General features: G+C 43.4%; 1 protein-coding gene across 1 annotated transcript; it reads right to left on the bottom strand.

The window, feature by feature from the left end:
• Positions 1-39,255: 39,255 nt before the first annotated feature.
• Positions 39,256-40,353, bottom strand: LOC110708223. Its single transcript, XM_021886310.1, has 2 exons — positions 39,751-40,353; positions 39,256-39,705 (listed from the first exon to the last, which is right to left on the bottom strand). The coding sequence occupies exons 1-2, from the start codon at positions 40,351-40,353 to the stop codon at positions 39,256-39,258; spliced, it is 1,053 nt and encodes a 350-aa protein (XP_021742002.1).
• Positions 40,354-66,133: the final 25,780 nt, after the last annotated feature.

Below are 66,133 nucleotides of genomic sequence, written 5' to 3'. Positions count from 1 at the left end.
TTTGGCTTGGATGATCACTTCATGCGGCTCTTTGACAGGCGGTATTTTAGGCCGTCACTACACACCTCTATCAAATGATATTTGTAGTCCTAAACATGCAACTAAAAGAGTATAGAGGCAAGTTAAGGGTCGAACACAGGGAAACGATTAAGCACCGCTATTTATCTCCTAATGTTAATCTAATTCGATCAAGAAGTGTGGTGGGTAAAGTAATGACTAAAGGGGATAGAACAACAATTAAAATAGGTACTAGGGGGAAGGATCAAACATGCTTTGATTTCAACGAAGTTAGGCATCGGAAAATAGGTTTACATGTAACCCAAGCGACTCATACAAGGCAATATCAAGAATACTCTCCAATCACCTATCGGGATTAAGAGCCTTCCTAGCTAACATACGCTCACACTATCGTCGTAAGGCATACAAGCTAAGGTCATGCAATAATCAATCACCTAATGACTATTCCTAAATCGCACTATCGTCACGATTTAGTTCACGTCATTCAACCACAACATGCATATGGCCATAAACATGGAGTGACTAATAAGTATAAGCACAAGGAAGATTTAATCACAAATATTCCAAATTAACCTAGCCTAACATACATCAAACTCAAAGTATATCTTCACCAAACCCCTAGCAACAAGAAACTACTCACTAGTCATAACTACAACTACAATCATGCTAAGCAACATTATAACCAATGAAATGGTAAGAAAGACAAAGTTTTTATCAACTAAATTAACAAGAGTAGAAGCTTTAATCATAAAAAGCAAGAGACAATAGAGAAATATACCAAAACCTTCATTGAAATCCAAATAAAGAGCCACACATCATTCAATCTTCAATCTCCAAGCTTGACCATACATCAATGTTGCAAAATTACTTCTTCAAAAACTAAAAGTAAAACTAATGTTGATAGACAATGAGAATTACACTAAAAGCTATATGATTGTTCAATACAAAATTTTTCTAAAACAAAGACCTAGAAATTGATATTTTTGAGCTCTCTCCTTGGGTTTTCTATGCTTGTTTTTTTTTTTATCTTTTTCTCTCCCCCTCAGCCGTTTTTGCTTTTTTTCTCTCTTTTAACTGGGCTGAAATCGGGATTTGAATCAGCAGCAGAGAGGCGCGCCCGCGCCCAACAGTGGCGCGCCCGCGCCCAACAGTGGCGCGCCCGCGCGTTAAATGATGGCGCGGCCGCTCCTAGAAATGCGCGCCCGCTCCAAAGAGGGTATTTAATGGTTGATCCCGCTCATCAGCGCGCCCGCGCTCTATAGATGCGCGCCCGCTCCTTTGGTTGCGCGCCCGCGCCATTCGTCTGGTTTGGACTTCTTCCTGTTTTGCCCTTATCCCTTCCATCTCTGAATCAACAGCATACGCCTGCAATCATGGAACAGGAAGGCAAGGCGTGATACAACGAAAGGGGAGGGGAGTATAGACTACCTAAACCACATGAATACACATTACGCGCCACAAAGGTAGAATACTCGAAATAGGAGGATCATAGCAAAAACATACTAAAATGAACTGAATTATTACTAAAACTACTAGAAAAGACTATCCTAAGAGCGACATAAATGTCACTCATCAAATTCCCCCAAGCTAGACCTTTGCTCGTCCTCGAGCAAAGCTAAAGGCAAAGAAGATTGAGAAACGATTATCCAAACACAAGCAATATAAATAAAAATAAAATAAAATAAAATAAAATAAAATAAAATAAAAAAAGAGGGGGGGAAGGAATTTACACTAACTCACTTTCGTAGGAATCACGGTTGTTTTTAACATAAACAACAAGCCATTTAAACCTCAAAGTCGCCAATGAGGACGAGTATGCTCTCGTGGGGGTTTCCAAAGAGTTTAACCCACAACTCTTGGCGACATGCTCAAGACAAACCAAAACAAAGGAGCAAATAAAGAAGAAAATCAACTACAAACAAGCATAGATGGATGACAATCTTTCTAGGTACTAAGAGTAAACACATTTTTGGATGCCAATGGTTGATTGAAAGATAAGTTATTCTAAGCATAGAGAACTCTAATATGCTCCACTCCACCCGCATTCCATACATTCTTACCGCGTTCCCTCATCTGGATTCAAATCCACCCTTCAAGGTAGTATCTCATGACTCCACGAAGGAGCCGGAACAAATGAAACAAGGGTGACCCGACATCTTACCAAGTCATGCTCTCTCCATATGCTTGAAATCTAGCTCCCTCCACCGACTAGTGACTCAACCAATCCAAGTTAAAAGGACTTAGGGTTGTAATGCAGGCTAGGAGGTAAGGGTGAGGAAAGAAATAAATAAATAAATAAATAAAATAAAATAAGTATATATGAAAATTTGGTGGTAAATCCTAATTGTGAAGCAGAAGATGTCGCCAATTCTCATAACAAAGTAGAATATCACCAATTTCCAAACAAAATACATCTTCCCCCTAAGCTTATTCAGCACAAACTCACAAAAGTATATACAAAATGCGTAGAACCTCTCCCCCAAGCTTGAAATGAGCAGTGCCCTCAATGCTCAAACTATATACCTTTTTTTTTTTTTTTTTTTTTTTTTTTTTTTTTTTTTTTTTTTTTTTTAGAGGAACTTCCATTGTCCTTGCTTGTTATTTCAAATTCCACACCATCACCTTGCAACTTTCCGATTTTAAATCATTACAAACTATCATGTCTCAAACTTCACAAGTCATTGGGCGAAAAGTGAAACAAAAGGTCATGGGGTTTGAATGTGTTTATGAACAAAGAGGTGCAGGCTCAATCATGGCTAGCAAGGGGCAAACGCAAAAAGAAAAAAAAAATATAATTTATCAAGAAGCAACAAAAGGAAAGATAAACCTAGAAAAGCAAAATAGTCACCGAAGAAAATGCTTTTATCGTCCTTAGATATAGTTCGGTCGCGATCTCGGGTAGCTAGACAACAAGTTCTCGATCGAAGCATGCCTTGGTAAGGATCCTATGCCGCTCATACAATAAGTGGTGGAGGCTTGAACAATAAATCTGACATGGGTTACAAAAAACTACCTTTAGGGCTTCAAATCCCCCAAAGAGGGCAACGCCATCTTACCACAAACAAGTGAATTTGGGTTCGGTGGGCCTTACGAGTTCTAGCAACTACCTTAGCATAGACATATCTTAGAGTCAACCAATGGCAATCCAAGAACGCGGAAAACTCTTAATCCTTAGGAATAAAGACATTCAAGAACGCAAGTCAAATAATTTTTTTTTTTTTTTTTTTTTTTTTTTTTTTTTTTTCGCTATAAACTAATCTACCCTTGACAAAATTTCTAGATCTTCACCAAAATAAACATTACCTCAAAAATCATCAAGCCGTAAATACATACCTGCACTGGTGAATCGCCATGTTGGCGAATACCAGTAATCATCATTATCGACAGGGAAAACGGGGGGCGGACTCAGCGGTATCCATCAAACCGAGAGAAGCGTCCCCAAAGCAGCATCATCATCAAAATCATATCAAAAAACTCATCAACAGGATTAGTGAACAGGGGCAAAGTCAACCAAAGAAAACAGTCATGTAACTCAGTAGAATCAGCAGCATGAAGGTACAGGGAAAACAATGAAAGACCGGCAGGCGAGCAAGTAAGAATCCCAACCAAGTCACTCCCTACCAAGAGTATATCTCCAACTCATCAAAATAAGCGTACAAAAACAAGGGAGAGAGATATACTCAAGGACGCAGCCTACTGGCCACTAGAGCCGGGCTCACTAGGTGAGCCAGACCGACGTGGCGGCTCGTCATAAGTGAAGCCACTAGGGGGGCCGAAAAAGGCCCCAACCACCGTCAAAGCCCGGCGGCCAACCGTAGTGACCTCTGTAAAGATCCTCTTGCCAACTAGGCAAAGGATCAGAGGGAGTGTCCTCGGATTGAGAGTACAGAGGGGCGGGGTGATCAGGATGTGCATAGGGGTACGCAAGGTCCCCTCTAAAGTCACACCTGCCGGGCACACGATAATCGTACTGCCCGTCCTCTGGGAAGCTGCGGAGCTCCCTACTAGGCTCGGAAGGACCTTGCCAGTAGGGGTAAGTGGGGAGATTGTCCCCCCCCCCCAAGAAGGAACAGGGCCGTGCTGAGGCGGCCAATTGGGGTAGTTCACGGGGGGGGCAATCTCTCCTCTATCCACAGCGGAGTCATAGAGGGCCTGCTGCTGCAGATGGTGGCCTTGCTGTGACTCATAAATTGCCTGCAACTGCCTAGCTATATCAGATAGCTGAAATGTACCTGTACCTGCGGGTTGCTGGGTAAACGGCTGCTGCTGCTGCTCCTCCTCCTGAACCTCCTCCTCATTACCCATTTCAACCTCATCGTCCCCATCGACATCGGGCACTCGCCCGCTATCTCTCAAAACTCTCCACACATTAGGGGACTGACGCGTGAGAGAAGTGAAGTGAGGCTTGGGGAGGAAACAATGGTGGGCTCCTCTAACTAGCCACCTAAAAGCATTGGGGTTCGCCGTGGGGTAATAAAATCAGAACGGCGAAGCTGGTCCAAATCAAGGTAAATATCCCCACTACTACCTACGGCCGTGCATAGAGGTAGAAGGTCAGTGTAACCTAATTTGGTGGCCAGTCTAGTGACCATCGCCCCGCAGTGTATGTCCCCTGGCTTTTTCCCCTTTGCTATGGCTTGGGAGGTTTGCATGAAGAGGAAACCCAAATTCAACCTCCGAGCATGCTCTGCCTTTGTGGCTATCCATAGGCAAAGGACCTCTTCCTTAGTCAGCTTCCCTAGGTCCTGCTTAGGAATGATAGAATACCCTAATAAACGGTGTAGGATCCTAAGGGCAGGGTGCCAAATCTCACTGGCTAAGGAAGTCCGGGTGTAAAACTCATTTTTGCCTGAAATGGAACGCCACCAAGCGTACTCACTATACTCCCCAAAGCTCTCATATAGAGGGTAGTGAATGTCGGCATCGGGGTGAAGGTCGAGGGCTCGGTTGAACTCTGCCAATGACATGGTGTGGGGGTTGTTGAAGAGTTGGAAAGAAATTCGAAAGTCGTCATTTTCTAGACTATCCACTTGAAAAGACGAGAAAAACTCTAATGTGGGTTCTTTGTAGGTCATGAATGAGGAGTTTATGAATGACCCTAATCGAAGGTTGTCAAAAAGAATCCACAAATCATCATTAATACCGAGTTTTATCATGTCTCCACGATGGTAGTGTCTAGAAGGTCGCAACTTACGTTTTTGCATTTCCGAGTGTATGGAGGAGTGGCTTTTGTGTAAAAATTTTAGGGTGGGTAAGGCATTGGGTTGGTCTGACTCTTGGTTTTGGGACGATTGTCCCGACTTTGCAGTTTTTCTCTTCTTCCCAATTCTTAGACTCATGACTGCCCACCTCTTTTTTTTTTTTTTTTTTTTTTTTTTTTTTTTTTTTTCACTCCTTTTCAAAGCCAACTCCGGCTATTTCCACCCTTAACCTCCACAAAACTACAATGTACCTGTTCACAAGCAATAATAATCCAACCACGCAACGAATATAGCCTAAGATACTAATCAACAACAACAAGTTCAACAGAATCCAGCAATAATTTCAACAATAATCAACCAAATTTCGCTAATAACCTAAGATAATCAAAATCCTTACTTAAAATTAATCCAAGAGAATAATTAACTAAGGAGATCGAATACCTTTACCTTTATGCGGAAGATTGCTGTTTTGGTGTCGATTTGGTGAAGGATTTGAGTAGGAAGGGGGGGGGGGGGGGTTCGTTGCGGTTGTGCCCTTGATGCCCAATTGCTACCTTTGAAGATGAACAAACGGAGAGGATGATTGATTGAAGCTTGAGGATGATTGATGTGGTTTATATTTTGAGAATGATTGATTTATGAAGGTGGAAGAAGATGATCTTGGCTATGGTGGTGAGGAGCGGCCGCGAAGAGAGAGAAAGGCAAAGAGGGTTTGGTTTATGTTTGTGAGGATTTGGAAATTGTGGGAATATAAGAAGCCACCGTATTTTTTTTTTCTGATATCCAGAAAGGCGCGCCCGCTCCCGATTAAGGCGCGCCCGCTCCTTAAAGAAAACGCGAGCCGCTCCTATATCGCGCCTAAATCGCTCCAACTTCCTGGAAATCAGTAAAACTACAGCGCGCCCGCGCTAATAATAGACGCGCCCGCGCCTTCTTTAAAACGCGAGCCGCTCTGCAATCGCGGCCAAATCGCTCCTGCCTCCTGGAATGGAAGTAATTTTCAAGCGTATACCAGGCGCGCCCGCGAAGAAACCAGGCGCGCCCGCACCTTACTGCTCATGCGGGCCGCGCTTCAGCCGCGATAAAATCGCTCCAACTCCCTGGAATTGGAGAATTTACATTCACAAAAACGGCGCGCCCGCGATGAAACCAGGCGCGCCCGCGCCTTACTGCTGTTGCGGATCGCGCTTCAGCCGCGATAAAATCGATCCAACTCCCTGGAATTGGAGAAATTTTCATTCATAAAAATTGCGCACCCGCGCTTTAATGCTGCTGCGGATCACGCTACAGCCGCGTTCAAATCGCGCTGAGGTTATGTTTCTTTAGAATTCATCCGAGCACAAATTTCAAAATTCCTCTCTTTTTTAATTTTTCTGCTTTGCTCTTGCCTTTCTTTCCTCGTGGACACACGCAATCACGCCTGCATCAGAATTGATTGGGAAGAGCGTTAGGTGGATTAGTTCAAGCGATTTGAAAGAAAATAAAATCAAAGAGGTTAGAAACCGGGTTGCCTCCCAGAAGCGCTTCTTTAACGTCACTAGCTTGACGTACTTCACACGGAATCATGGTGATTTGGAAACATCAATGAGAGATAAATTTTCTGGCTTCTCAATTAGCCGACCCTCATAGTATGGCTTGAGACGCTGCCCATTCACTTTGAATGGAGGGTACTTGTCATTGAAAATCTCAACCGAGCCATAAGGAAAGGTTTTGGACACTTGAAATGGACCGCTCCATCTAGATCTCAATTTCCCGGGGAAGAGCTTGAGTCTTGAATTGTAGAGCAGGACCTTTTGTCCTTCCACAAATTCCTTCTTGGAAATTCGAGCATCGTGCCATGCCTTGGTTCTTGCTTTGTAGAGGCTTGCACTGTCATATGCATTCATTCTCAGCTCTTCCAACTCATGAAGCTCTAGAAGCCTTTGCTCACCCGCACTGTGGAGATCAAAGTTGATTTGCTTGATTGCCCAATGCGTTCGGTGCTCCATCTCTACGGGTAAATGGCAATTCTTCCCATAAACAAGCTTATAGGGGGTAGTCCCTATAGGAGTCTTGAAGGCGGTCCTATATGCCCACAATGAATCAATGAGCTTACTGGACCAATCCTTCCTTGTTCTAGCAACAGTCTTCTCTAAGATGACTTTTAACTCCCTATTTGTGACCTCCGCTTGACCACTTGTTTGGGGGTGGTAAGCAAGGCCTCGCTTGTGAGATACACCGTACTTTGAAAGAAGCTTGTTGAATGCATGGTGCTTGAAGTGTGAGCCTCCATCACTTATGATTGCCTTAGGAACACCGAATCTTGGGAAGATGACTTTCTTGAACAAATTGATGACCACCCTTGAGTCGTTGGTGGGAGATGCCACGGCTTCCGCCCATTTGGAGACATAATCAACGGCAACTAGAATGTGCCGGTTTCCTTGGGATGAGATGAAAGGGCCCATGAAGTCAATTGCCCAAACATCAAAGATTTCAAGTTCAAGAATAGGATTTTGGGGCATCTCATCGCGCCGTGATATGTTCCCTGTCCTTTGGCACCTATCACAAGTCTTAACAAATTGCCAAGCATCTTTGAATAGAGACGGCCAAAAGAGCATACATTGCAAAACCTTGGAAGCGGTCTTTTGAGCACTCATATGACCACCACAAGGGGATGAGTGGCACATTGAGAGCACATCTTGGAATTCTTCATTAGGAACACATCTTCTCAAGAGTCCATCCACCCCTCTCTTCAACAACATGGGGTCATCCCATATATACTTCTTTGCTTCATGCTTGAGCTTTCTATGTTGTTGAGGAGTGAAATCCAGAGGTATGGCACTACAAGCCAAGTAGTTCACAATATCCGCATACCAAGGCTCCGATTTTGCCTCAAGAGCATATAAGACATCATCCATTAGGGCATCTTCAATTGGCAAATCGTCTTCATGTATTCTTGCAGCTCCTAACCTAGAGAGGTGGTCCGCCACCACGTTCTCGGCTCCCTTCTTATCTCTCATTTCGTAATCAAAATCTTGAAGGACCAACACCCATCTCAACAACCTCGGTTTGGCCTCCTTCTTACTTATCAAATATTTGAGAGCCGAGTGATCGGTATACACTATTGTCCTAGAACCAATGAGGTAGGTTCTAAACTTCTCAAATGAGTGGACAACCGCCAAAAACTCTTTTTCGGTAGTTGTATAATTTCGTTGGGCATCATTGAGAGTCTTGGACAAATAGTATATAACGTGAAGTTTCCCATCCTTTCTTTGTCCCAGAACCGATCCAATGGCCCCGTCGCTTGCATCGCACATTAGCTCGAATGGTAGAGACCAATCCGGTCCTCGGACTACGGGGGCGGTGCAAAGGGCCTTTTTCAACCTGCAAAATGACTCATGACAAGCTTCATCAAATACAAATTCTTTATCCTGTTGCAAGAGAGATGTGAGAGGCTTAGCAATCAAAGAGAAATCTTTGATGAAGCGGCGGTAAAAGCCGGCATGACCAAGGAAGGACCTCACTTCTCTCACATTTGTGGGAGGAGGAAGCTTCTCGATCACATCAACCTTCGCACCATCGACTTCGATGCCCGCTTGGGAGATTTTATGGCCAAGAACAATGCCGTTTTCCACCATGAAGTGGCATTTCTCCCAATTGAGCACCAAGTTGGCACTCTCACACCTTTCTAAACAACGAGATAAATTCATTAGGCACTGCTCATACGTGCCTCCACCAACGGAAAAATCATCCATAAAAACTTCCATTTCTTCCTCGATCATATCACTAAAAATTGACATCATGCATCTTTGGAAGGTGGCCGGGGCATTACAAAGACCAAAAGGCATCCTACGGTAAGCAAAAGTTCCGTAGGGACAAGTGAAAGTGGTCTTTTCTTGATCTTTTGGGTCAATTGGGATTTGGAAGAATCCCGAATAACCATCAAGAAAGCAATAAAAAGCATGCTTTGTAAGCCTCTCAAGCATTTGATCGATGAACGGTAATGGAAAATGGTCTTTGGAAGTGTTGGCATTTAATTGGCGGTAATCAATACACATGCGCCAACCCGTAACAAGCCGAGTTGGGACCAATTGTTGCTTATCATTGATCATTACCGTCATACCTCCCTTTTTCGGCACTACTTGAACCGGGGATACCCAATCACTATGAGCGATTGGATAGATGATCCCTGCTTCAAGTAGCTTGGAAACTTCCTTTCTCACAACCTCTTGCATGGAAGGATTAAGTTTCCTTTGCCGTTGCCTACACGGCTTAGCACCCTCCTCTAAATCGATCTTATGCATGCATAGGGAGGGGCTTATACCTTTGAGATCATCAAGAGTATAACCCAAAGCCTTCCTATGCATTTTCAAAACATTAAGCAATGAGGAGGTTTGCTCTTCCGTGAGGTTAGCATTGATAATGACCGGAAAAGTATCATTAACATCCAAAAAGACATACCTCAAGCCCGAAGGTAGAGGTTTCAATTCTACCTTCGGAGCTACCTTACCATTGGAGATTTCCTCCTCTTCTACTTGGAAGACTTCATACGGTTGGGGCATCTCTTGGTCGGGGGTTGTCTCTTCTTTCTCATCAAGCATTTCCTCATATAATTGCATCTCCTTTTGATCACCTACCTCATTCTCATTCAACAAAACATTCTCAAGTAGATCATTAGAAGCATGCATATAAGGGTATCTAAACTCATTCATCAAGTTTTCAATTGTATCTATTCTAAAACATTCATTGTCAGAGGAAGGTTGTCTCATCACCTTATTCAAATCAAATTCGATAGAATCATTGTCAACCTTCAAGGTCATCTTGCCTTCTTTGACATCAATAATTGCTTTAGAGGTAGCTAGGAATGGCCTACCCAAGATTATAGGAATTCTTTCATCTTCATCCATTTCAAGAACATAAAAGTCCACCGGAAAAGTGAACTTACCGACTCTAAGGGGTATGTCCTCTACTTTCCCTATAGGCAATTTTGTGGACCTATCTGCTAATTGGAGGGTGATGTTTGTAGGTGAAAGGTTTCCCACATTAAGCTTTTGGTAGACCGAGAAAGGCATTAAAATCACACTAGCACCTAGGTCACACAAAGCTTTCCCCAAATGAACTTCATTGATAGAACAAGGGATGGAAAAACTACGGGGATCTTGCAATTTAGTTGGTAGCTTACTGGAGAGAATAGCACTACAATTTGCGGTTAAGCTAACGGTTTCAACTTCTCTCCTTCCATTCAGGAGGTCTTTTAGGAATTTAGAGTAGTGTGGCATCTCTTTCATAGCATCCACAAAGGGTATAGAAACATGCAAGCTCTTTACTACATCTAAAAATTTTCCAAATTGGACATCAAGCCTAGACCTAGCAAATCTTTGGGGAAAAGGCAACCTCTCATTCCTAGGTTGGAGATTAAGGGGTAAAGATGTTTGATCTTTGGTGCTCTCCTTTTCGAGTTCCTTCTCTTTCTCTTTCTCACCCCTCTCATTCTTTCCGGCACTTCCCTCTAGAATCTCATTCTCTCTTGATGATTCATCCTCAACCTCAAGTCCTATCCTCACATCGGGACTCTTCTCAACATTTAGTTCACTCTCAAGGATCTTCCCACTTCTAGTAGTAATGGCATACATAGACTTGGGGTTGACACCTTGACTAGGTAAAGAAGAAGATGAAGAAGGGGAGGATGAAGAACTTGGTTGGGCAATTTGAGAGATTTGGGTCTCAAGCATTTTCATGTGTGCCTTGATTTGTTTCTTTTCTTCCTCTTGACTCTTATTATGGTTTTCTTGATTTTTAATGAAATTTTGAAGCATAGCCATCATAGGATCAGGAGGGGCTTCTATTTGGAGGGGTTGAGTAGGGGGAATTTGAGAATGGGGCCTTACTTGGTCAAAACCGGGGGGTCTACTATTTTGTGAGAAAGTAGAAGCATTTTGAGGTCTATTACCCCCGGAACCCTGATTGGAATTAAAACGTTGTTGGTTGTTGGAATAGTGTTGTTGGTTTTGATTCCAATTGGGTCTTTGGTTTGAGTAACTTCTTCCATTGTAATTGGAAGAGTTTCCCCTACCTTGGCCTTGGTTATCATAACCACCACCACTTTGATTCCATTGACTTTGATTCCAACCTTGGTTTTGATTCCAACTACGGTTTGGGTTTTGATTCCAATTTGGTCGCATTCCATTATTTCCCTCACGGGGCACAAAATTCATGGCATTAACATCTTCAACATTATCATCATTTTCATGGGGAGGGGGACCTTCACTTATGGACATACATTGTTGAGAATTATGATCATAGCCTCCACATATATCACAAAACATACAACCAGGAGGCATGGCATTGTAATTAGAGGGAGAAGAAGTAGAAGGATTCATACCATGGCCTCCCTTGGGAGAAGGGGAGGAAGCATTTTGGGAACTTGATTTCATGAACTCCTCCATTTGTTTCGCCATCTTTACCATTTGGTTGGAAAGATTTGTGATGGCATTGGTTTGCTCGACGGAATGTACCGTTCCTTTGCTAGAAGTGGCTCCCCTCTCACCTTCGTACCAATCCTCATAATTGCGCACAACTTCTTCTATGATACTCTCCACTTCATCTTCCCTTTTGTTCATGATTGGGCCTCCGGCTCCGGCATCAAGGCTAGTCTTACTTTGAGGGGAGAGTCCTCCGTAGAATGTTTGGAGAACTTGCCAATTAGGAATCCCATGGTGTGGGCATTGCCTTTGTAATTCTTTGAATCTCTCCCATGCCTCACAAAGAGACTCTCCACCTCTTTGGCGGAAACTTTGAATCTTTGAGCGAGCCTCGGCGGTTTTCTTGTGATTGTAAAACCTTCCTAGGAACGCCGTAGTTACCTCATTCCAAGTCGTGAGGGAACCGGGAGGAACATCCTTGTTCAACCAATGTTCCGCCGCTCCCATGAGTGAGAACGGAAACATCTTCAATCTTATGTACTCTTGGGACACCCCGTTGATCTTGATAGTGTCACAATACTTGAGAAATTCTTTGAGATGCTCATGGGGATTCTCAAATTTCCCACCGGTAAATTGCCTCTTCTCTATCATTGAAATGAAATTAGGCTTTATCTCGAAATTGTTCGCTTGAGTGTTGGGGGCTAAGATCCCACTTTGTGAGGCATAAGGTTCGGGTGCTCCAAGTTGCTTTAGTGACCTTTGATCACCCATGCTTTGTTGATTATGGTATTGGGCAAATGGGTTGGGAGTTAAACCTGCAAATGATTCACGATCCTCACTAGAAGAGGGTGAAGGAGTAGGAGAGCTACTAACTTCCTCTTGGAAAGGGTTTTCCACACTATCCCTAATTTCCCTCCTCAATTGAGCAAGGGTGCGCTCCAGCTCTGGGTCTATGGGCGCCAAAGGACTAGAACTTTGTTGCCTCCTGCGCATATACAAAGCTAAGTAGAAAGTGAGCACTGACAAGCAAGGAGTAGTAGGAAAATTAAACAAGTGAACTAGTCTCAACGAAGGGATAAACGTACAATGGAAACCGTTTCCCCGGCAACGGCGCCAATTTGACAGGCGGTATTTTAGGTCGTCACTAAGACACCTCTATCAAATGATATTTGTAGTCCTAAACATGCAACTAAAAGAGTATAGAGGCAAGTTAAGGGTCGAACACAGGGAAACGATTAAGCACCGCTATTTATCTCCTAATGTTAATCCAATTCGATCAAGAAGTGTGGTGGGTAAAGTAATGACTAAAGGGGATAGAACAACAATTAAAATAGGTACTAGGGGGAAGGATCAAACATGCTTTGATTTCAACGAAGTTAGGCATCGGAAAATAGGTTTACATGTAACCCAAGCGACTCATACAAGGCAATATCAAGAATACTCTCCAATCACCTATCGGGATTAAGAGCCTTCCTAGCTAACATACGCTCACACTATCGTCGTAAGGCATACAAGCTAAGGTCATGCAATAATCAATCACCTAATGACTATTCCTAAATCGCACTATCGTCACGATTTAGTTCACGTCATTCAACCACAACATGCATATGGCCATAAACATGGAGTGACTAATAAGTATAAGCACAAGGAAGATTTAATCACAAATATTCCAAATTAACCTAGCCTAACATACATCAAACTCAAAGTATATCTTCACCAAACCCCTAGCAACAAGAAACTACTCACTAGTCATAACTACAACTACAATCATGCTAAGCAACATTATAACCAATGAAATGGTAAGAAAGACAAAGTTTTTATCAACTAAATTAACAAGAGTAGAAGCTTTAATCATAAAAGCAAGAGACAATAGAGAAATATACCAAAACCTTCATTGAAATCCAAATAAAGAGCCACACATCATTCAATCTTCAATCTCCAAGCTTGACCATACATCAATGTTGCAAAATTACTTCTTCAAAAACTAAAAGTAAAACTAATGTTGATAGACAATGAGAATTACACTAAAAGCTATATGATTGTTCAATACAAAATTTTCTAAAACAAAGACCTAGAAATTGATATTTTTGAGCTCTCTCCTTGGGTTTCTATGCTAGTTTTTTTTTTATCTTTTTCTCTCCCCCCTCAGCCGTTTTTGCTTTTTTTCTCTCTTTTAACTTGGGCTGAAATCGGGATTTGAATCAGCAGCAGAGAGGCGCGCCCGCGCCCAACAGTGGCGCGCCCGCGCGTTAAATGATGGCGCGACCGCTCCTAGAAATACGCGCCCGCTCCAAAGAGGGTATTTAATGGTTGATCCCGCTCATCAGCGCGCCCGCGCTCTATAGATGCGCGCCCGCTCCTTTGGTTGCGCGCCCGCGCCATTCGTCTGGTTTGGACTTCTTCCTGTTTTGCCCTTATCCCTTCCATCTCTGAATCAACAGCATACGCCTGCAATCATGGAACAGGAAGGCAAGGCGTGATACAACGAAAGGGGAGGGGAGTATAGACTACCTAAACCACATGAATACACATTACGCGCCACAAAGGTAGAATACTCGAAATAGGAGGATCATAGCAAAAACATACTAAAATGAACTGAATTATTACTAAAACTACTAGAAAAGACTATCCTAAGAGCGACATAAATGTCACTCATCACTCTTCAAACACATGGATACACACTTGGTTGGACGAATGGATAGCTTAGCATCTACTTGGCATGTACTCGTACCCAGCATCAACGTCAAATCTCAGCATGTTATTTGAACTTAGCACGATAATTGTGTTTCATGTGCCGCATGTTTTACTATGGCTAGCTTCTTTGGTTGCAAGTGCCCCCTGCTAGCTTGAGCTACGACACCTAGATGCCGCCTGCTCTCGAATGCTTCGACCATCTGAACTCAGCCAAGCCGGATGTGTTTTAGAGCCGCCTCCTTGCTGTGTTGCTAGGACTAGGCCGGCTGTCTATAGACATACAAGGGACTTGCTGTTGCGTGCATACACATGGTGGCTGTTTCCTTACAAACAATAGCAATGTGTCGTTTGATTCTTGATGTTTACCCATGATACTATGAAATTCCAAAAGGCACTCATTTTGAGCTTACATGGTGCTTTGGTAAGGATGCCGAGCTGCTCTTCTCAATGGAGCTAACTTTCAAAATTTTATTCGGCCACATGATGCCGTATGATCAGCTTGCCGCTTGTTTTAATTATGTTTTGATCGTGTTGGGCATTATTTAGACCAAAGTGATTCAAGACTCGACCCTCATTACAAAACATGAAGACCCATATCACCTCACGCATTGCTTGATGCGTTCGCTGTGGATGTCGCCTGCTTTCATGAAAGACAAGTGGTTTGTTGGATTTACTTGATGGCTAAACAGCCGGTTTCAATGCTTCCCATACATAAATACAGCTGCCTAGCTGCCTATTTTTTACATACACACGAACTCATTCGTCTCGGCCTTTTGAGTTGCTTGTTCTTGAAGTGATCAATCCGGCTGTTTGGTGGCTCGGATTGGGCTGGCTATTTAGGTGTCGCCAACATTAGCATGGCTAGCTGATTTGTCATGCTTCGTGGCTCGGACTAGGCCGACTTTTATCTGGCCGCCTGCTTCCATGGGCGAGACGCCAATGCCCAGCTTTCACAATAAGAGACTAGCACATGAACAAGTTAAAGCATTTACTCTCATGGCCAATTATATTACTACGAGCCAAGCGCTACTCCTCTCGGCAGGCCGAGAGATTTTTATATGTGCGAGTATTTTAGCTGTTTGCTTTTGGAAGAACAAGCTGGAACAAAACTCATTTGTATCAAGTATACTTGGCATTATATTTTGAGCAAAAACCTTGCGACTGTACCTTGATAAAACATCATATAGAGCCGGCTGTTTATGCGAGAATGATGGCTGCTCTTATGGTTGCCGCCTAAAAGCTCAAAGGCTCGACGTTGGCATGCCACTACTGCACTCACAGTCGGGCCTTTATCGAAGGAAAACCAGCAGGCTTCCTACACATGTAGAACAACCGACCGAGGAAGCTGTTCGTAACAAGCATCATGGGAGCCGGCTATGTATATAGCGATGTGGGCTGGTAGTTATGATACTGCTTATGCCACTTGATAATATCAAATGCTAAGATTAACTTTGTAGTAGGTTGCCACCTAAGGCTCTTTGGTGGAGCTTTGCCATACAAAATCAGTAAGTTAGGCGCATGTGGCCGTATGATAATGATTTGATAATAATGAAATTTTTTTTCTTTTTTTTTATTTTTTTTTATTTTAAAATCAATATCATAATAATGATTTGATAATAAAATTAATAATAGCTTACAAGCCTATCCATACGACTCTTGGCATCCGACCGTACGACGCTTGTAGTACTTGGCTGTCGGGCCGAATGCTGGGAGGCTGATATTTTGCCGGATGTACCCATTGAGTGTCGTGCTAGGCGTATGTAACTTCAACTGGGAGCGGTTTGATTTGGCCGACTGTTCCTTTTCTAGAGTTCATTCTCCCCCTTGAAACTACTCATGAGGGTCATGAGTTCATTCCTGGTGATAGGGGCAGATCCCTCGGCCGCCTGTTGATGATTGGGCGGCGGGCCGACTGGTTTACTAGATTCAGCCAGGCAGTCTCCCCGTTCCTTTCTTTCGATGGGACGGGTGCGTCGAGCTCTAAGGGACCCGTCAGAGGCCGTGTGAGTCTCGACTTCATATTCTTCGTCGGTACCCTGGTCTGACTGGACCAGGGGGTCGTCCATGGGACGCTTCTCACTTAGAATCGGTACAGACTGTGATACCATCTCGAAAGTACTCTCCCCACAGACGGCGCCAAAATGTTTCGGGGTTTTCTGATGTCCTGCGGGAGAGTTACAATTCCGGGACTGGTATCCTTGCGCCTGTACCTGCAAAACAACGAAGACTCCTTGTGGTGGGAGCTCCGCCTCCAACGGTCAAGTTAGTACTTGTTTGAGGAGTGATAAATGCGGAAAGTAAAGGTGGGAGATCTGGTTCCTCTAGGGGAGGAGTGATCAATGTGTTTTGGTTTTCTCTAGGTGAGAGTCATTCTGCTGAATCCCCTTTAATGAGGATTAATTAAGTATTTATAGTCTTGACAAGCGTGCCAATTTTAGGTTTAGGTTAACCAGGGAAAATTGGGCTTCTCTCGGACTTTGGGCCTTGGTGGCCATTTTGCCTATTTGGCATATGGGAGGCCACGTGGCGTGGCCTGATTAGTCCATGTTGGACCTCTTAGGGTGACAAATGGCGGACGCTGATTGGCCAACGTGGTGGACACGTAGCAGGTCCGGATTGGTCCATTTGTCATGGGTAATTTTTACCCTAAACAATGTCCATGACTTGAACCTTGTGAGTTTTCATGTTAGGGAAATGTTTGTTTATATTCTACCATTTTTTACTCATGGCTTTAGACAACCATGCCATTCAAATAAAACCCGCAACTATTGCTCTTTTACTTTGAATATGAGTTTTTCCATGTGTAAATGGATCGTTTGCTAATTATGGAACATAATAATCATTATTCGTTTTAGCCTTGGCTCAAAAGGACTTTAAACAAAACAAATGACCTTACAACTGATGTAGCACTACTAGCTTCATTCTAAGCTTGTAAGTCAATGACTTAGCTTGTCTTCAATGGTTTAAGGTCACTTTCAAAGTGGAACACTCAAGCAGTATCCAATACTTGTGAAGATAACGAATTGCTAAGTTGACCACAATAACATGAACTCATGGGTAGAAAAGGAATCTTATTCCTTTCCTTTGTTCCTTGTTTCCTATATTTCTTATCATACACCATCTTATAACTTTAAGAACTATTTCTTTGAGTTCCTTGACTTTTACACTTTGGTAGGCATAATTAAGCATCTAATGCGCCGTGAAACAAAGTTTCATCTTTTCCTTCAATTCGTACTTGATTTGCTACATCAATGAGTCCTACTCATTTGTGTATGAAGCGAAAAGACACGTTGGTTGTCAACTATTGACAATTTGAGTTTTCCAACCCAATATTTCATGTTCATCAAAACTACCCAGTATTTTGAATACATGATATCCAACCATCCTTTCGGATTTAAGTCATAAAAGTCAATTATGAGAGGTTGTATTTTAGAAATGCCTCTCCATTCTTTGAGAAACAAACTCAAAAGTAAGATTTCCTTTACCAATCATTGTAAAAAATATAATTTGATTTAGAATTCTACAAATATAAGTGCAAAGTATAGCCATTTATCAAATTCATAACATAATAAGTTTTAAATTCAAAGCATACATGTAAACTTTCAATCTTTTTACATGTCTTATCCACGCATTAAAATTTGTCCCTTTTAGGCGAGAATAAAATGATTCCAAGATCACAAAAATCAGAAAGTGATTAAGCATGGTTTAGCTTGTCTTAACACTTAATATTTTAAGGTAAGCAATCCAATTGCTAATAGCTCTAAGCTACTCTTGATTCGATAAAACGTCGCATCTAATGCTTCCTTGACATTTTAACTCCATTGCCACGACATCTAAGGACTTCTTACTGATATTGTAGAGCTTAACCAAGACAACTAGTATATCTAGTATACTTTACGTTCCTAGGGAAGCGGTGATGCCTAGCTATAGCGTAGCCCATCACCACGCGCATTAGTTCGGTAAGTGTCGTTCTTGGAATGGCAAGTTTTTCTCAATATTATAGGGACATAGGGTTTCTATGTTGGTTAATTTAAGTGAACTTAATTAATCATCGCAACATTTGAAATCCTAAACATGCATCTATCATACCATTCAATCATATATAAACACAATTATATATATAGAACAAAAGTAAAAGATGCATTTTGCAACTAGCATTACCCCTTGAGTCTTCAAATCTCCATGGGACTTTGATGCAACTTCTTGGCTTGTCTTCTTAGAAACGCTGTCTCCGAGACATCTCCGCCAAATCTGCAACTACTAGTTACTATAATTAGGATTATCTAAATATTAAGGTACAAAAATACGCAACGGTACGCAGACCGTATTTAGATTTACAAAACTACATAACGAATCGCAGTCCATATTTACTATCCTAGTCGGGCCCCACTAGTTGCCATTTGCACAAACCCTGTGAAACAATACACATTCCATTCATCCATTCACTATATGTGAATGACCCATGCGTTTTACAACGAAAAACAAGTAACAATGCATAACACGCGTAGACTAGTAACTAACTTTGGTGGTTAATCCAATTAACACGCCTAATTAAAACTAGTCAAAGTTGTTTATCGATTATGTGATCAAACGCAATAAATTAGCTCAAGCAATTAACGAATCTCCTACTAAATTCCGCATCGAACTTAATTAATCCAATTAATTAAGCTGGTTCGCCCAAGTTTTGCCAAAATATTTTGCAAATGTCCTCAGAACTGAGACCTAGCCTCGTTAAAATAATGAAATAAATAATTAAAACAATAAAATAGCAAACACATAGCCCAATGGTGCATTACAATCCCAATGCTTGAGGTGCCTAGCATGGCCGCACCCGCACAACCGCTTGTGACCCAAGACGTGGGAGTGATCTCAATGTCGTATACACGTTACACCGGCCACATCGCCGCACTTGAACACACACAAGATATGGCCTCAAAGGTCTTAATCATGCGAGCTTATGTTACCTGTGAAAGGAATGGTGTCCTTCCAACAAGTGTATTCTTCCGATAGAGGGTTCAGAATTATTACGGAGCTTATGAAGGGGGCAGATCTTCAATATTAGCAGCTACCGCCTGGTCATCACTCTTTTTGCTGGACTCGGCTTCAGCTGCATCCTTCTTCGATGCATTACCCCCAAGCGGCACAAGCGCAACTACCGGTTGCTCCTCCTCCTCCAACGCCTCTTCCTCAGCAGCCGCCAGGATCTCCTGATTATATCTATCAGAACACTGGCGGTACGTTTTTTCCCAAGAGGCAAAGTCGGCATTGGGGAAGAGGCGGCCCCAAGTCATGCGCTGGATTTGAGCAGAGTCTTCCATCATCTCCCGGACCAGCTCTTTCTTTTCTTGCTCGGCCTTTTCCGAGAGCACCTGAGTAAGACTCTTCTCCTGGGTCACCAGGCGTTCCTTTATGCTCGCCAAGGATTTCTCCAAGGTTTCGTATGAGGACATCTTTTGGCGAAGAGGTCTCAGCTCGGTCTTGAGGTTGTTGATGGTCGCCTCCAGCTCGCTATTCCTCTTCTGGACCGCCTCTAACTGAGCCCGGATAGCGGCGGTAGCCTGCGCCTGATAATAAAGAATATCAATTGTCAGAACTTCATTTTGGGCAATTTGAAACATTGCCTTATCACAGTCAGAGGCGGCCATAGCTTTTGCAGCCTTTACCTCTTTGTTCTTCCAAACAAGCGGCTTGCGAAGGCCGTTCACTCGGAGCAGGGCCTAAGTAAAAAGGGGAACATGCGTCAGTTTCCAAACAAAAAAGAAAACAAGCGTCCTGGAATTCAAATACTCAAAAATATGCTAAGTATACCTCACCAAGGACCCCTGCAATCCCGTCTAGGTCAAGGGTGCCGACACCCCTGACCGCCTCCCTTTCAGCTGGAGGTACGGCCTTGATCATAGACTTGGCCACTTCGACCAAGTCAGGCTCCTGAGGGCCGGCTGCATCAAGCATAAACAAACGGATTAGACCTAGTAAAGGAGGGAGCGAGTCTAAAATTTACAAGGACAATTTCATACTTCTAGGTGGCCCAGCTGGAGTTTTAGAAGAAGTGGCCGGCTGTTTCTCCGCCGCCGCATGTTTCCTGGCATAACCAGGAGAGCTCGCAACAGTCGTCCTCCGGGCCTTGGGGTCCGGCTGTTGGGAAGAAGAAGCTCTTGGAGCGCCCGTCTAAAAGAGAAGAAAAGAGTCAGTATATGCATAAACACAACTCCAAAAAGAGGGTGAAAGGTTCGAAGCCCACCAAGGGTGCCCCCTTGCTGGGGGAGTCGGTTGAAGACTGTTGCATGATGGAGGCCCGCAACATGGCCGCCGCAGTCTTGGAGGCAGTAATTTTTCTTATGGCGTCCGCTGCAAAAACAAATAGCAAAGTTAATAAAAGTCATAACAAGAAATGCACGGAACAATAGAGTATTCGACAGGCCGGCTACCTCTTGAGCACCGACTGCTGAGGCCACAGGCGACCAAAAAGTACTCGTCGTAGAGCCATTTGAAGCTCGGGACGCAGTGCAGGGGTACTTGCTCTCGTACCCCTGAAGTAGAGTTCACCTTCGACTCTACTTTGAAGAGTCCTTTATCTAGGATCTCTTTCTTAGCCTTGAGGGGAACAGGCGGCATGCTGCGGCCGCCTGCAAGAAGGGGCGGATTCCTGTTCCACCTGTTGAAGCGCTTGTTCAGCTCTGTGTTTGAACTCTCAATGATAAGGAAGGTGCTCCGCCAGTCCTTCCATTTGTTTGCTTTACCTCTCGTCATGAGGTAGCCCCTGTGGCTCGTCAATTGATACCAGCCGGTACCGCCTGCCTTAGGGGTCCGGCTGAGGTAGTTCATGTGGGCGAAAGCCTCGAAGTTCGGCTCCACCCCGTGCAGTTCGCACCCGGCCACATAGCCGAGTATGTTGACCCAGGAGTTCGGGGCTAACTTCCATAATCCCAACTCATAACCATCCAAGATCTGCTGAACATCCGGATGTAGTGGGAAGCGCAACCCAACCTTAATGGCCGTCTCGTAGCAGCCAAAGCAGGCGCCATCATAACTGGTACCAGCCGGCCAGACGACTGTGTCCTCTGGATTCGGCACGAACACTAAAAAGTCGGGGCCCATTGTGTGGTTTGCGATAAAGCTCCCCACTTTCTCTTGCATGGCCGTGATCCGGCCCCGAGGTACCGTGCAGTAGTAGGGGGTATTTTGCTCTCGGTGAGAGGCGGATGGCTCCGCCCAATCGTCCCCCTTCTCAACTGCGTGAGAAAGCCTCGCCTCTTGTAGGCGACTGTTTTTCTCTTCTGTGTCCAGAGAAGCATGGCCAGAAGAGCTAGACTCGGATTCGTCCTCTAACGAGTCTGAAGAGGACGACTCCTCTCCTCTCCCGGAGGGGCCCGCCTCCTCTCCTTTCAAAGGAGCTGGAGAGAATGTAGAATTGTCAACAGTAAAATGGGAAGGGGTCACTTTGACTCCTCCCTCAGAACTGCCGGCTTTCAAGCCGCTTTGTTTCACTTCCACATCTGGCGCCTGGTCAGATGTTTCACTAATCGGCACCCTGTGGGAGGAGCCGTCTGAGTTTGAGATCCTGGCATTCTTTTTTGTTCTGGCCATCATGCTCTGCATAGACACAGATACAGTCGGACTTTGTATAAAGGGAAAAGATGGGTCCAGAAAAGGGCAGGCGGCACTCCTAGTCCTAGATTCAGCCGTCCTTGGTGACCGGCTGATCACTAACCTAGGTCGTGTCGTGTGTTTCCGTGTTGCCATTTCAAAAAAGAATAAAGGAAAGAGAAAATTAAGAGTAAAAGAACCGACGGTTACCTGAACGAGTGACGATTGATGAAGTTCTGAAAATCCTTTGCAGTTGGCTTGTCAGAGCAGGCGGTAGGCAGAAAGGGTCAAAAATATCAGAGCAAGTTCAGGGGTCCGAATGTTCTCTCACAAAGTTTTCAAGTGTGAAAATGACCGAAGTCAACACTCCTTTATATAGGCGAAGTGAGAAGGCAAAGGGTCACTTCCAGAATTCAAAATTTTGGCGGGAGAATCTCTCGGCCTCTCGCCGAGTGACACCTGTAGCAGGCCGTCGCCTGTTACAGGGCGACACCTGTCACAGGTAACACGTGACCAGTCACGTGCCACCTGTGAGGGGCAAATGATTAGGGGATTTTGCTCCCACCAATCGGAATGCGCCACGTGGGCCAATCAGGTCCTGCCAAGTGTCCCCCAGTTGGACCTCTTAGGGCTTGCCACGTGGCACACGCTTATTCGTCCACCCTGGACTTATTATGTCATGACATGTGGCATACTCCATGCCTAATGGAGAAGCCGGTCACCTAGGCCCAACTTCCGAGGGAAGCCCAATCAGCCCAAGGTTAACCTAAACCTTGATTGGCACGTTTCCCGAGGTTATAAATACCTCCCTTAATCCTCATTAAGGGAGAGAACGCAGATTACACACATTAAACACTCTCACCTAGAGAGACCTAATCACTTTAATTTCCGCATTAATTACTCCTTAATCAAGTACTAACTTGACCGTCGGAGGCGGATCTCCAATCATCCGGAGTATCCGTTTGTTTTGCAGGTACAGGCGTCCGGTTCCAGTCTCGGAATTGTAACTCTCCCGCAGGACATCAGAAAACCCCGAAACAGATTACGTCCTTGATGAGGAAATGCCCTACGCTCCCTATGAGGAGGTCACTCAGGCTGCCCTTAACCGATGTCAAAGTGCCAATCGGGATGTCAAATGCATCATGTTGGCCACTATGTCTCCGGACCTTCAAAAGACTTTCTTTGAAAAGGAGACGGCTTTTGAGATCATTTCTGAGCTTCAGAATATGTTTCAAGAGCAGGCCTGAACTTAAAGGTTCAAAACCCACAGGCAGATCCTTGAGAGCAAGCTCAAGAAAGGAGAGCCAGTCAGCCCGCATGTCCTCAAAATGATTGGATTATTTGAGAACATGGAAAGGCTTGATGCAGGGTATTCAATCGAAATGGAAATTGACATCATTCTCCACTCCCTTCACAAAGGCTATGATCAGTTCAAAATGATCTATAACATGCATAGTATGGAGAAAACCCTCACCGAGCTTCATGGTGTGTTGAAGCAAGCCGAGCAAACCCTCAAGGAGGAGGGCAAGAATGACATGCTCATGGTGAGGAAGGGCAAGCCATTCAAACGTCCGGGCACCAAGAAGAGCTTTAAAGGGAAAAAGAAGAAATTCCCGCCTAAGTCAAAATCTGCCAAGGGCAGCAAGGACAAAAAGGCAGCCTCTTCTAAATCTGATTCCGAATGTTTCTACTGCAAGAAGAAGGGACATTGGAAACGGGACTGCCTTAAATTCAACGAAGATAAGAAGAACGGCAACGTTGCTTCTTCATCAGGTATTTTCGTTATAGACTTAAATTTCGCTAGCAAAACATCATGGGTATTAGATACCGGATGTGGCTCACACCTTAGTTCCAATGCTCAGGGTCTAAGGATAAATAGGAGGCTAGAGAAGGGAGAGGTCGAGCTTTGGGTCGGCAATAGAGCAAGGATGTCTGTCGTCTCCATTGGAACTCTCAGTTTGTCTTTGCCCTCAGGGCTTATTCTAGAACTTGAAAACTGCTATCATGTTCCAAGAGTGACCAAAAACATTATTTCAATATCGGCGTTGGACGCCAAAGGATTCGAATTTCGAATCAAAAATAATAGTTGTTTTATTTATTTTGATAATGTTTTATATGGTAAGGCACATTCAAAAAATGGTCTTTATGTGCTTTCTTTAGACAAACAGGTTTATAACATCGAAAACCTTGCCAAAAGGGCTAAGACCATCGATTTGAATCAAACCTACTTGTGGCATTGTCGTCTTGGCCATATTAACATCAAGCGCATCAAGAAACTTCTTCAAGAAAGTGTTCTTGACTCATTCGACTTAGAGTCGTTTAAAAATTACGAAGGATGCTTATTAGGCAAGATGATAAAACAACCATTCTCCAAGTTGGGAGAAAGGGCAAGTGACTTATTAGGTCTAATACACACGGATGACGTGGACCAATGAGCACACCCGCAAGACAAGGTTACCGATATTTCATCACTTTCACCGACGATTATAGTAGATATGGCTATGTCTACTTAATGTCAAATAAATCTGAATCCTTTGAGAAATTCAAAGAATTTCATAAAGAAGTTGAAAATCAACTTGGCAAGTAAATTAAAGCACGCACTGGCTGGCTGGGTGGGGTGCTGGGCAGCAAGGCAGTGCTAGCTGGCAGCCCCAGTTGGCACGCTAGCTGGCAGCCAGCTAGCCTTCCTTGAGTCGGTGTTTTGCAAGGGGGTGAGGACCAAACCAAGGCCTTGGGGAGCAAGGCATATGGTCCCCCACCTAACCTTGGCCACCACTCTTTTGAATGAGAACATGCCACTTGTCGCAATATGATTAACTTGATTATTTATTTAATTTGGAAATAAAATAAATCATTGATTTTCAACACTCCCACATTGGTGGAGGATGAAAAACCAAGGGTTCATTTCCCTATAAATACCATGATTGGGTATTGGGAAATGAACAACCTTGAGTGGAATTAAAAAGGCAACTCTAAGTAAGAGTAAACCTTTGATTCGTAAAACTCATAGTTATTTTGTTCGGGTCTTGACTAACCTTAAAGACTTAGGACACTCGAGTCGGGTCGAGGGTACGATCCGTTGGAGATCTCGTGTTTTCGGGATTTTGAAGTAAGAGCTCTTTGGGAGCGAAGCACGCGACAAAGGTATAATTATTGTTCTTAATCTTTTCTGATTAAGTTTAATATGCTTGTTAATTGTTTTAATTAAGGGGCGGGTCTTGGTGGGTTTCCTTCCGCGTAGTGTCGGGTCACTACGAAACCCTACAGCCTGGCAACCAAAGCACCGCCAAGGTACCCTTATCTTAGCACCTTATGCGCATCACCCTTACATCCTTGATGCACCAAACATGCACACACCGCACTATGCATGTGGGAACATGCGTGCACCAAGCCCCAAACCGCCACACATTAACATCATTTCAAGGCATAGGCAGCCCATACACACCATGGCAGCCACATGTGGATTGTGAAAGCAGCCCAGCTAGCCATGAGGTGTGTTTTGGCGGTCATTGCCTCGATTTACGTGCTTTTATCTCGGGATTGTAATCCCGATATGTGTGTGACCTAAAATCGATTCTAAATTTATTTTAGAACCAACATTGAGCAAGAATAATTAAAATATAACAATGCTAACTTAAATAAAATCAATTTTAGTGCACAAACCAAAATTATTCAAGAACCATTCTTTAAATCAATTTTCAATTTATCATGATGCTACAAAATTAAAAGGCTATATTCACAATTAATTCAACCATACATAAATTAATAATGAGATTTGACAAAATTAAAGATGTTGGAAAAATTAACCCATTCATCTAAAGAAAAATTTCCAACACTAATTTGTGTATAATTGAAAAATTACATTTTCCAATATGAAGATTAATTAAATTTCAATCACAAGTTCTGAACTTTTAGGACTTTAATCAACTCAAAAATGATTAAATCCAAAAATTAGTTCAAAATGGAATTTAGATATCAAAGTTCCAACCAAATAAATAATTAAAGATTGGATCTTTAACATATTAGGGACTTCAAAATTGCACATTCACCATAAACATTCAGACTTGAAACAAATAATTTGCAAAATTGTAAAATTTCAAGTTTAAGTGAAAAATGAGCTTACCAAATCAAGCACCAATTATGACGTCATAAACATGCTTAATAAGGTTTATAATTGCAGTAGATTAGTGATGTAACCATACATTTAATCTACCTTTAACATTGCATAATTAATTAAGGTTTAAAGATTTAAAAAAATTCATCAAAAACGAAAAACCCCTTGAAAAACATGTTTTTGGGTGGATTTTAGCTTCTGGACTGCTCTAAAAAAGTTCAAAAACGATTTAGAACATCGATTCCACCCAAATATCACTATTTTTGAGTCGAAATCTGGGTTCGTTAACCAAAATTAGTAAAATACGAGATTAAAACTAATTAAAACGAGCTTCTAATCTAACTAGTAAGAAAAAATTGAATTTAAATTTATTTTAAATCACCTCAATTAATTATTAGTTACAATAATTAAAATGAGCGCGACTCTAATACCGCTGTTGGGTTTCGACGCGTCCAACACTACATGAAAAACTCGCCCACTAATTAAAGCAACTAATAAAAGAAAGAGACAGGGAAATGACATTCTTACCCTCGACGCGTGCTTCAATCCTATAGAGCTCGGACTTCAAAGACTTAGCTCCATAAGCGTGAGAGCCTTCGAAGGAGTCCACCCTCGAGACCCGACCCAAACGACCTCTACCCCGAAGGTTACTCGGGGCTGGACCAAGAAAAGACTAAAGTATTACAAGCTTAAAGGTTTTCTCACCTATAGGGAGATACCTTATTGAGTTCAACTTAAATGATTTTTCCCAGACCCAAAACTTGGGTATTTATTGGAAAGGGAGCCTTGATCTCCCCTTCTCCCATCAATGAGGGAGAATTGCATTTTTCCACCAATTTATTTTAATCCAAAACAAATTAAAATGCAAAGGAATCAACAAGCTCCAAGTGACAAAGGGTGATTAAGAGTAGGTGAGGACCATTCAAAGGGGGGACCAATACTTCTTGCTCAGCAAGCAAATCCACCAAGAATCGATCCCCACTAAAAACCCATGAGCAGCCCACGCATAGCTCGCAGCCAGCTTGCCTTGGCTGCCAAGGCTGCCTAGCTGGCGCCTAGCACCTTGGCTAGGCTGGCTAGCTAGCTTGCATACGCATGCACCCAGCAAGAAAGCCATGCATGCAATTCGGGCTGCTACTGCTGCATAGCGTATGCTAGGCGCTGCCTGACAGCTGCTGCTTGTGCTGGGCGCTGCCTAGCAAAGAAGCATGCACAACCACAAGCATAGCATACTACGATGCGTAGCATGCAAGAATGCACAGCCACAACACATAGCACGCTGCGATGCTATAATGCGTTGGTGTTGTGCGAGAGGCTGCGAGGTGCGAGAGGCTGCTATGCTAGCACACAATGCCATAACACAGTACGCATAGCACGCTGCTACGCTAGCTACTAGCACGCTAACACGCGCTAGCTACTAGCATGCTTGCGGCCAGCAGCACCAGCCATGCTAGCATGCTTGTCCTAGCACGCAATGCATGCTAGACATGCCTTACGATGCGCATGGAAGCTAAGTATAGCCTAACACTCGCATGGCTATGCCAATGCGAGGCTACTGCCTAGCTCAAACTTGTCGCTTGCTTGATTTCCCGTCTCGTGAAATTCTAAACTCGACTCGACTTGCGACGCTCGGTTTCGATGCCCTAAGCTCGACATCCGACGTCTTTGTTCGTAATACTCTAACGACTCATCTAATCCTTCAAATTGATTCGTCTCCTTGGATCGGTTACTCGATTGGGTGTAACCCGAAGGGTTCAGTCAAGATTATGTTGGGTTTCGTAGTGACCCTTACTATGCGAAAAGAAACCCGCCAAGACCCGCCTCCATAATAAATGCAATTAACAAGCAAACCATAATTAAGAATAAAAGATTATACCTTTGACGCGTGCTTCGCTCAACTATGAGTTCTTCCTTGAACCTCGAAAACACGAGGCCTCCGACGGGATCGTACCCTCGAACCCGACCCGAGCGTCCTAAGTCTCGAAGGTTAGTCGAGACCCGGAAAAATAAAACTATGAGTTTTACGAATCAAGGTTTACTCAAATCAAGAGTTGCCTTTTAATTCCACTCAAGGTTGTGTCTTTCCCAATACCCATGCCTTTGGTATTTATAGGGAAATGCACCCTTGATTTCCAATCTTCCACCAATGTGGGAGAGTTGGTAAAATGAATAATTTATTTAATTCCAAATTAAATAAATAATTAAGATCAATCACAACGTAACAAGTGGCATAATTATATGCTTATGAGCATGCCCAAGATTAGGTGGGGGGACCATAGCCTTGCTCCCCAAGGCTTTGCTTGGTCCCCACACCCACACACAAACTGCCTCAAGGAGGGCTGTGCTGGCTGCCAGCTAGCACCAGCCAGCAGTCTCGCATCCCATCCAGCCAGTGCGTCCTGGTGTTGGGTGATGCTTGGCGCTGGTGCTGCGTGCTAGTGTTGTGCTGTGCTAGCATGCTGGCACTGGCCCAACACTCCCACGCAATCCCTCGCACACACATACTGCTACGCACAGCCATGCCAGCCAAGGCACGGACTTGCTAGTAGCGCACACCCAGCATACTCCTCGCCCACACGCACCCGCACCACATGCATGCGCACCAACACGCATACGCACCACACACATTGCTAGCCCAACCAGAGTGCCTATGCACGCAAGGGCCTAGCATGCGTGCTGGGCGATGGTGCGAGGCATGCCATGGCCTGCGATGGTGCAAAGTACACTATGGCCTGCGATGGTGCTATGCATGCACGCATACGCACATGCGCTAGTGCCCAGCACTACGATGGTTGTGCTTGGTGCGTGTGGCCTGCCATGCGCGCCTAGGCATCATGTTAGGGCTACGATGAGCTAGCCTAGCCTAGCTACGGCTAAGCTCGTACTTGTCGCTTGTGATTTTGCGACGCTCGGTCTCGACGCCATAGGCTCGATATCCGACGTCTGTATTCGTAAAACTCTGTCGATTCATTAAATCCTTCGGATTAATTCAGATCGGTTGTTCAATTGGGTTCGACCCGAAGGGTTCAGTTAAGATTAAGTTGTAATATTAAGTATACCTTAATATTACTGATCGGAAGCGGCCTCCACCTAGGCATTCCGATCACTTGACCTTACTGAAGAATTAGCTCTGTAATAATTCTGAACCCTTTATCAGAATGATACACTTGTTTGAAGGACACCATTCCTTTCAGATTAATTTGTAATATTTAATACACATTAATATAACTGATTGGAAGCGGCCTTCACCTAGGCATTCCGATCACTTTACCTTACTGAAGAATTAGCTTTCTAATAATTCTGAACCCTCTATCAAAATAATTCACTTGTGGGAAGGACATCATTCCTTTCATGAGGGATCGTTATATTCTTGCGCCAAATCCGGGTAGGTTGTGTATACATCAAGTATGTGATCATCAAAACCAATAATTATAGCATCCACCATAGCTTACAAATAAGATCTTCTTGACAATGCATCGACAATAATATTTGCCTTACCTTCCTTGTATTTCAAAGAAAAGGTAAAGGATTGTAGAAACTCAACCCATTTAGCATGTCTATAATTCAACTTTTATTGTCCATGAATAAACTTCATAGCTTCATGATCTAAATGTAGCACAAAAGATTTTGGTCTTAAGTAATGAGGCCAATGATCCAAGGCTAGAACAATAGCATAGAACTCACGATCATAGTTGGAATAATTCAACTTTGCGCCACTTAGCTTCTCATTAAAATAAGAGATAGGCCGTTTTTCTTGGATTAAAACCACACCTATACCTGCTCGACTTGCATCACATTCAACTTCAAACAATTTGTCAAAATTTGGCAAAGCTAAATCCGGAGTATGACACAATTTTTCTTTGATGGTTTCAAAGGCTTATTGTGCCGCATTAGTCCATAAAAATTCCACTTTCTTCATCAATTTCGTGAAAACTACGTGCTTCACGAATGTTTCTAAGCGCCACCCAAGTAGAAATAGCAGCTACCTTTTCGGGATCCACTGAAATACCCTTCCCCGAAATAATATATCCAAGAAAAGAAATACTAAGGACCATGAATGAGCATTTTTCAAGTTTACCATATAGTTGTTGTTCGTGTAAGGTCTCAAATAATTTTCTATGATGAGAAATATGCTCAATTCTATCTCTACTATAGACTAATATATCACCAAGGTAAACTGTTTAGGGTAAAAATTACCCTAGACACGTGGCCCAATGGGCTGGTGACACGTGGCGCATCGGCATTAGTCAATAGGGCTCCCATCCCCTATTGACACGTGTCCTTGGTACCTTTCATGGGGGACTTGTCTACCCCACTATAAATAGTGGGGCAAACCTCATTAATGGGGCATTCATAAATACAAACACTATTACCGAGCAATATTAATTGTGGAATTCTCCCAATCAGCGAGAATAACTTTACCTATTTCGTATTCTTTCCTCCTATACGCATACTAACTTGATCGTCGGAGGCGAAGCTCCTACCAACCGGAGTCTTCGTGATCTTGCAGGTACAGGCACCAGCGGCTTAGTCTTGGAATCGTAACTCTCCCACATGACACATCAAAAAACCCCGAAACATTGGCGCCGTCTGTGGGGAGGGTACTTCTAAGATGACTTTTGATACTGTGCCATCGAATCTGGACAAACGGCCCTTGGTCGAGCTTGAGGTCCAGACGGACCATGAAAGTGGTGACGACTACAAAATCGACACCTATGTGGCCCTAGACAGGTCCTTTAGAACAAAACGTACCTGTTCCAAAGAAATGAAGGAACGAGGTGAGAATCAAGCTGCTCCCAACAACACAACCAGAATGCCGGTTGGGGATGCCCAGGCAGCAGCGGGATCTGCTCCCATCACAAGAAACGAACTCATGACTTTCATGAATAGTTTCAAAGGCTTGATAAAGAATCTCATCCGGTCAGCCACCCCTCAGAAGGGTCAGCCGGCCAAGAAGCCTTCATCCTCTGGGAAGAAGGCTCTGAAAGATCGTGTGCCCACTCCTCATCCCAAGCCCAAGCCCAAGGCGGGGGAGGGGCTCCAGATTTACTTAAATAGGCTCCGCTTTCCTCCAGTGGAGCACAGAAAAGCCATCCGACACTTACAGATGGATGGATCTAAGAAAACCTTCTCTGATGCTCGGATGTTTATCCAGCAGAAGAGAAATCAGCAACTGTCTGTGTTGGCCTTAACGTCGACCTTCCCTGACAACCTCCGCAGTGTCTCAGTTAGACACTCGGAAACAGACCAAGCGGGTCAGTCTCGTGAACCCTCCGCGCAATTTGGTCCCAAAGTGATCCAACCGGGACAATATGGTCCGCCATATGTACCGGGTGGATCCCCTTTTTCCGCACCAGGCCTCTTCGGGGGTCATGGGCTACAGCCGTTCCAACCCACGGATTGGCAGCTGCGCCTGCTCAATCTGGGAGAGTAGCCTACGGCGTTCTCGCCAAACATAACCCAGGCGACACTGCCGCCCAAGGTCAAGAATGTGTTGGTAGGTGCCTATGATGGCACCTCCAACCCGAAAGACCACCTAATGGCATACTCCAACCTTGGTTGGATGATGCCGCCTGGTGTCGATGCTTCCCGGCGACCCTGAAGGGAATTGCCCAACGGTGGTTTGGTAATCTACTAGCTGGATGCATCAACAACTTCAGAACTCTGGCGTATTTATTCACGTCAAACTTCTCAATGAACATCCCTGCCAAAAAGACCAGCCTTGATCTTGGGGCAATATAACAGGGTGAGAAGGAAGGACTCCGGTCCTATGTCAGGCGGTTCAATCTGATGCGAATACAGATTCAAGGGTTGTCTGACGAAGTTGCTTACATAGACTTATTCAAGGGTTTGAAGGATGGGTCGACCTTCAAGTTTGACCTCGTTTGGAAAAGGGTAGCCACTCTCCAAGAGGCATTAATGGAAGCAGAAGCCTATATACAGGCGACGGAGCTTTTGTGCTGTAAAACAACCGTCAGATTTCAAAAAATCTGACAGGAAAAATAACCAGCCACAGCAGCCAGCAAAAAAGGAAGACAAGAGAAAAGGAATCTGGGCAACAAACTGGTCTAGTCAGCTGGCCCAAAAGGCAAGAAGAAAATCTGAACCGTATGTCCCCAAGTACGAGTTCACAAAAGACTGCTCCTCCATTCTCACGGAAATCAAGGACCGGTTGTCCCTCAAGAAACCGGCCGCCATGAAAAGCCTCGCCTGCAGCCGGGATAAGAGCAAGTACTGCCATTACCATGAGGATTTTGGCCATGACACTAATGGCTGCTATAGCCTCAAGCGGCTGTTAGACCGTCTAGCTGACGAGGGAGCTCTAAAGTCTTACCTGCCAAAGCCTAAAGGCAACCCCAAAAAAAACAAGGGGAAGACGGCAAAACCCGGCCCTGCTAACTCCGAAACGGATGAAGAGACAGTCTTCACAATAGCAGGCGGTTTTGCCGGTGGAGGCCCAACCATCCAAGGTACAAAAGACAACATCAGGAAGCTGATCAACTCAGTGGATGAGGGCTAGGCATGGAAAGACACCTTTCCTGAGGTCCTTATTTCTGAAAGGGACCGAGGCAAGGTCAGACGGCCTCACGATGACCCCATCGTCATCGAATGCAAGGTTGCCAACCAGAAGGTTGGCCGGATCTTAATAGTTATCGGGAGCTCGTCTGACCTAATCAGCTATCAGTGCTTGACAAAGCTCAAGTACAAGCCCACCAGCATGCAACAGGCGCCTCACCCCTTAGTTGGTTTTGGGGGAGGAGTGGTGCATCTGGTAGGAAGCATTGACCTTCCTATCCGGTTGGGTGAAAAGGGGCAAGAACGCCACATGGTCGTCAAGGTCTTAGTTGTGGAGGAACTGACTGCCTACAACATGATATTTGGTCGTCCGACCCTCAACGAGTCTAAGGTTGTCATTATCCCGTCTCTCATGCTGGTCAAATTTGAGAAGGATGATGGTATAGTCGGTTCCTTAAACGGGGACCAGAAGATGGCTAGGGAGTGCTATCTCTCTGACGTCAAGCCAACTATGGTTATAGTCTGTCAAGGTGAGCCCACAGACGTTGATAACTGCAATCCAGCAGTCCCGGCTCCAAGGGCAGTCGGTAAGAAAAGAAAGGCGGACCAACTGGCACCCGTCAAAAAAGAAAAGCAATAGCAATCACTTGCCGGAGAAAGGTCGGTTGACTTTCGACCCCAACCGGTAGGAGAGAGCGTTTATGTTGTCCTGGACGACAGCCGGCCCGATAGAACCGTCAAGGTTGGGATGGTTGCTTTTAAGGTGTTGGGGGTAGATTTGCTCCAACTGATGAAGGAATTCAAAGAAATTTTTTCCTTTGAGGTGGAAGAGATGCCAGGCGTAAGCCCGGATCTAATTGTCCAAAAACTCACCGTAGATCTAAAAAAGAAGCCGGTTAGGCAGAAAAAGAGAAATCATGGCGAGGAGAGATCTCAGGCGACAGCCGCCGAGGTCAAGAAGCTGTTAGATGCTGGGTTCATTCGGTAATGCTACTACCCGGATTGGGTAGCAAACGTTGTCCTAGTTAAAAAGCCGAATGGAACTTGGCGGATGTGTGTAGACTACACAGATCTGAACAGAGCATGCCCAAAGGACAGTTACCCGCTCCCACAGATCGACAGCTTGGTCGACTCTACAGCCGGTCATGCTTTGATGAGCTTCATGGATGCCTACTCAGGCTTCCATCAGATACCCCTCTGGAAAAAAGATCAAGGAAAGACGACATTCGTCACTGATAAGGGGTTTTTCTGTTACATAGTGATGCCGTTTGGGTTGAAGAATGCGCCTGCTACATTTCAGCGAATGATAAACACGGTTTTCCGCCATCAGATAGGCTGGAATGTAGAGGCGTATATTGATGACATGATAGTCAAATCCAAGCTACAGACGGATCACCTGGTTGACCTCCGAGAAACGTTCACCAAACTCAGGCGACACAAGGTCATGCTTAACCTTAAGAAGTGTGTCTTTGGTGTTGAGTCTGGGAAGTTACTCGGATTTCTGATTGATCAAAGGGGAATTGAGGCTAATCCAGAAAAGGTACAGGCGGTAATTGACATGCAGTCACCCCACACTGTAAGAGAAGTCTAAAAACTCACCGGTTTCCTGGCGGCATTGGGGAGATTCCTCAGCTACTCTGGCGACAAATGCCTCTATTTCTTCCAAGCAATTAGGAAGAGGTCATGGTTTGAATGGGGAGAAGAGGCTAAGGCAGCATTTCAGAAGCTTAAGCAGCATCTGCATTCTTTACCAAGGCCAGTGAGCCCTCTACCCCAGGAGGCTCTCTACATGTATCTAGCCGTCTTAGATCACTCCCTTAGTGTTGTTCTCCTTGATGAGAGAAATGGCAATCAACTCCTGGTGTATTTCATCAGTCATGTCTACATGTATCTTAGACGACATTAAGAGGAAAGTTGAAAGGGCTGGTGGCCTATGGGCAGAGGAGTTGCCTCATGTTCTTTAGGCTATCGGAACAACTGAGAAAGGGGAAACCGGTGAAACCCCGTTCCTTATGACATACGGCACTAAGGCTGTTCTCCCTATTGAGCACTATGAACCAACTCTCCATGTCATGTTGTATGATGAGGAGGTCAATTGGGAGGCCATACGTCTTGCCCTGGATGCTCTTCTAGAGCAAAGGGGCAACGCCGCCTTACGACAAGAGATCTACTGTCTGAGAATGACTAGAGCCTACAACAAACGGGTACACAAGCGGCCCTTGAAAGCAGGGGACTTTGTACTCCAAAAAATGAGTCAACCGGATAAACAGGAAACCAGCCAAAACTGGTGATACAAACAAGACTGGCAGACTATAACAGCAGCCTTGACCAGAAACAACATCAGCGAAGACAGACCAAATAAACTGATCTTGCAACACTCCTAGGCTACACAAAACAAAACAGCCAAAACAGACCAAAAACTCAACAGCGCAAACACTCAGCAGCCCAAACGAACAAATCAGAAACACAGAGCACGCAAAAGAAGACAACAACTCAAGGCTTCAGCAACCAGGAATAGACTACAGATCAACGCATTGCAACACAGCAGGCCATAACTCCCTATAAAGCAGAACGAGTAGTATCTGCCAACACACCAAGAGAGAAACAGAACAGCAGCCCTGTAACACAGAACCACACACAACCCGACATACAGTAGTCAGCAGCAGCTAGCTAGGCAACCTGCTTTTGAGTGACTGTATCCACTTACAGTGACTTCTGGACCAAGAGTGATCAATCAACTGTTGCACTCTATTTACTACTTCCAGACAAATTGAATTACACAAATGACTAGGAAGGATCACAGCCTTCTCCCATAATGCATGGTTCCTAGCAAACCATACATAATAAACACAAGCAGCCAGTGAAGCTCCATAAAATCTCTTTTGGATCAAGTCTTTACCCTGTCTATACCAATGTTTCCAAGAGGCAATCAGATTGAAATGTTTCTCAGTGCATCCCAGCCAATTAGTGATTACTTTTAGACAATTCCTACTGTAAGGGCACTCAAAAAATAGGTGCTTACGAGACTCAGGAGGAGCCCCACACAATAAATAGTTGGTATCTAGATTGCAGCCAAAAGAGTGAAGCCTATCTAAGGTTTTGAGTCTCTCCTGGACTGCTAACCAACAGATAAAGGAATACTTAGGGCTATTAAACCTGTTCCAAACCCATTTATCCCAAGTCACTTTTGTCTGGACTTTAATTTTATTCAAAAAGCATTGTTGAATGCATTAGACTTTCATTTGATTCAAAAAGCTTTAATTGAATGCATTTGACTTTCATTTAATTCAAAAAGGTTTTTTTTGGATGTGATTGACTTTCATTTGATTTAATTAGTTTTGTTGAATGCATTTTGACTTTCATTTTATGCAATTAGCTTTGTTGAATGCATTTAAATTTTATTTGATTCAAAAACCATTATTTGAATGTATTTAACTTTTATTTGATTAAAACAGCTTTGTTGACTGCATTTGACATTCATTTGATTCAAAAATCTTTGTTTGAATGTGTTTGACTTTGATTTTATTCGATTAGCTTTCTTGAAGCCATTTAATTTTATTTTGATTTAAAAAGCTTTGTTTGAATGTGTTTGACTTTGATTTGATTCAATTTGTTTTGTTGATTGCATTTGCCTTTCATTTTATTTAATTAGCTCTGTTGAATGCATTTGACTTTCATTTAATTCAAAAATTACTGTTTGAATGTGTTAACTTTTATTTAATTCAATTAGCTTTGTTAAATGAAATTTTCTTTCATTTGATTCAAAAAGCTACGTTTGAATTTGTTTCACTTTGATTTGATTCAATAAGCTTTATTGAATGCATTCGACCATCATTTCATTAAAAAATCTTTGGTTTAATACATTTGACTTTCATTTGATTCAACTAGCTTTGTTAAATGCATTTGACTTTCATTTGATTCAAAAAGCTTTGTTTGAATGTGTTTGACTTTGATTTAATTCAATTAGCTTAGTTGAATCCATTTAACTTTCATTGGATTTGAAAATCTTTTTTTGAATGTGTTTGACTTTCATTTGATTCAATTAACTATGTTAAATGTATTTGACTTTAATTTGATTCAATTAGCTTTGTTGAAGACATTTACCTTTCATTAGATTCAACAAGATTTTTTTAAATGTGTTTGACTTTCCTTTGATTCAATTAGCTTTGTTGAATGCATTAAACTTTCTTTTGAATAAAAACAAAATGTTTGAATGTGTTTGACTTTAATTTGATTCAATTAACTATGTTGAATGTATTTGACTTTCATTTGATTCAATTAGATATGTTGAATGCATTTGACTTTCATTTGATTCATCAAGCTCTTTTTAAATGTGTTTGACTTTCGTTTGATTCAATTAGCTTTGTTGAATGCATTAACTTTCATTTGAATAAGAAAAAAATGTTAGAATGTGTTTGACATTTATTTTATTCTTTTTTTTTTGGTAAGTAAGAGATTTTATTAATACCAAAAAGGAGGTAAGCTCTAAAGAACCACCCCTAGCCTAGGAGAAGCCACCTTCTAGGAAAGGTGCATCAAACAAAGGAAGGGGAGAAAACTAGCCTCAAGTGGAATGGCACCTTCTAGGAAGGGCACACCACACTAGGACTAGCACAAGGAAAAGGAGTAAAACCTTATCAACAAACTACAACGTCCCCTAAGGGCCAACATACAACACAGAAAACAAAACAACAAGAAAACAGCCATACAACCAGAGACTAGGGATAAAACAGAACCAACATAAAGTTAAACAGATTGTTTAAGCTTAAACAGCCATCTGACTTGAGCTCTAGACCAGGAACTATTAATCAATTGCTGGCTTCTGCCAATAACTTCCAGTCTGATAACCCTGCACAGTTTCTGAGGGTGGATCACAGCCTTTTGCCAATAGGAATGGTTCCTAGCTATGAAAGAGTGTTTTGGAATATTGAACTTATTCCAAATCCATTTAGTCCAAATGACAGCAGATAGGTCACCATGTAGCCATTCATAGCCTTCCCTGATTGAAAAACCAATTTCAACCCAGTTTTTAGACTCAAATACTGCTTTCATTTCATCCATCACCTTGCAAATCCTTTTCCAAGCCCATCCTGATCCCTTACTTGGCACATAGTCCCACCAATTTTTATCCTTAATATAAACAACATAAACCCATTTAACCCACAAAGATTCCTTCTTACAGGAAACTTTCCAAACTTGTTTACCTAAAGCTGCCTTATTCCACAGTGAACAGTTTCTGATGCCAAGTCCACTTGTATCCTTAGGTTTACAAACACACTCCCAGGATATAGGGGGGCATTTGGAGAGAGAAGTACTATCATCCCATAAAATATCCCTACACTCTATCAATAACACTCTTGGGAAGCAGGAAACATTAAGCCCAAAAGGAGTAGAAACTTATCAAGACCTAATTTAGAAGGACCACTCTACCAGCATAAGACAGGTGTCTACTAGACCAGCAATGCACCTTAGCCAGCATTTTATCAATGAGAACATCAAAATCACTCACTTTAAGGAATTTAGAATTAAGAGGGATCCCTAAATACTTGACAGGAAATTGGCCTTCAACAAACCCTGATCTTTACAAAATCTCTTCTTTCACAGTATCTTGAACATTACCAAACATTATGGCTGTTTTCTCCTCATTAGCTTGAAGACCCGAGACCAAATGAAAAGTTTTAAGAGCCCTAGTAAGAAGGGAGATAGACCTTTTATCACCATGAGCAAAAAGCATCAAATAATTAGCAAACACCAAATGGTTCAACTTCAAAAATTCTGCATCTGTGATGAAATTTGAACTTCGATTTCTGCCCTATTTTTTTAGAAGCCTGGTGAGGTATTCCATGCATATCATAAATAGTAGGGGTGAAAGGGGATCCCCTTGTCTAATACCTCTAGCTCCCTTAAAGAAACCATGACTACCCCCATTAATCATTATTGAGTAAGTGGGAAATGTAACACAAGCCATGACCCATTTTATAAACATGACAGGAAAACCCAATGCGGACAACATGTTCTCAATAAAAGGCCATTTGACTGTATCATAAGATTTCCATATATCCACCTTGATTGTGCACCTAAGAGGCTTCCTCATATTCTTACAATCTTTAACAAGATCTTGACAAAGCATGATGCTGTCAAGCATGATTCTTCCAGAAACAAAGGCTCCCTGCTCCTCACCAATAATAGAAGGAAGAACCTCCTATAGCCTAGTACATATCATCTTAGAAAGTATTTTAAACAACACATTACAACGTGTTATAGGTCTAAACTAAGTGACAGTAGTAGCTTGTGTAACCTTAGGAATCAGAGGTAAGGATGTGGTATTAACCTGTTTCAGAAGTTTCCCATGCTCAAAGAAAGAAAGCAAAGCCAGAAACACATCCTCTTTCACAATTTCCTAAGAAACTTTAAAGAACTTACTAGTGAAACCATCACGTCCAGAAGATTTATCCTCATCAATGTTCTAAACAGCTTTCCTTACATCATCCTCAGTAAAAGCCCTACAAAGATTTCTCATCTGTAAGTCAGATAAGATAGGCCCCTCATTAATGACAGAATGATGAATTTGTCTAATATCACCCATATCAGACCCCAATAGGTTCTTATAATAAGAAACAAAAGTCTAAGCAATCAACTCAGGGTCATTAACCATAGCACTAGTCTGATCCAGTACACTACAAATTCTGTTTTCAATTCTTCTTTTTCTGATAGAGGCATGAAACTAGCTAGAATTAGCATCACCTTCCTTTAACCAATGAGTTTTAGCTTTCTGTTTCAATAACATAAACCTAGTTGTATGGGCTTTATTATAAGCCACTCTTGCTTCATGCTCCTGATTCCTCAATCTTGCATTATTAGGATCAACATTAAGCTTCCTTTGAATATCAACTAAGTGTTTCCCTGCAGCAATATCAGCACCCTCAATAGAAGAAAAATGAGTTAGATTCAGGGCCTTGAGTTCCTGTTTGACAACTTTGAGCTTCTTAACAACCCTGAACGTAGCAGAACCTTGAACTGGTCTGTCCCAGGCATCCTTTACAATAGCTAGGAAATTTTGAGCCTTAGTCCACATATTAAAAAATCGAAAAGGTTTTCTAACATTTCCAACTGCACTGTCCAAATTCATACAGCAGGGAGAATGTTCCGTAAGACCCCCAGGAAGAAACTCAGCCTAGAAATTAGGAAACTTTGTCAACCAGCCATTATTCACTATCACTTTATCAGTTTTAGTGCAAACTCTATCATCCCCTTCCTGTTTATTAGTCCAGGTGTAGAACATACCTCCAACTTTGAAATCAAAAAGGCTATAGACCCTTAAACAATTACTAAATTGTTCCACCTCAGCAAGAGAGCATTGAGAACCAATTCTATCCTCAAGATTAAGGATATTATTAAAATCTCCACATAAGATCCAAGGGGTATTAGCAGGGGGGGCAATCTGTGCAATCTGAGCCCATAAACTCTCCCTTTCTAGAGCAGTATTAAGACCATAGACCATGGTCAGCCAGAACTTCTTTCTTAAAGCAACATGAGTAACACAAACATGGATAAATTGGAAATCTATTCTACAACTATCCACAGAAAAAACACTAGGCAACCAAGTAATCCAAATTCTACTATACTTGCTAACATAATGGTTAGTAATCACAGACCAATCACTCCCAAAATTATTAAACACTTTACCAAAATTCTTCACTCTTACTTTTGTTTCCAACAGGCCAAAGAAACCCATATTATGATGTCTTAAGAACCATAACACATCACACAGCTTCCCTGGTTTGTTCATGCCTCTCACATTCCAAAATCCTATCTTATCCATGTAAAGAGTGTAAGCACTACCCTTCTTCTAACCTGCCATACACAATCTGACCACTAGATAATAGAACCCCACCAAGACTAGTAGTACTCCCTTCCTTCTTAACATTAACCTGATCAACAATCACCTCCTCCACTTCCTGTTTCTCAAGACTACTGAACCTATTTCCTGTAGAAACAGTAGGGCACACCCTATTATTGTTTGGAATTTTAAGATCCCTACCTTCAATATGACTTCTCTGATCTTTCCTTATTGCTAGTTCCTTCTAAACAGGTCTCTAGACTTTCCCTCTCTTCTGAACTAGATCTTCATAACTTCCCCTCCTGTTTGCTTGGACTTTATGATTCGGACATTGCTCTTCTGAATGCCTCATACCAGTGCACACAGAACACTTAATTGGCTTCCATTCATTAATGATTTCCTGAGTTACCACATCTCCATTTTCATCCAAGAATTCAATCTCTTCTAGTAGCGGTTCCTTCATGTTCACTTCCACAATAATACGAGCATAGCTGATTAGTTCTTTTGATGCAGTAGCCTTGTCTGTTTTAATCGGGTTTCCAAGAATGCCAGCTATTTTCATCAAAGAAGATTTCCCCCAAAATTTCAAGTCAAGCCCTAGTAATCTCACCCACACAAGAACTTCATGAATGTCTTCCTTCTCAAGATTCAGACCCGGTTCCCATTTCTTAGCAATTAATGGTTTCCTATTAAAGAAGATTGGTCCCGTCATTAACGCCTTATCCCTTCCAAGAAAATCCTATTCTCCAATGTTGAGATTTTGTCAATCTCATACCTACCCCAAGATCTTCTCACCAATCCATTCAAGATTCTGAGAGGGAGGTTTAGGCCCAGAACATAACAGACAATTGTTGACTGCCAAAAATTTATTTTCAGTTCGATATCCTCCATTGTTATCCTAACACTATTATCTCCATAGTTCTTAGGGCCATGCACCCTTATTTGATGATTAGATTAGTCTAATCCCTCATCTCTAATACCCTTGAACATATCACTCCATTTTTGCCCCAAATTTCCCTCATCAGAATTTAGAGAAGCAAAAACAGGGTGCTCCCGAACAGGGCTCAAAATATCATGAAACTTCAAATTTAAAGCAAGATTATCCTCATTAATCACCTAATCTAGGTTTTCAATCATCAATAGGGGGGGTAGGATTTTCATACCTTGAAGCAATGGTAGACAAATCACCTTCCTCCAACTCATCTGATCCACCCATCAATGGCGTCCCTCGAGCAATTATATTTAACCATTGATCAAATTAGCTTTTATGAAGTTGTTTCTTTTCTTCAGACACTTGATTAATCTTCCTCTATTCCATACCCTCTTCCGCAAGCCAACTCTCCTCCAAGCTAATCTCCATTGTTGATTCCATGTTCTGCATTTTTACATTATGCCGAGTATTTGGCCTTGTCTTACTCTATTTCTTTGATGTGGAATTGGGAGATTTCTTGATTTTTGAATTGGAAGGTTTCTTTCTCTTACTCTTTTTCCCCTTTGCCATTGATGATCAAGGTTGCTAAAAAAAATGAGCGGGAAAGAAGGTTTCTCTCTCTAGGTTTCTCTCTCTAGCTTTCATTTGATTTAATTAGCTTTTACATTTATTTGATTCAATTAGCTTTTTTGAATGCATTTAACTTTCATTTGATTCAAAAAGCTTTAGTTGAATGCATTTGACTTTCATTTGATTTAATAAGCTCTTTTGAATGCATTTAAGTTTCATTTGATTCAAAAAGCTTTGTTTGAATGAGTTTGACTTTGTTTTGATTAATTTTCTTTTTTTTTTTGGTAATTTACTTTGATTTGATTCAATTAGCTTTGTGGAATGCATTAGACTTTCTAATTCAATTAGCTTTGTGGAATGCATTAGACTTTCATTTGATTCAATTAGCTTTGTGGAATGCATTTGACTTTCATTTGATTCAATTAGCTTTGTGGAATGCATTTGACTTTCATTTGATTTATAAAGATTTGTTTGAATGTTTTTTACTTTCATTAGATTCAATTAGGTTTGTACAATACATTTGACTTTCACTTGATTGAAAAACTTTTGTTTGAATGTGTTTGGTTATCATTTAATTCAATTAGATTTGTTGAATGAATTTGACTTTGATTTGATTTAATTAGCTTTAATGAATGCATTTGATTTTCATTTGATTAAAATAGCTTTGTTTTTAATGTGTAAAACTTTCATTTAATTCAATTAGCTTTGTTGAATGCATTGGACTTTCACTTGATTCAAAAAGCTTTGTTTAAATGTGATAGATATTCATTTGATTCAATTAGTTTTTTTAAATACATATGACTTTCATTTAATTTAAAAAGTGTGTTTGAATGTGTTTGATTTTAATCTAATTCAATTAGCATTATTGAATGCATTTGATTTACATTTAATTCAATTAACTTTGTTGAATGCATTTGACTATCATTTAATTCAAAAAACTTTTTTTGAATGTGTTTGACTTTTATAAGAGTTAATTTGCTTTGTTAAATTTGTTTAACTTTTATTTGACTTAGTTAGCTTTGTTGAATGCAATTGACTTTCATTTAATTTAAAAAGCTTTATTTGCATTTGTTTTACTTTGATTTGATTTATTAACCTTTGTTAAATGTATTTTACTTTCATTTGATTCATTTAGCTTTGTTGAATGTATTTGACTTTTTTCTTGATCAAAAATCTTTGTTTGATTATGTTGGACTATCATTTTATTCAATTAACGTTGTTGAATGCATTTGACATTCATTTGATTTAATAAGCTTTGTTGGATGCATTTGACTTTCATTTGATTCAAAAAGCTTTATTTGAATGTGTACGACTTTTATATGATTCAAATAGCTTTGTTTAATGCATTGACTTTCATTTGATTCAAAAATCTCTTTAATGTGTTTGACTTTAAATTAATGCAATTCGCTTTGTTAAATGCATTTGACTTTTCAATTAGCTTCGTTGAATGCATATGTATTTCATTTGATTCAAAAATCTTTGTTTGATTGTGTTTGACTATTATTTGATTTAATTAGCTTTGTTGAATGCATTTGACTTTGATTTGATTCAATTAGCTTTGTTGAGTGCATTTGACAATCATTTAATTCAATTAGTTTTATTCAATGCATTTGACTTTCATTTTATTCTAAAAGCTGATGTGGATTCAAACCTCTTAACCCAATAAAGAATCTAAAATCACACAAGTAACACAAGCCTTCCGAATTCTATAAGAAAGTTGAACAATATCAAGAACAACAAATCGGATATGACTTGTAATTCAACCACTCCTGGAACGAATTCAAGACTACTCAAACTACTTAAACTACACCTTGGACTAAGTATTTAAATGATCAAGACTTACACTACTTCGAGAACTAAGAATTGAACATTCTAATTATCAAAACAACTCCTTGAATAGAAAACTAGTAAAGAAAAGTTTAAACAAAGTTAAACAATTTGTAGTAAAATTAATATTATTTTCTATGACTCTAAAAGCCACGAAATCACCTTATTTATAAACTAAAAATTACCTTATTCTACTCCTAACAGGATTAGGACAAATCCCTAACCTTGTGCTCCAAGCATCCTAAGTAGTATAGAATAACTACTTCTAATTAAAATAGGAAAACTAATCCTAAACAAACTCTAATTAACTAACTAAAACACATTCCTAACAACCTTAGGAAGTTTATAGTATCTAAATAACATAAATTAAATCTTATCCTTAGTGCTTTGTTGAATGCATTTTACTTTCATTTGATTCAATTAGCTTTGTTGAATGCATTTGACATTCATTTGATTCAAAAAGCTTTGTTTGAATGTGTTTGACTTTGATTTGATTCTTTTTTTTTTTTTTTTTTTGGTAAATAAGAAAATTTTATTACCAAAGAATGAAAAAATACAACTTAGAACAAAAAAGTTGTAAACCTCCAAAACCTACACAAGCCCGAAGGCACACAAACACCACTACTTCCCAAACCTGTCCCCGACCACCTTCTAGGAAGGGTGCCAGACACAGAGAGAGGGAAAAAAAACCTACCTAACCTCATGCGAGAAGGCACCTTCTATGAAGGGTACTTCAAGCAAGGACTAGGACAAAGTCCAAAACAAAAAAAAAACAAGACATCACAACCTAGCTAAAACACAGGCATTAAAACAGCCTATAAAGAAAACAAAACCAAAAACAGCAGCCAACACTAGCACTAAAAAACAGCACCCTGCAGCACCTGAACTGACACCAAGACCACTAAATAGAAGCTGCAGCAATAGAGACCATGTCAGAGAAGGAACACAACCAGAGAACGCAAAACAGCACCTGCCTAGCACCTAACACACCTAGAAGCAGAAAAACCAGGTCCTGACAGCACACAGAGGCAGCCAGCTGAGCAAGAACAACACATCCCAGCACCACAGAAACCTCAGAGCAAATCTACTCCCAGAACACCACCTGAACACTACAGCAAAAGAAAAAGACCTACACAAGTTTCAGCTACAGACTTGCACTGAGCAGGCACACTGACAACCAGCACCAGAACAAGATGCATCAAAAAGTTCAAAGAAAACAACCTGAACAGACAGTAGAAGCAGAAGCACAGAGCACAGGGAAGAACTTAGGGAATTCTTCCTTTTAGAAGCTGCAGCCACTTGCAATGCTTCCTAGACCACGAGCAATCAATAAGCTGCTGTAATCTGTCCAGGATCTCCAAACAGGCTGAACGACACAACTTCTGAGGGATAATCACAGCTCTATTCTAGTAGACGTGATTCCTAGCCTGCCACACATGATATACACAAGCTGTAAAACCAGCCAGGAACACTCTCTTTTGAATCAAATCCGACCCCTGTCTATACCAGTGTTTCCAAGATCTTGCCAGACTGAAGTTAATCTCACTAACACCCAGCGAAGAAGCCACAATCTTAATGCATTGTCTGTTGTACCAGCAATCAAAAAACAGGTTGCTATGGGATTCACTAGCAGTCCCACACAAGAGACACTCAGCCTCTATCTGACAACAAAACCCAGCAAGACTCTCTTTTGTCTTCAGTCTTCCTTGGGCTGCCATCCAAGAGATAAATGAGTTTTTTGGTACATTGTACCTGTTTCGGGGTTTTCTGATGTCCTGCGGGAGAGTTACAATTCCGAGACTGGAACCGGACGCCTGTACCTGCAAAACAAACGGATGCTCCGGATGATTGGAGATCCGCCTCCGACGGTCAAGTTAGTACTTGATTAAGGAGTAATTAATGCGGAAAATAAAAGTGATTGAGTCTCTCTAGGTGAGAGTATTAAATGTGAGTAATCCCCCTTAATGAGGATTAAGGGAGGTATTTATAACCTTGGGAAACGTGCCAATCCTAGGTTTAGGTTAACCTAGGGCTGATTGGGCTTCCCTTGGAAGTTGGGCCTAGGTGGCCGGTTTTTCCATTAGGCATGGAGGATGCCACGTGTCATGACATAATAGGTCCAGGGTGGACAAATAGGTGTGCGCCACGTGGCAAACCCTGACAGTTCCAACTGGTGGACACTTGGCAGGACCTGATTGGCCCACGTGGCGCATTCCGATTGGTGGGAGCAAAATCCCCTAATCATTTGCCCCTCACAGGTGGCACGTGACTGGTCACACGTTACCTGTGACAGGTGTCGCACCGTGACAGGCGACGACCTATTACAGGTGTCACTCGGCGAAAGGCCGAGAGATTCTCCCGCCAAAATTTTGAATTTTGGAAGTTTCCCTTCGCCTTCTCGCTTTGCCTATATAAGGGTGTGTTGACTTCAGTCATTTTCACACTTGAGAACTTTTTAGAGAGAACATTCGGACCCCTGAACTTGCTCTGACATTTCGGACTCTTTCTGCCTACCGCCTGTTCTGACAAGCCGACTACACAGGATTTCCAGAACTCCGTCAACTTCACTCGTTCAGGTAACCGTCGGTTCTCTTACTCTTAATTTTCTCTTTATTTTATTCTTTTTTGAAATGGCACCACGGAAGCACACGACACGACCTAGGTTAGTGATCAGCCGGTCACCGGGGACGGCTGAATCTAGGACTAGGAGTGCCGCCTGCCCTTTTCCGGACCCATCTTTGCCCTTTATACAAAGTCCGACTGTCTCTGTGTCTATGCAGAACATGATGGCAAGAACAAAAAAGAACTGCTAGGATTTCGAACTCAGACGGCTCCTCCCACAGGGTGCCGATTAGTGAAACATCTGACCAGGTGCCAGATGTGGAAGTGAACCAAAGCGGCTTGAAAGCCGACAATTCTGAGGGTGGAGTCAAAGTGACCCCTTCCAATTTTGCAGTTGACAAGTCTACATTCTCTCCTGCTCCTTTTGAAGGAGAGAAGGCGGGCCCCTCTGGGAGAAGGGAGGAGTCGTCCTCTTCGGACTCGTCAGAGGACGAATCCGAGTCTAGCTCTTCTGGTCATACTTCTCTGGACACAGAAGAGAACTACAGCCGCCTACAAGAGGCGAGGCTTTCTCACGCAGTTGAGAAGGGGGACAATTGGGCGGAGCCATCCGCCTCTTACCGAGAGCAAAATACCCCCTACTACTGCACTGCCCCACGGGGCCGGATCACGGCCATGCAAGAGAAAGTGGGGAGCTTTATTGCGAACCACACAATAGGCTTCGGCTTTTAAGTTTTCGTGCCGGATCCAGAAGACACAGTCGTCTGGCCGGCTGGTACTAGTTATGATGGCGTCTGCTTTGGTTGCTACGAGGCGGCCATCAAGGCTGGGCTGCGCTTCCCACTACATTCGGCTGTTCAGCGGATCTTGGATGGGTATGAGTTGGGGTTATGGCAGTTAGCCCCGAACTCCTGGGTCAACGTACTCGGCTATGTGGCCGGGTGCGAACTGCACGGGGTGGAGCCAAACTTTGAGGCTTTCGCCCACATGAACCACTAAGGCAGGCGGCACCGGCTGGTATCAATTGACGAGCCACAGAGGCTACCTCATGACAAGAGGTAAAGCAAACAAGTGGAAGGACTGGCGAAGCACCTTCCTTATCATTGAGAGTTCAGACACAGAGCTGAACAAGCGCTTCAACAGGTGGAACAGGAATCCGCCTCTTCTTGCAGGCGGCCGCAGCATGCCGCCTGTTCCCCCTAAAGCTAAGAAAGAGATCCTGGTTAAAGGACTCTTTAAAGTAGAGTCGAGGGTGACTCTACTTCAGGGGTACGAGAGCAAGTACCCCTGCACTGCGTCCCGAGCTTCAAATGGCTCTACGACGAGTACTTTTTGGCCGCCTGTGGCCTCAGCAGTCGGTGCTCAAGAGGTAGCCGGCCTGTCAAATACTCTGTTTTTCCATGCATTACTGTTATGACTTTTTATTAACTTTGCTATTTGTTCTTGCAGCGGACTCCATGAGCAAAATTACCGCCTCCAAGACTGCAGCGGCCATGTTGCGAGCCTCCATCATGCAACAATCCTCAACCGACTCCCCCAACAAGGGGGCGCCCTTGGTGAGCTCCGAACCTTTCACTCTCTTTTTGGAGTTTGGTTTATGCATATACTGACCGAGTGTTTTTTTTTTTTTTAGACGGGCACTCCAAGAGCCTCTTCTTCCCAACAGCCGGACTCCAAGACCCGGAGGATGACTGTTGCGGGCTCTCCTGGTACTTCCAGGAAACATGCGGCGGCTAAGAAGCAGCCGTCCACTCCTTCTAAAACTCCAATCGAGCCGCCTAGAAGTATGAAGTTGTCCTTGTGAATTTAGACTTGCTCCCTTCTTTACTAGGTCTAACTCGTTTGTTTATGCTTGATGCAGCCGGCCCTCAGGAGCCAGATTTGGTCGAAGTGGCCAAGTCTATGATCAAAGTCGTCCCTCCGGCTGAGAGGGAGGCGGTCAGGGGTGTCGGCACCCTTGACCTTGACGGGATTGCAGTGGTCCTTGCTTAGGTATACTTAGCATATTTTTGGTTATTTAAATTCCAGGACGCCTGTTTTTTGTTTGAAAACTGATGTCTGTTCCCTTTTACTTAGGCCCTGCTCCGAGTGAACGGCCTTCGCAAGCCGCTTGACAGGAAGAACAAAGAGGTAAAGGCTGCAAAAGCTATGGCCGCCTCTGACTGTGATAAGGCAATGTTTCAAATTGCCCAAAATGAGGTTTTGACAATTGATATTCTTTATTATCAGGCGCAGGCTACTTCTGCTATTCGGGCTCAGTTAGAGGCGGCCCAGAAGAAAAATAGTGAGCTGGAGGCGACCATCAACAATCTCAAGGCCGAGCTGAGACCTCTTCGCCAAAAAATGTTCTCATACGACACCTTGGAGAAATCCTTGGCACACGTTAAGGAGCGCCTAGTGACCTAGGAGAAGAGTCTTACCTCGGAAAAGGCCGAGCAAGAAAAGAAGGAGCTGGTCCGAGAGATGATGGAAGACTCTGCTCATACCCAGCGCCTGACCTGGGGCCGCCTCTTCCCCAATGCCGACTTTTCCTCCTGGGAAAAAACGTACCGCCAGTGTTCTGATAGATATAATCAAGAGATCCTGGCGGCTGCTGAGGACAAGGCGTTGGAGGAGGAGGAGCCGGTTGTGGCGCTTGTGCCGCTTGGGGTGGATGCATCGAAGAAGGATGCAGCTAAAGCCGAGTCCAGCAAAAAGAGTGCTGACCAGGCGGCAGCTGCTACTATTGAAGATCTGCCCCCTTCTTAAGCTTTTATGTCTTCTTTTCACGGCCTGCGTGCCGTTTGTTTCTTTTTACCCGGCCAGGGGACCGGGGTTTTGAATATTTTGCCGGTCTTAATGACCAGCTTCTTTTTATATCTTTTACCCGGCCAAGGGGCCGGGGGTATGTTTATTTATGCCAAAAATGTTTTGTTTCAAATTTGTTTCGATTTCGCTAAGTATCGAAACTTTGATATCCAATTGCATACTATACCGACTGTTTTCTTCGATAGTTGCGGACAGGTACAAGGTAGTTAGTCACGCCACCTATGCCCCTGGACGACTGGTTGTCTTGTTTCCAGGCTAAGCGATCAGTCGGCCACTTTAAAGACTGGATCTCCTTCAACCAAGTAGGAAGGTGGTTTCCTACCTGCCTTGTTTGTTTTTTTTTGTTTGTTTTTTTTTTTAAGCTAGAGACTCTAGTCGGTCCAGGCCGACTGTTCCCCGCCACATTTAATCTAGTGTGAACAGGCGCTGTATGAACACCTTTTTAGTTTCATACTAAATTTTTAAGGAGTGACCAAGTAAACATAATTTTTAAGGAGTGACTGAGTAGTAGAGGTTTCAAGCGGTGGGTACCGGTTGTTCCCCTTTATTCGCCAATGTTTGTTGGCTATTAACTCATAAGATACCGACTGTTCTTATCCCAAGTAGTTCAGTCGGTTTGGTTGACACGGACGGTTACTGCGAACACTTGTTTGACCTGATTAGTCAGTTAAGTGAGAGGTATCCTTGTCCGGGAAACGGCTACGTGGTTGTCTTGGTTAGACAGTCGTATAGGTGCCGTGTATTGATTTTATAGAACAATGTTCCACCCAAAAGGGAGCTGCTCTCTGCGACGAATTTCATCCGGAGGGATGCCGTCGGAAGCCTGCTATAATGTTGGGACAGGTCGAATTAAACTTATATTTGGATCAGTTGGCTTGGCGCCTGGTCTGATCATTTCAGCCATGAGCCTTTGATAGTTCTTGGTGAACTGTGTTATGGGAGAGTAGCCAGTTGTGTGGAACAATCGGCGTGCCCCTCTTAAGTAAAAATGAAAATTAAACATGGAGAGTAGCCGACTGTTTGTCAGTAGGCATGCCCCTCTTAAGTAAAAATGAAAATTAAACATGGAGAGTAGCCGACTGTTTGTCAGTAGGCATGCCCCTCTTAAGTAAAAATGAAATTTAAACATGGAGAGTAGCCGACTGTTTGTCAGTAGGCATGCCCCTCTTAGTACAAAATTGAATGAAACAACAAGCTTTTATTAAGTAGCCCTCGACTATTTACATCATTCAAAAGAAATATTTCTTAAGATTATCTACATTCCAGGTTCGAGGCAACGGTTGGTCGTCTGGTGTTTCCAGACGGTAGGTACCGTCCCTGACCTCTTCATAGATTCGGTAGGGTCCTTCCCAGTTGGGAGTTAATTTGCCAAACTCATTAGCCCTACCAACTGCTTCCATTTTTCTAAGTACAAAATCCCCCACTTTGAGTGGACGCCTGTGTACTTTTTTATTGTATGATCTGGTCATTCTCAGGCGGTAAATTTCATGCCGCAAGACGGCATTGCCCCTCTTTTCTGGGAGTGAGTCTAATGCCAGGCGCATGGCTTCCCAGTTTGCCTCTTCGTCATATAGCATTACTCGAAGAGTCGGCTCGTAGTGTTTAATTGGAAGAACAGCTTCCGCACCATAAGTTAGAAGGAATGGAGTTTCTCCAGTCGCCCCTTTTTCAGTCGTCCTAATGGCCCAGAGAACATGTGGTAATTCATCCGCCCATAGGCCGCCCGCTAGTTCAAACTTTTTCTTGAGACCGTCTGAGATGATTTTATTAAAGGCTTCTACCTGGCCGTTTGCCTGTGGACGGCCGACTGATGCAAAGTGGTGTGCAACTCCTTGGTCACCCAACCAACTTTTGAGAACAGGCGTCTCAAATTGGGGACCATTATCAAAAACCATAGACATGGGAACCCCGAACCGAGTGATGACATTTTTCCAGATGAATGAAATTACATCCTTCGTCTTGATTCCCTTTACAGCCTCCGCTTCCACCCATTTAGTGAAGTAGTCGACTGCAACAAGTATGTACCTCCTTCCGCCTGTAGCAGGCGTATAGGGACCCAGAATATCCATGCCCCACTTAGCAAACGGTAGTGGGCTACGAATGGTAGTGAGGTCAGTAGCCGGACGGTGAATTAGTTTGCCAAACCTTTGGCACTTGTCACATTTTTTCACCATCTCCATTGCATCTGCTTCTAAAGTAGGCCAAAAGTAGCCCCGCCGCCTTGTCCGTTGAGCAAGCGACCTACCGCCTATATGGGAAGCGCAGTAACCAGAGTGAAGATCGTCTAGTATCTCTCGTCCCTTTTCTGGAGTAACACACTTTAAGTAGGGTTAAAGGTACCCTCTTTTGTGAAGTTCTCTCTTTATCATTTCAAAACTGGCTGCCCGTTTTTTCAGCGCTGCCGCCTGGTGATGATCATCCGGTAGCGTACCGTCTGTCAGATATGCCCTGATTGGATCCATCCAGGTTGAGCTTCTGTCTAGGATTCCAATAGGGTCTTCCTCGATGCTTCTCTTCTCCATTACTTCCCAAAAAACAGTTAGAGGAGTATGACAAGAGGCAGATGATGCTAATTTTGAAAGTGCATCCGCCTGGTTGTTTTCTGATCTTGGCACTTGAGTCAGATGAAAATCTTCAAGGCATCCGACTGCCTGTCGTACCGCCTGTAAATACTTGATCATGGCCGGATGGATTGCTTCGTATTCGTCATTATACTGACTCACTATCAATTGTGAATCAGAACAGGCGTCTATCTTTCGTGCCCCTGCCGCCTTGCACATGCGGATTCCGGCTAGTAAAGCTTCATATTCTGCCTCATTGTTTGAGGCCTGAAAAGTAAAGCGTAGAGCATACTCATACCTGTCGCCCTCTGGCGATTTACATATGACGCCTGCTCCACAACCATTTGAAGTAGAGCTTCCATCCACATATACCTTCCAGACTTGGTCTGGATCTCGAGAATCAGGGGGACGAGTCATCTCAACAATAAAGTCAGCAAAGGCTTGCCCCTTCACTGCTTTTCGAGGTTTGAAAGTAAGTTCGAGGCTCTGTATTTCTATGGCCCATTTGATCATCCGGCCTGACAACTCCATGATGGTCAGTGGCCGCTTGATAGGTTGATCTGTATACACGAGACTGCATGTGCCAAAAAGTAGGGCTTCAATTTTTTAATAGCCATGAAGAGTGCAAGAACAAATTTCTCCACTAAGGGATACCTCAACTCGGCATTCTTTAGAACATGACTGACAAAGTAGACCGGTAGCTGACAGCCGTCTCTTTAAGCAAGAAGAACAACGCTTAACGCATGATCAGAGACGGCCAGGTACATGTAGAGTACTTCTTTGGGCAAAGGGATGACCAGCCTCGGTAAGGAATGCAAGTGAACTTTCAATTTCTTGAAGGTCGCCTCAGCATCCGGCCCCCATTCAAACCTTGCCTTCTTCTTAATGGCCTGGAAGAAGTATAAGCATTTGTCGCCTGATCGGCTTAGAAATCTTCCCATGGCCGCCAGGCAACCTGTTAACTTCTGAACCTCTCGGACGGTACGAGGCGACTGCATGTCGATGACCGCCTGCACCTTCTCAGGGTTCGCCTCTATTCCTCTCTGATTGATAAGGAATCCGAGAAATTTCCCAGACTCAACTCCAAATACACATTTCTTGGGATTGAGCAAGACATGGTGTCGCCTGAGTGTGGCGAAAGTTTCTCGGAGGTCCGAAAGATGATCTATCTGAAGCTTAGACTTGACAATCATATCATCAATGTATGCCTCGACGTTTCTCACAATCTGATTAAAGAACACAGTGTTTATCATTCGTTGGAAGGTGGCCGGGGCATTCTTAAGACCAAACGGCATGACCGTGTAACAGTATAACCCTTGATCAGTGACGAAGGCCGTCTTCTCCTAATCTTTCTTCCATAAAGGAATTTGATGAAAACCAGAGTAGGCGTCCATAAAGCTCATCAAAGCATGGTCGGCTGTTGAGTCAACCAGGTTATCAATTTTAGGCAGAGGGTAACTGTCTTTGGGGCACGCCTTGTTTAAGTCTGTGTAGTCTACACACATTCGCCAGGTGTCATTCGGCTTTTTAACAAGCACCACATTTGCAACCCAGTGTGGGAAGTAACATTGCCGAATGAACCCTGCATCATGTAATTTTTTAACTTCGGCGGCTGCCGCCTGACTTCTTTCTTCGCCATGGTTCCGTTTCTTCTGCCTTACTGGCTTCTTTTTCGGATACACATCCAGTTTATGTACCGCCAGGTCAGGAGTAACGCCTGGCATTTCGTGGACTTCGAATGCAAAGATGTCCTTGTATTCTTTCAATAGTTTGTGAAAGTCGTCACCCAGGACTCTCAGAGCAGTCGTTCCAACTTTGACTGTTCGGTCAAGACGCGAGTCATCTAAGATCAGGTCCGTATGCTCACCGGCCGGCTGAGGGCGGAATTCATCCGACCGCTCCTCTACCAATGATTGCTATTTTCTGTCTTTTCTTGCGGCCCCTGTCTGGGCTGCCTTTCTCTTTTTGCCGCCTGCTTCTTGAACAGGCGCACTCTCCTTGACATTGTCAAGGTCTGTTTTTCCACCACCGGACCCAGCGGCCATAACAGTGGGCTTGATATCCGAGAGATAGCACTCTCGGGCCATCCTCTAATCTCCCCTTAGGGACCCGACTGTTCCATCATCCCTCTCAAACTTCAGCAACATAAGAGATGGGATTATAATAGCCTTGGAATTATTTAGGGTTGGTCGTCCCAGAATCATGTTGTAGGCCGAGAGTTCTTCTACTACCAGGAACCGGACTACCATGTGTCGTCCTTCCCCTTTTTCACCCAGGCGGATGGGTAAATCCACTCGTCCCACTGGGTGGACGACTCCTCCTTTAAACCCTACTAAAGGGTGGGATGCCGGATGTATGCAATCAGTCTGATATTTTAGTTTTGACAGACATTTTCTACTGATAAGATCTGAGGAGCTTCCGGTATCTATAAGGATTCGGCCAACTCTCTGGTTGGCCACTTTACATGCAATAACAATAGGGTCGTCATGCGGCCCCCTTACCCCTTCCAGATCTTCTTTAGTGATGACAATCTCAGGAAACGAATATTTGGAGGGCCGTTCTTGGTGAACGGAATTTACATCTAGCCGCCTGATATTGTCTTTGTTGCCCCTAATAGTGGGGCCGCCTCCTGAGAAGCTGCCTGCAATGGTGTAGATGACTGCATCATCTGTATCAGAGTTGTCGGCCTGTTGACTCTTTTTGGCCGACTGCTTTTTCGAGGAAGTGTTCCCCGCAGATTTCTTGACATAAGAATCAAGATCGCCTTGCTCAGCCAGGCGGTCCAGATACCGCATGAGACTGATGCATTCGTTGGTGTGATGACCAACATCTTCATGATAATCACAAAATTTCTCTTGGTTCCGGTTGCTTGCAGAACCCTTCATGGGGACCGGCTTTTCAATTGAGATCCGTCCCTTGATTTCCTTTAGGATAGCTTGGCTATCCTTGTTAAACGCATACTTTGGGGAGTATGGTTTGAATTCTTTCCTCTTCTTCTGGGCCGGCTGTTTAGAGGAATCAGCCGCCCAGACCTCTTTTCTCTTCTTCTCATCTTTATTCGACGATTGTTTCTGTCATCCTTCTCTTTTGTCAAATCTTTTCCCGTCCAACTGTTTTCCTGTACTACAAAGATCAGTCGCCTGTATATAGGCTTCCGCTTCAATCAAGGCCTCTTGAAGAGTCGCCACCCTCTTTAGGACCAAATCAAATTTGAATGTCGACCCGTCTTTGAGACCTCTGAAAAAGTCAGTATAGGCTACCTCATCCGGTAACCCTTGAATCTGTATTCTCATCAGGTTAAACCGCCTGATGTAAGAACGAAGCCCCTCCTTCTCGCCCTGCTGAGTCGTTCCTAAATCAAGGGTCGTCTTTTTCGCAGGTATGTTCACGGCAAAGTTGGAAGTGAATAAGTAAGCAAGCGTCCTGAAGTTATTCACACAACCAGTCGGCAGGTTGCCGAACCATTATTGTGCGATTCCTTTGAGAGTCGCTGGAAAACACTTGCACCAAGTGGGATCATCCAACCCTTGAAGGTACATCAGGTTAGTGAATGCCATCAAATGGTCTTCTGGGTTAGTAGTGTCGTCATAGGCGCCTACTAATACATTTTTCACTTTGGCCGGCTGAGCGGCTTCAGCAATTTCCTTGGAGAAGGCCGACGGCTGTTCCCCAAGTCTAAGCAACCGTAGCTGTCAGTCTATAGGTTGGACATTCTTTGCTGCATGCCCACCAAACAGAGGTGGCTGCAAAAAATATTGTTGTTGCGGTACAAATGGTAAGTTTGGTACCGCCTGGTCACTATGAAAGCCGGACTGACAGGAGGTACCGCCTAACTGACTCTCATGATGCGACTGAGTATGCCTCATCGAGGTATTGCGTAGACTGTCTTGGAAGTTTGAAGTAGAGGCCGACTCTGACAATCGGTCATTCTTTTTCTGCTCTAACAATAGCCGAGCATCTGTGTATGTTTTCTTCGACCCGTCCGCCTGAATATGACGAACAAGTTTCCTCTTTCCTGGAGTAGGAAAGCGGTACTTTGTGAAATCAAGGGCAGGCGGCTCCCATTTCCTAGAGTTAGGATGAGGGGTCGCCTCTCGCCCTTGAACTGGCTTTCTCTTCCCTGAAGTGGAAGGTTTCTTAGCCGACTGCTCCTTGGCCGGAGCAGGCGGCTTCTTGTTGAGCAATTCTTGAATCTCTCCCTTGAAGCCCCTCATGAAGGTGATGAGTTCGTTTCTTGTAATGGGAGCAGACCCATCAGCCGGCTGCTGCTGAACACGCGGTGCGCCGGCTGGATCACTGAGTTTAGTTTGAAGATGTTCTCGTTCCCTCCTTTCGGTATGACGGGTGCGTCGGGCCCTTAGGGTCCCGTCTGAAGCTGTATGAGCTTCAACTTCAAGTTCTTCCACAGTATCATGGTCCGACTGAACTTGAGGGTCGTCTAGGGGACGCCTCTCTTTAGGAGTCGGTACAGACGTGGATGCCATCTCAGAAGTACTCTCCCCACAGACGGCGCCAAAATGTTTCGGGGTTTTCTGATGTCCTGCGGGAGAGTTACAATTCCGAGACTGGAACCGGACGCCTGTACCTGCAAAACAAACGGATGCTCCGGATGATTGGAGATCCGCCTCCGACGGTCAAGTTAGTACTTAATTAAGAAGTAATTAATGCGGAAAATAAAAGTGATTGGGTCTCTCTAGGTGAGAGTATTAAATGTGCGTAATCCCCCTTAATGAGGATTAAGGGAGGTATTTATAACCTTGGGAAACGTGCCAATCCTAGGTTTAGGTTAACGTAGGGCTGATTGGGCTTCCCTTAGAAGTTGGGCCTAGGTGGCCGGTTTTTCCATTAGGCATGGAGGATGCCACGTGTCATGACATAATAGGTCCAGGGTGGACAAATAGGCGTGCGCCATGTGGCAAACCCTGACGGTTCCAACTGGTGGACACTTGGCAGGACCTGATTGGCCCACGTCGCGCATTCCGATTGGTGGGAGCAAAATCCCCTAATCAGTACCTATTCCACACCCACTTACACCAAGTAACCTTACTCTGAGTACCTTGAAGCCACTCATAGCAATCCTTGATCCGATATTGCTTACCCATCCAATTCCGAGAAACAAAACCCTGCTGGATTTCCGTTTTCATTGAACAAAGTCTCCTCCCAGCCCAACCACCACACCTCTTAGGAGAATACTCCCACCAATCTCGATCCTTCAAATAAACACCGTGAACCCACTTGACCTAAAGAGAGTAAACCTGGGCACGGGCCGGGTTGGCCCGCGTGCCGCCCGGCACGGCCCGCCATTCGGCGCAGCCCGGCACGGCCCGAAGTCAAGCACGGCACGGCACGAAGTTCAACTCCCGTGCCACGGACAGGGTTGAGAATTTCCAGGCATGGCCCGGCACGAGCACGGGCATGGCCCGCCGTGCTGGCACGCAGGCACGGCCCGCGGGCCAACGGTAATGTTACCGTTTCATCTAGCTAGAAGCCAAAAAAACGGCTATAAAACGGCTAGTTTTTTGCTAATTTGCTCCCCAAAAATTCTATAAATACTCACCTCCATTTCATTCCCAAATCACAAAATCACAATCTGTTCTTCTTATCTCTTATATTCTCTAAATCTCTAATAATCCTTATTTTCTTAAATTCTCTAATTATTCTCTTAAATTCTCTAATTATTTTCCTAATATCGAAAAAAATTAAAAAGTTCGTAATCGTAATTAGTGGAGCGTTGAAGCACGGTTGTAAGATCTAAACTAATCTTAAATTTATTATTGTTTTATTGTTATTATTAGAATAATCTTGTTTAATTATTATTGTTGTTAATTGTTATTGTTGTTGTTATAATTGTTTTTATTAATTATTATTATTGTTACAATTGTTGTTATTATTTATTTTTGTTGTTATTGTTATTGTTATAGTTGTTGTTATTAATTAATATTATTGATATTTTTATTGTTAAAATTGTTGTTATTAATTATTATTATTATAGTTAACCACTTTTTATTAAAAAAATTAATTGTTAATTATGGCATCGAACAACCCATCATCTAGGTCTAGGGGGAAAGGCCGACTTATCCGTAGTAGTAGTTCTAGGGAACCACCAAATACAACGAGCCCCCAAATTACGAGTCAAACCAATGACCCCATTTACTTCCCCCCGGGCTATGAGCCATATAATACGTCAGGATTTCCAGCACCACCACTAAACCAATTTCCACTACCACCATACCAATTTCCACCTAATTATATCGGTAATCAAAAAAACTATTGTTCTAGCCAAGGTAGCCAAGAAAGTACCCGAATTCCCTCCGGTTCTACCCCTTCTACTGCCACTCCCACTAGTCGCACTACTAACCATCACACACATCATGAATGGTTAACCGAAACTGAGATGCTACTTTTGAAAATCCGAAGGAGTGAGGTATGACGTTATTTTGTCCTAAGTAAAGATGGTGAACAATGGGCAAAATGTAAAACATGTAATAGTGTATTCACGGCAGTTACCAAAAACGGGACGGGATACTTATCTAGACACATGAAAGCTTGTGCAAAACCAGCTAGTGATCCAACCCAGCCCAAAATTTCCCAATTCCATCCATACGGCTTTACATACAACTATGAGAGGGATAGGGATGAACTAGGAAAAATGATAGTACACGCCGAACAACCTTTTCTTTTCTCGGAAAGTGACGCATTCAACACCTACATTAACAAAGCACTACAACCCCAACATAAAAGAATCTCTAGGAAAACCGTTCGTTCCGCCGCAATGAAAAATTTCCTAGAGTACAAAGTCCGGTTACAAGCCGAATTGAGTAACCTTAACTGTAGAGTATCTTTAACAGCCGATTCTTGGGATAGTGGTTATAAATATCACTATTTATGTGTGACTTGCCATTGGGTAGATGATCAATGGATGTTACAAAAAAGAATAATACATTTCAAAATGCTGGAATACCCACACACCGGCATTAACATTGCTCACCATTTAATGCAAGCAATAGACGAATACAACCTTCGAGATAAAATGATGTCTATGACTTTTGATAATGCAACCTCTATGACATACACAGCTAATCTTATCAAACAAAACTTAACCGATGTACTATTAGACGGTGAAGCTCTTCATACTAGATGTGTTTGCCATGTACTTAACTTATGTGTACAGGATGGAGTTCGGGCAATTGGCCCATACTACAGCAAAATCAGAGATGATATTATGTCTATTAATAGCTCTAACATGAGATACCAAGAATGGAAGAGTTTTCTAAAACAACAAAAGATAAGGGTAATAAATATTAGAACCGATTGCCCAACTAGGTGGAATTCCACCTATGACATGTTAACAAAGGCAATTGAGTACAAGGGCCCGTTAACATTATTTTACAACCAAAAATTTCCACAAAATGCTTTGTATGATGATGATTGGAAAAACTGTGAAAGATATATGCAATTTTTACAGTTATTATATAACATGACGTATTGTTTTTCTACTGTTTACAATCCTTGTGCTCAAAACATTCTTTCTAATGCATGCTTACTCGCCCAACTTTTCGCTGATCATCGCGATCAAAGTGATTATGATCAGTATCTTCCAGCAATGGAAAAAAAGTGGCGTAAATATTATAGTGAGATTCCTTTGATTTATATTTTTGCTTCCATATTAGATCCTAGGCAAAAGTATGAAAACACATTTATGTTAGTTGACATTTACTTTCAATGCATGTTTCTTGACGATGATGTAGAAAACTATAAGACTAATGTGAAGGATCAGTTTTTTGCTTAATATAGAGTCTATGAAGCCAAATATGGCACCGTTCCTCGCTCAGGGCCGTCCCAACCATCCAAAAACGTAAGTAAGAAGGCCAAACATTTATTTTCACAAGCTACTAACTTGATTTCAAGGTTTTCAGGTGATTCATCAATCAGGAGAACGCAAAGCGACGTCTCGGAGTTGCAGATGTACCTGAGTTACGACTTCACCAAAGGCATGGACGACGATGAGATAAACAGCCTCGACCTCCTTGCATGGTGGAAACAACAAAGCTCGAAGCATGCAACTTTGGCGGCAATGGCACGAGACATTCTTGCTATCCAAGTTTCCTCCGTCGCCTCCGAACGAGCTTTCAGCGCATCCGGAAGGGTTTTAGACGATAGAAGAACAAGTCTAAAACCCGAAACACTAGAAATGTGCGTGTGTTTCAAAGATTGGTTGGATGTGGAAAATCGCTCACAAGACCGTTCTTACGACCACAACGACAACGAAGAAGGAACCTCCGCTTCCGGTTCGGGTTCGGCTAGTTCCCAATCTATGCAACTAGCCGATGACCTTGAAGGCGAAGGCGAAGACGAAGACGAAGACGAAGACGAAGACGAGCAAGAAGAAGGAGAAGAAGAATAGACAATTATTGTATATTGTACGATTTTAAAAATATCAATTTTATCATTTTCCAATTTTTGTTTAATACCATCATTGTATGATTTTTATCATTGTTATCATTGTACAATTTTCTCAACTCAAGTAATAATAATATAAAGTACGCATTATTCACATCCAAAGTCTAATTTGCCTTTTTTCCCCGTTTTGTTACAATTTGTAAATTCATATTAAAAAAAAATAAAATTATACCAATTACTAATAAATCATAAACATTAAATTTTAAAGTAATAGTATAAAGTAAATATATAAATATAAATATTGAATATACAAATTATAAAACATAAATATTCAACTTATAATTATAAAATTCATAACTTAATAACTTATAACTTATAAGTTATAAACTTATAAGTTACCTTATAAAACTTATAATTATAATTTTATAACTTATATACATTATAAACTTATTAATTTATAATGTTGTCATATAAAAATAAAAAAAAATAAAAATAAAAAAAAAATAAAAAGAAAAATAAAAAAAAATAAAAATTTGAAAACTGCACCAGCCCGCTGCCAGCCCGCAGGCCGGCACGTGGCCGGCACGGCACGAGCCCGCCAGGAACGAGGGCCGTGCCGTGCCGTGGGCTGGCCTGTGAAAATGGCCGGCACGGCACGGCACGAAATCCTGGGCCCGCCGGCACGACCGGCACGGCACGAACCAGCCCGTGGCCCGCCAGGCACGGCCCGCGGCGGCCCGGCACGGCACGGTGCCCAGGATTAAAAGAGAGTCCTCTTTCTTAGCAATTTTCCAGACATACTTACCCAAAGCGGCTTTATTCCACTTACTACAATCTCTCACACCCAACCCATCAAATTTTTTATCTTTGCAAACCCAATCTCGGGCAATAAGGGGCCCCCTCCAAGCACAGCCGAACCACTCCAAAGGAAAGCTCTACACAACTGAGTGATCCTATGAATAACACCCTTAGGAAACAAAATGCATTGAGCCTAATAAGTATGCAAGCTAATAAGAACAGAATTAATGAGAGTGGCCCTACCATTGTCAGAGAGGTTTCTACTAGACCAACAAGTAATTTTAGCCAACATCCGATCAACAATACTATCAAAGTCCGAAACTCTCATATACTTAGCATTGAGAGGAATACTGTTTCGGGGTTTTCTGATGTCCTGCGGGAGAGTTACAATTCCGAGACTGGAACCGGACGCCTGTACCTGCAAAATAACGGAGACTCCTGTGAGCTCCGCCTCCAACGGTCAAGTTAGTACCTGATTAAGGAGTAATTAATGCGGAAATTAAAGTGATTTGGTCTCTTTAGGTAATCTGCTTTGTTAGCAAGATCAGCCGGTTATTACTGTGTGTAATTAATGTGTTTTTTCCGTAATGTTTCTGTTCTCTTTTTTGTAATCTTCCCTTAATGAGGATTAAGGGAGGTATTTATAACCTTGGGAAACGTGCCCATCCTAGGTTTAGGTAAACCTAGGGCCGATTGGGCTTCCCTCGGAAGTTGGGCCTGGGTGGCCGGTTTCTCCATTAGGCATGGAGTATGCCACATGTCTTGACATAATAGGTCCAAGGTGGACGAATAAGCGCGTGCCACGTGGGAAGCCCTGACTGTTCCAACTGGAGGACACTTGGCAGGACCTGATTGGTCCACGTGGCGCATTCTGATTGGTGGGAGCAAAATCCCCTAATCATTTGCCCCTCACAGGTGGCACGTGATTGGTCACGTGTTACCTGTGACAGGTGTCGCACTGTAACAGGCGACGGCCTGCTACAGGTGTCAGTCGGCGAAAGGACGAGAGATTTTCCCGCCCAAATTTTGAATTCCGAAAGTGACCCTTCGCCTTCTCACTTTGCCTATATAAAAGAGAGTTGTCTTGAGTCATTTTCACACTTTGAGAACTTTTTTAGAACATTCAGACTCCTGAACTTGCTCTGACATTTTGGACCTTTTCTGCCTACCGCCTGTTCTGATAAGCCGACTGCACAGGATTTCCAGAACTTCATCAATCGTCACTCGTTCAGGTAACTCAGTTTTCTTACTCTTAATTTTCTTTTTATTTTCTGAAATGGCACCACGGAAGCACACGACACGACCTAGGTTAGTGATCAGCCGGTCACCGGGGACGGCTGAATCTAGGACTAGGAGTGCCGCCTGCCCTTTTCCGGACCCATCTTTTCCCTTTATACAAAGTCCGACTGTATCTGTGTCTATGCAGAGCAGGATGGCCAAAACGATAAAGACAGCTAGGATCTCATATTCAGACGGCTCCTCCCACAGGGTGCCGCTTAGTGAAACATCTGACCAGGCGCAAGATGTGGAAGTGAAACAAGGCGGCCTGGATGCCGGCAATTCTGTGGGGGGAGTCATAGTGACCCCTTCCCATTTAACAGTTAACAAATGTGCTCCTTTTCAAAGAGAGGAGGCGGGCCCCTCCGGGAGAGGGGAGGAGTCGTCCTCTTCGGACTCGTCGGAGGACAATTCCGAGTCAAGCTCTTCTGGCCATGCTTCTTTGGGTACAGAAGAGAAAAACAGCCGCCTGCAAGAGGCGAGACTTTCTCACGCAGTTGAGAAGGGGGACAATTATGCGGAACCATCCACCTCTTAACGAGAGCTAAATACCCCCTACTACTGCACGGTACCTCAGGGCCGAATCACAGCCATGCAAGAGAAAGTGGAGAGCTTTATTGCAAACCACACCATGGGCCCCGATTTTCTAGTGTTTGTGCCGGATCCAGAAGACACAGTCGTCTGGCCGGCTGGTTCCAGTTATGAAAGCGCCTGCTTTGGCTGCTACGAGGCGGCCATCAAGGCAGGGCTTCGCTTCCCATTACATCCGGCTGTTCAGCGGATTTTGGATGGGTATGAGTTGGGGTTATGGCAGTTAGCCCCAAACTCCTGGGTCAACGTACTCGGCAATGTGGCCGGGTGCGAACTGCACGGGGTGGAGCCGAGCTTCGAGGCTTTCGACCATATGAACTATCTCAGCCGGACCCCTAAGACAGGCGGTACCGGCTGGTATCAATTGACAAGCAACAGGGGCTACCTCATGACAAGAGGTAAAGCAAACAAGTGGAAGGACTGGCGGAGCACCTTCCTCATCATTGAGAGTTCAGACATTGAGCAGAACAAGCGCTTCAATAGGTGGAACAGGAATCCGCCCCTTCTTGCAGGCGGCCGTAGCATGCCGCCTGTTCCCCCCAAGGCTAAGAAAGAGATCCTTGATAAAGGACTCTTTAAAGTAGAGTCGAGGGTCGACTCTACTTCAGGGGTACGAGAGCAAGTACCCCTGCACTGCGTCCCGAGCTTCAAGTGGCTCTATGACGAGTACTTTTTGGCCGCCTGCGGGCTCAGCAGTCGGTGCTCAAGAGGTAGTCGGCCTGTCGAATACTCTGTTGTTCCATACATTTGTTGTTTATCTTTTATTAACTTTGCTGATTGTTTTTGCAGCTGACGCCATGAGCAAAATCACCGCCTCCAAGACTGCGGCGGCCATGTTGCGGGCCTCTATTATGCAACAAGCTTCAACCGACTCCCCCTAAAAGGGGGGCACCCTTGGTGAGCTCCGAACCTTTCACCCTCTTTTTGGAGTGTTTATGCATATACTGACTTTTTTCTTCTGTTTTAGACGGGTGCTCCAAGAGCTTCATCTTCCAAACAGCCGGACCCCAAGGCCCGAAAGACGACTGTTGGGAGCTCTCCTGGTTCTGCCAGGAAACAGGTGGCGGCTGAGAAACAGCCGGCCACTTCTTCTAAAACTCCAACTGGGCCGCCTAGAGGTATAAAGTTGTCCTTGTAAATTTTAGACTTGCTCCCTTTTTTACTAAGTCTAATCCGTTTGTTTATGCTTGATGCAGCCGGCCCCCATGAGCCTGACTTGGTAGAGATGGCCAAGTATATGATCAGGGCAGTTCCTCCAGCTGAAAGGGAGGCGGTCAGGGGTGTCGGCACCCTTGACCTAGACGGGATTGCAGGGGTCCTTGCTGAGGTATACTTAGCATATTTTTGAGTATTTGAATTTCTGGACGCCTGTTTTCTTTTTTGTTTGGAAACTGACGCCTGTTTTTTGTACTTAGGCCCTGCTCCGAGTTAACGGCCTTCGCAAGCCGCTTGATCGGAAGAACAAAGAGGTAAAGGCTGCAAAAGCTATGGCCCTCTCTGACTGTGATAAGGCAATGTTTCAAATTGCCCAAAATGAAGTACTGACCATTGATATTCTTTATTATCAGGCACAGGCTACCGCCGCTGTTCGGGCTCAGTTAGAGGCGGCCCAGAAGAAGAATGACGAGCTGGAGTCGACCATCACAAATCTCAAGGCCGAGCTGAAACCTCTTCGCCTGAAAATGTACTCTTACGAAGCCATGGAGAAATCCTTGGCCAGCGTAAAGGAACGCCTGGTGACCCAGGAGAAGATTCTTACCCAAGAGCTCTCAGAAAAGGCCGAGTAAGAGAAGAAAGAGCTGGTTCGGGAGATGATGGAAGACTCCGCTCAAATCCAGCGCATGACCTGGGGCTGCCTCTTCCCCAGTGCCGACTTTGCCTCTTGGGAAAGAACGTAGCGCCAGTGTTCGGATACATATAATCAAGAGATCCTGGCGGCTGCTGAAGAAGAGGCGTTGGGGGAAGCGTTGGAGGAGGAGGAGCCGGTAGTGGCGCTTGTGCCGCTTGGGGGTAAGGCATCAAAAAAGGATGCAGCTGAAGCCGAGTCAAGCAAGATGAGTGCTGACCAGGCGGCAGCTGCTAATACTGAACTGCCCCCTTCTTAAGCTTTATGTATTCTTTCCACGGCCTGCGTGCCGTTTGTTTTGTATTTACCCGGCCAGGGGGCCGGGGCTTTGAATATTTTGCTGGTCTTTAATGACCGGCTTATTTTTAATGAATTTTTGTTTTGCTTCAAATTTGTCTAAGTATTCCATATCTAATATCCAATTGTTCACTAGATCGACTGTTTTACATGGCCAAACGTTGCAGACAGGTACGGATAGTTAGTACGCCGCCTATGCCCCTGGACGACTGGTTGTCTGTTTCCAGGATAGACGATCAGTCGGCCATTTATCCAATCAGTATTCGAACTATTTTGTCTGGATCCTTTTTAGGCAGGCGGTCCTGTCATTTGTAAATTTAACCAAGTAGGAAAGTGGTCTGACCAAGTAAATAGAGTATTACCTAGTCGCCAAGGAACTGAGTAGTAGAGATAACAAGCGGCGGGTACCGGTTGTTTCCCTTTATTGCCAATGTTTGTTGGCTTTTAACTCATAATTTGTTAACCTATCAAGAGTAGTGGTTGAGAGCCCCTGTTTGTTAAAAACAGGCGGACGACTCATACCTTTTAAGCTCCATACTAAGTTTGAGTGACTATTAAGTTAACATAGGAGTTACTTAGTCTTCGTCACAATCTAGATTGAGTAGTAGAGGTACCAGGCGGCGGAGGCCACTGATCTCCTTGATTTCCCTAGTTTGTTGGCTATTAACTCAATAGGTTACCTAGTAGGAATAGGGGTTTGAGTGCCCCTGTTTGCCAAAAAACAGGTGGTCTACTCAAACCTTTTAGGTTCCATACCAAATTTAAGGGAGTGACTATGAGTTAACGTTGGAGTTACTCAGTCTCCGTCACTTTTGCTTGAGAAGTAGAGGTACCAGGCGCGTAGGCCGGCTAGACCCCTTGATTCGCCAATGTTTGTTGGCTATTAACTCAATAGGTACCCCTGCATTTATCCCAAGTAATACAGGCGGTCATCTGACTCAGATGTCAACTGCTACCACTGGTTTGGTTAGTGATAGAGTTATCCTTGTCTCAAAAACGGCTACATGGTTGCCCTTGGGGACAGTCGTATAGGTGCCGTGTAATTAGTTTATAGAGCAATGTTCCACCCAAAAGGGAGCTGCTCTCTGCGACGAATTTCATCCAGAGGGATGCCGCCGGACGCCTGCTATGATGTTGGGACAGGTCGTATTAGTTTTGTAGATTTGATCAGTTGGCTTGGCGCCTGGTCTGATCATTCGGCCTGTAGCCTTGGTAAGTTCTTGGTGAATGTAGGTGCTAAGTAAACGGAGGGTAGCCGCCTGTTAGGCACAGGGTCGGCCAGGCCCTAATCTT

Source organism: Chenopodium quinoa, unplaced genomic scaffold (assembly GCF_001683475.1).
Source record: "Chenopodium quinoa cultivar QQ74 unplaced genomic scaffold, ASM168347v1, whole genome shotgun sequence".
NCBI classification, from domain to species: Eukaryota; Viridiplantae; Streptophyta; class Magnoliopsida; order Caryophyllales; family Amaranthaceae; genus Chenopodium; species Chenopodium quinoa.
This window is presented reverse-complemented; position numbering and strand designations above follow the sequence as displayed.

What these genes read in the sequence shown, in the direction of transcription:
- LOC110708223 (XM_021886310.1), bottom strand. Translation starts at nt 40,353, where the DNA reads ATGGATAAGATAGGATTTTGGAATGTGAGAGGCATGAACAAACCAGGG. An exon ending in TTTGCACTAAAACTGATAAA is followed by an intron (nt 39,706 to 39,750) that starts GTGATAGTGAAT and finishes CCTAATTTCTAG; the next exon opens with GCTGAGTTTCTTCCTGGGGG.